This window comes from Brachyistius frenatus, unplaced genomic scaffold (genome assembly GCF_029030835.1).
Source record: "Brachyistius frenatus isolate BFR_SWC_R1_liver_20210118 unplaced genomic scaffold, ASM2903083v1 Contig_83, whole genome shotgun sequence".
Classification (NCBI taxonomy): Eukaryota; Metazoa; Chordata; class Actinopteri; family Embiotocidae; genus Brachyistius; species Brachyistius frenatus.
This window is the reverse complement of record NW_027210682.1, coordinates 1052012-1106550: the sequence shown is the minus strand read 5'-3', so window position 1 is coordinate 1106550 and position 54539 is coordinate 1052012. Positions and strand designations below refer to the sequence as shown.

The window sequence follows — 54539 nt, the reverse complement described above, 5'->3', positions numbered from 1 at the left end:
AAACTTCTCCACCTGAACTGTTCTTGTCCCAAATATCTCCCATCAAAGTTGTCTCTCACATGCTTCATGGTGTCCAGACAAAGAGGGAAAATGGCTCAATTAGCTGTGTTTGGAGAATAGTGTTTGTTTAATGCTTTGATGATAACACTGAACCATAAATGTTAGCTCTATAATGCAGTCAGGACCAATAGCCACACAGTGACTCACAAACATGAAGCTTTCAGAGCTCCACCTTAAACCATAACCCAAAGCTGGTCTAAATCCAAAAGTCAATAATAAATGACATCACAAAAGAACACCTTACTTTAGACTCAAGTGGGATTAAGTCTGGATTTTTCAAAAGGTAAATGGTTATTATAGTTCAATTACATTTTATTTATATAGTGCCAAATCAAAGTTATTTCATGGCACTTAACATATTAAAGTCCTTACAACAGAACTTTACAACATTATACAGAGGAACCCAACAATTCCACAATCCTCACATAAAATAGTTCAGCATACACTGATTTAAAAACATGATTATGGACAAAAATATAATAACTTCAGTTATTACACACGCCTTATTTGCTACCGTCGACAGGCTAACAAACCCTCCAGTGTCAGTAGCTGCTGAGTTCCAATCCACTTGGGCATGCAATCAATTTGCCTCATTTTTTACTGACAAAATACAGAAAATTAGACAAGCAGTAAATGCCTCCACACCAACCACAGGATACTGTCCCCGTCTCTAAATAATATCCATTCAAATATCATGACACAATTTCATTCAATCAACCATGGAAGTCTGGAAGACATTATACAACATCTGAAGTCCTCTTCCTGCAGCTTGGATATTATACCAACAGCCTTTTTCAAAAATATTTCAAACTACATGACCACTGATCTTTTACGAATTGTAAACACATCCCTTCTCTCAGGTGTCTTCCAACAAGCCCTAAAAACTGCAGTTATCAAACCACTCCTAAAAAAAAGGCTAATTTAGACTCCGCAACAATGAAAAATGACAGGCCAATATCAAACCTCCCATTTTTAAGTAAAATAATTGAAAAGGTGGTTTTTCAACAGCTGAATAACTTCTTGGCCGTAAATAAGTGTTTTGATGTCTTCCATCAAAAACTGACACTACGTCAGAAACATGGCTTTCAAACATTTCTGGCACAGCGTTCATTTGCATCTTGGAAGCTGCAGCACGCAGCAGGCAATTTACTGCCCTCACAACAGGGAGCTGTCCCACGCTGGCCTAACGCCTGCTGTGGACTGCTTCCAGAAGGCCAAAACAGTCTGTAAGTTTTCCGTTCAGTGATGTCCCAACAATCTGAAACGTTTCAGCCCATGAAGAGCAGTGCAGCTGCAGGTGTCTGCTATGAGTGATGCAGACCAACATCTGTCTACACTCTGGGTTACCTTGTTGTAGAAAGTACATCTACTCAAGTACTATTTCAGTACAATTTTGAGGCACTTGTACTTCTATATTTGTATCATACCATATCCCACTTTTTTGATCCATACTCCCTTACAATTTAGAGGGAAATACTGTATTATTTGACAACTGTAGTTGGTGGTTACACTGCAGATTAAGGTTGCGGTAATAAAATAGATAAATTAGAATGCATTGTTAAAGGCTAAAAATAAGTCAAATATTTAATATTATTCATCTCAGAATCAGCCATATATATCTTGTGACACTTTGGAAGGGCCCAAACCACAGGTTGGGAGCCAGTGCACTAAACTGAAGTGTATATAATGTAATTAGAAGTCGATCCACAGTAAGGGGCTATTTTACAATTGATATTTTGTTGTGCTAATAATATGTCTGTACTTATAGTTAAGGGAATGATTTTTAGATGGTAGTATTGATACTTACATTTTAGGAAAGGATCTGAATATGTCTTCCACCACTGGCTGAAACATATGACAGGTCTTACAAGTAAAATGACAAATAGGTAAAAAGAATATTTACTTACGGTTAATGTTGATAATCTCAAAATATTTTTTTCTTTGAAAGGCCAATGAAAGCTGAAACAAATGTGCCCTACATTATGTGTGTTTCCTTGCCCCCGGCTGTGTATTGAGGTCACATTGGGCCACATAAGGCTACAAATTCCAGGTGGCGAGTGTTTCTTATGAAGCTGAGTCAGCAGGAGGCTCATCTTACCGCAGTCTGCAGGGGGGAATGCAATATCACTTTCCACAGTAGTGCATTATTTATTTTTTGAGGCAGCTGAGAAACACAAGGTTGCTCATTTCCTCAGGCCACAAGTATGTCATTTTGTAGCTCACCATACAATTTTAACAACACTCAGTGTTTAAAGTGTTTATGAAATGGACTGCCAAATTGCAATGAGGTTATCTGGGACAGTGTCAAATGCACTGAAAATGTACTTACCTGTGAGCTCTTATTCTCGAGCACCTTAAATTATGGTCCACCCGATGACATTACAGTAATACACGTAAAAGTTATCGCATGTGGTGCTGCTGTTAGAGAATCACCAGTTTAATTTCCTCTGTCAGTACAGCTGGGACATCGATGTTCCTATAAAGGAGAAGTCCATTTCATAAGAATGAATATTACTCCAAGAATTGAATAAAAGTTCTGTAACAGTATCCTTGCCAAAGCTTAAAGCAGTGGACATTGTTATTAAATAATGCAAACCAAGTGTATTAAATACTACCTTTCATCACTATTGCTATCACCTCACTGTCACAAGCTATTACAGTGCAGTGCATGGTATTTTACAGGTGTTCATGTTTTTGTGTCCACTCCTGGAGAAACCAGAGAATAAAGATAGTGACCTATGGAGTCACATTACATTTAATTTTCCGATCTAAATAAATCATTGAAAGTGTTGTCTAATGTAACGGCTTGCTTCTGAATAGCAGAGAACATTCTTTGCTGATATTTAACTTGAGATAAATGGAACCTATTGTTAGGTTAGGTTAGGTTAGGTTAGGTTAGGTTAGGTTAGGTTAGGTTAGGTTAGGTTAGGTTAGGTTAGGTTAGGTTAGGTTAGGTAGTTACTTTATTAATCCCCGAGGGGAAATTTTTTTCGCTACAGCAGCATACAGAAGCAACAAGATAATAATAGAACAATAGAAAAGCAATAAAATAGCAGTAAAATAGCAGTAAAAATATAAATATAAAATATAAAATGCACAGTATATACAGTGTATACAGTACAGTATATATCTATATATATTATATACAATATAATTGTGATGATCAATAAAATGGTGATGAGATTTGTTCTGTTGTTTTTAGGGTAACCTTCGACTCTGCTGGACCATGGCTGGTAAGCAAAGGAGGCAGTGGAGGTCCATGTGCAAAGGCCTGGTCCTGGGTACCCTCCTGACCAGCTGTATGATCCTTCTTTACTGCCTGTCCACCCCGCAGATCCACCTCAGTCTGCCCGAGTAAGACTCATAATGCTGGAGTACATGTGTTCTGTAGAAACCATCATGTAAAACAGACAATGTATCAAATTTATTCTGAAAATACTGTATTTTTTTTTTTTAAATTAAACTATTAGTTGATTGACAGAAAAAAAAAGAATTTGAATCCCTTGTCAAACAAACTTCCAACTATTTTTCTAGCTTCTCAAATGTGCTGGTTTGTTGCTTTTTCTTTTTTTGTGTGAAACCAAATTCAGACCAAATCATCAGCACATTTATCCTTTTCTGGTTTTCCTCTCTGTAGGGTTCCAGTACCTTACTCCTGTGCCCACCGTCCATCCCAGCTCCACTCCAAACCAACCAGCAACAGTTCACAGAAGAACCCAGGGCAGACCTGTCCTCCTAAAGTGGATATTATGTTCATGAAGACGCACAAAACAGCCAGCAGCACCTTCCTCAACATCCTTTTCCGCTTTGGAGAGAAACATCGGCTCAAATTTGCCTTCCCTGACAGCCGAAATGACTTCTTCTATCCATCTCTTTTTCAGCGCTCCCAGGTTAAGGACTATAGACCTGGAATGTGCTTCAATATTATCTGTAATCACATGCGTTTCAATGCACCTGAAATAGACAAGTTGCTGCCTTTGGACACATCCTACATCACTATTCTGCGAGACCCTGCAGAGCTTTTTGAGTCATCTTTTCACTACTTTGGCCGACTGGTGCCTTTTACCTGGAAGATAACAGGTGATGACAAGCTGACCGAGTTCCTACTTGACCCCCATGCCTACTTTGATCCAGAAGGCTTCAACTCTTTCTACCTCAAGAATCTACTGTTCTTTGACTTTGGACAGGACAACACTCTGGAGCCGGACGACCCGTGGGTAGAAGAAGGAATCAAACTCATCACTGAACGTTTTCAGCTGGGCATGTTGGTGGAATATTTTGAAGAATCACTCATCCTGCTGAAGGATGCCCTCTGCTGGGAGATGGATGACCTACTCTTCTTCAAGCTCAATGCCCGCAAAGAATCCACTGTGTCAAAACTTACTCCTAAACTGAGGGCCAGGGCCCTTGAGTGGAATGCTATTGACTGGAAGCTATATCAGCGTTTCAACCAAACATTTTGGAAGAAGGTAGATGCATATGGACGGCAGCGTATGGCTGAAGATGTGGCAGAGCTCAGGAGGAGGAACAAGGAGATGGCATCTATCTGCATTGAGGGAGGCCATGCTGTGGAAGCCGGTAGCATCCAAGAAACAGCCATGCAGCCCTGGCAGCCAATCGGAGAGAAGTCTATCATGGGCTATAACCTAAAGAAGAACGTGGACAAAGCACATCGGAAGTTGTGCCGTAAGATGTTGATGCCAGAGATTCAATACCTGACAGAGCTCGGGGTGAACCTGTGGATCACCAAGCTTTGGGGCCATGTCCGAGATATCATTAACTGGTGACGTGAACAAGAAGGGCCAATTGAACTCTGAAAGACTGCACTAAAAGAGGAGAAACCTATCTGGCTGATTGTATGAGAGGTTAAAGGTTTCCGTCACATTTCCTGTCTCATTTTGTTGAAACGTATCCCGATTCACGTGTTTGTATCATCTATGATTGTGCACTGTGATGTATCTGATGAGTGCTCGAGAAAAAAAATATTGTTGACCTCACAAGCTACAAATAGTAAACCAGTTTATTACATGCAGACAAAGCTTATATTGTTTTCTGTTTGTGAGTCAACTTTCAAACATACATTAAAAAGTTCTTACTCTCAGATGTGAGCCTATTCTAATAGGTAGGTAGGTAGGTAGGTATTTACTTTATTAATCCCCGAGGGGAATTTTTTTTCGCTACAGCAGCATACAGAAGCAATAAGATAATAATAGAAATAATAGAATAAAATAATAGAATAGAATAATAGAAAAGCAATAAAATAGCAGTAAATAGCAGTAAAAAATATAAAATGCACAGTATATACAGTACATTATATATCTATATATATTATATACAAACAAACCAAGAAACACAGTCAACATATATATATGTATATATATAGATATATACAGTACAGTATAGTATATATCTATATATATTATATACAACAAACCAAGAAACACAGTCAACAGTGTTATTGTACTGTGATGGATTTTGCCAGATGTGAGTTATTGTACAGTCTTATTGCAGTGGGCAGGAATGATCTCCTGTATCTGTCCTTGTGACAGCGGAGCTGGAGGAATCTTTTAGAGAAAGTGCTCCGCTGTCGCTGCAGCAGGTGGTGGAGAGGGTGGACAGGATTATCCAATATGGACAATAGTTTGTTCAGCGTCCTCCTCTCCACCACCTTTTCCAGACTGTCCAGTTTGTAGCCGATGATGGAGCCGGCCTTCTTAACCAGTTTGTTAAGTCTGTTGGTGTCACCGGCTCCAATGCTGCTCCCCCAGCAGACCCCAGCGAAGTACAATGTACACTGGCCACAACAGACTGGTAGAACATCTCCAACATCTCACTGCACACATTGAAGGAATAGAGAAGTTCAGTGAACGTTGAATTTCAGGAGTAATTTTTAAGCCCTTTGACAGAATAAGGAACCAGCGGTGCTATTCCTGCCAATTTGTTTTAGGTTGTTTGAAGACGTGGAAAGAATGGTATTTAATTTTAAACACAATAATATTCAGCTTTCTGGTGTCCATCCCATAAAGTTCAAGCGTTTATGTTCTCGGAGACTGATTCCCCACCAAGGGCTAAAAATAGTGAATGTAAACATTGCATCTCACTTCATTGTCCATGGAGGACAAAATCAGCCATAACTAAAAATAAATTTAAGAAGTTTTTTTAAATAAGTGAGCAAATATACACCTTTGTAATATCAGACATGTTCACTTATTATAACAGGGAAACACAAGTTCAACTAATAACAATCACAGCTGCTATTTCCAAATCAAATTTTGTCATCATTAATGTTATTAATTACGCATGTGAAATTCCTTTTGTGCTACGTCACCATTTCTGTCATGAAAGGTCTAATAAATAATATGCAAAGAAGTCAATAAATTAAAAGGAAAAGCATTATGCAAGAGTAAAACGACTTACCTTATTCCTTTACTTTGCTTGTCAGTTTTTATTGCTTACAATATATGTTGAATTTTCTGCTAAGTGTTCATTTTTGCTTCTCCAGGGCCCTTTGCAGTTGTAGCCAATTCTCTTCTTTCTGCTGAAATCACGATGTTAATCCTCAACAACATGTACTCTCTTGCTAGTCATTTGGCAGGTACATTGACAATGTGGTGGAACTTATGAAGTGAGCCAAAATTTAAAAAAAAAATCATTGTCAGCCAGTAAGGTAAACCCTGTTTAAAAATGTACAATGACAGTACTATGACAGTGACTAACAGTGTTGAACACTACCTACATGTGTTTATGCATCCTTATTATCATAACCTGCAGTCACTGAGAAATGCAACAATGATGTTTCTCCTCTTTTTTTTCATTTGTGTCCATTAACCAATATATAATTTATTCTGTATGCTTCAATATTTTGTTTTGATTTAATAATAGATATGAATTATTGTTCCATCTATCTGTTATTTATTGATTTTGTCCTCCATAAAATCCCCCATTGCTACCAGCAATATGTGATCATCTTTTTACTTTCAAAATAAAGTGAAATGTAATATTGCATGTGTAAAAAGCCCAGTTCATAAAGTCAGCTTCCTCTCTATCTGTGACTGTCTGTTTCATCGTTATTGCTATATGTAAGTAAGATTGTTCTGGTTTTATTGTGTATGGATGTACAGTATATGACCTCCCAACATATTTGCATAAGATGAAACTGATCTCTTATTGAAATTATGGACTAAATCACTAGTTCTTAATCAGCTGTTGGCCACTTATGAATGGAAAACTGTTTAAATGAGCTTAAATTGCAGATACTACACCAAAGCTGCAGCAGTTCTCTATGGACCCATTAAAGCAGTTTTTATTTTGCTAGAGAATCCTAATTACATCCACTGCGATTTACTGTGGTAAAAATAAAATGTGAGAAATCCAAGGGTGAGTTTTTTTTTTTTTTTTTTCACAAAAAACCCCCCCCCCCACATCTTCAACAATTTCCTAATATTTGGATAGAGGATAACATTATATATTAATAATATAACATTATAACCTTGTATTGCATTGTACTTACATACTGCTGTAAAGACATGAAGTTGAAGGTTGAGCCTGTACACTTCGACACACTGGTAGGTCTATTCATTGAGCAACTTCTATAAAGTGGTGAAGTGGTGAGTGGTGATGAAAAGAAAAGAATTTGATTTTGCTAGTGATGATCACAGCATTATATGTCTTAGTTAATCACATCGGATAAAGTACAAACAATACAATTGTTTCATTGTATATATTTTAAAAATGTAGAAGCAGGAGAGGTAAAGGTCAAACTAATAATGTTAACCACGCTCTGTGACACTCATATAATTAATGTAGCTGCTTCACTCACTATGAAATAACCAAATATGAATAAGTGGCAATGATTAATAAAAAAAAAAAAAAAAAGCAGCAATAGTAAGCCAAAAACTTCAAAAGAAACCCCTTTATTAGTATCATCATTATAAAGAAAAGACATACCTTCACTGTTTTTTTTTCTATTTGGTTTTCATTAGGTTATAACCACAATGATGTACAATCTCTCCCCCCCCCCCCCCCCCCAAACAACAAAACAGGAAGTGAAGTACTGACCAGTTTCGCGGGGGCGTGTTTGGCCAACTGTGCTCTTTAATGGCAGCACTTGTTTTGCTCCTTTACTTTTCGTGGCTGATACCTTACTGCGAGCTTACAGTAAGTGTGCATACCAGCTGAGGAACCGAACCGGTTGAGCAGATGCTCTTACGCGTGTTGTAGTGTACCTTTCGCTGCCATCCACTTACTTTTCATTCGCTTTAACAGTTGCTTGGTTTTTGTTTTTTTTTTTTTTTTTTTTTTTTTTTGCAGCGTAGCAGCAGTAGCACGAAGCTACGTTGTTAAAGCATTGCTCGTAGCTTAACTATTAGCCGGAAGACCGAAAGGTGTCTTTTTCGTGTTGTCTGCACGGGGGCCGTGCCGACGCCACGCCTGAGTTAGCGGCGGCAAGAAAAACACTTTGAGCTCTCTCACGCTGGAGGAATGTCTTCAACGATGTCGTTAAGCGAGGACGTCCCTGCGGACGAGCGGCCCTGAAGACCGCATTCAGCCCGGATGAGTTAGCAAAAAATGTCCTGTAAATCAACTAAAGTGGCCCCGAGTGTTGACTTCGACCACAGCTGCTCTGACAGCGTGGAGTATCTGACGCTAAACTTTGGCCCGTTTGAGACCGTTCATCGCTGGAGAAGACTCCCACCGTGTGATGAGTTTGTCGGAGCAAGGTACTGCCGCGTTGACCCAATGAGTAAGGAAACACGGTCGCTGGTGTTTACTGTCCTCTGCTCACCCTGAACGTCGTGTGGTTTCATACAGGCGCAGCAAGCACACCGTTGTGGCGTACAGGGATGCCATATACGTGTTTGGGGGAGACAATGGGTGAGTACTGCGAGGCGGCGGTGGGAGAAGTAGTCGGGTCCTTTTTTTTTTTTTTTTTTTTACTCGAGTGAAAGTACACGTAGTGTGCACTTGTGAAACACCTCCACTTTGCAAATGTATTCACAACATCACTTCAGCGGAAGTATTGTCAGCAAAATGTACTTAAAAGCACCAAAAGTTAGAAGTACACGCTGCGCGGTGAATGTGCTCTTGTCAGTGTTTTACTGTTATGTGATGGTTTTTTTTTGGATTAATATGACTGTTGAATTCAAGTGTGTTTTACTGTTGTAGATGTTTGAGGTTGAGATGATTTTAACTACTTGATGTATTGCTAGTTTTAATATGCATCGGATTCAATAAGGTCGTTGTATGTTGGCAGCGTGGCAGTTTTGGAGGAACAATGTAAAAGTAAACGAGCTCAGAGCTCTTTTCAGCTTTTTGACATTTTGCAGTGAATCCAAAGGGGGAGGGGGGGGGCTTTAAATCGTGTATCTTGCTTAAAAATGTATTCTGAAAAGTAACTACAGCTGTAGTGGAGTAAAAAGTATTTTTTTATATATAATTAAGTGTAGTGATTAAATAAATGTTACATTTCACTACTGCTACTAGACGCTGATTAGTCCTTCTTGTACACTATGTACGGTATGTTACAATTCTGTGTCATTCAACAGGAAGAACATGTTGAATGATTTACTCCGCTTTGATGTGAAGGACTGCTCATGGTGTCGGTGAGACTGCAGCCTCTCTTAATACACCATCCATAAGAAATATTCAGATAGACTGTAAAATATGATTTAACACCTGTTTATAATGTATTTTACAGAGCTTTCACCACTGGAACTCCTCCTGCCCCCAGATATCACCACTCAGCTGTGGTCTATGGCAGCAGCATGTTCGTTTTTGGTAACTTCTTTTAAACTTACTTTATTCAAAACCAATGTCTTTTATTCCTCCCTTTTCAGACTCAAATGGTATACCTATAATGTCTGACTACTTCAGGGGGCTACACTGGAGACATCTACTCAAATTCAAACCTGAAAAATAAGAATGACCTTTTCGAGTACAAGTTTGCTACAGGACAATGGACTGAGTGGAAAGTGGAGGGAAGGTAATATGTCTTCTTTTTTTTTTTTAAGTTTCATTTCTTGCATAGATTTTCATATCATTTGTTCTAAAGCCAGGGAAGGATTGTTCAAAGTGTTTCTTTTTCTAAAAACAAACTTGTGTTTAATGTGAATAATACAAATCAACTACAATGCATTAAAAAGCTGAGAAACAGAAATGAATACACATTTTATTACACTGAGGGAATCAAACACATACTCATGAGCTTAATTTGTGTTTTCTCACCATGTTTGTGTTTCTTCAATCAAACAACTTTTGGTTGAATGGGAGATAAAATTCACACAAATATTTACGAGTCCTTTGTCTCTCTTGTAGCTTGCCAGTGGCTAGATCTGCACATGGAGCCACAGTCTACAGTGATAAGCTGTGGATATTCGCTGGCTATGACGGAAATGCCAGGTAGGTCTAATGATGTTTTCTTTAGTCACATCCTCTCATTCATCTTTGTGCAGATTCTTGATTGATATTTTCTCTCTATGTGTAGGCTGAACGATATGTGGACCATCAGTCTGCAGGATCGAGAACATGCATGCTGGGAAGAGGCTAGTATAATTCATCCCCATATTTAAAGGTAATATTGTTATGAGTAAAAGCTGCATGTGTTGATGTCTTTCCATTGCCTTTGTCTCCATCAGATCGATCAGAGTGGTGAGATTCCCCCTTCTTGCTGCAACTTCCCTGTCGCTGTCTGCAGGGATAAGATGTTCGTGTTTTCTGGTCAGAGTGGAGCCAAGATTACAAATAACCTCTTTCAGTTTGAGTTCAAAGGCCACATGTGAGCAAAGCCTCGCCTTACATCTCACATAACATCTCAATTACTTATTCCATAGTTACCAGTGTTACATGGGACTCGTGACTCCATCTTCCCAGGTGGACACGTATCCCAACGGAACATTTACTGCGGGGCTCCCCTCCGCCTCCCCAGAGGCGTTATGGACACACTATGGTCGCCTTCGACCGCCACCTCTATGTATTTGGAGGTGCTGCTGACAACACTCTGCCCAATGAGCTGCACTGCTATGACGTGGACTCTCAGACCTGGGAGGTGATCCAACCCAGCCTCGACAGTGAGGTATGAACCAAATGTATTTACACAGAACTGTGTCAATAGATGTGGAGGGGTATAAAAGATATCACAAATATGTTTTTATAAAAGGGTGAATTATTAAACCAGACCATGTTGGTCCTGTAATTTTCATCCATTCCATTACTGTACTTGCAAGTGTTTAATCAGACAAAATATGTGTAAAAAGCTATTAAAAGTTTCTCAACAATATTCTCTTATTCTCTTTGATTTGAGCTACTAGTCATTCTGTGATGTAGAAGACATTCTACATTTAAATACAGATTCATACTATCGCCAGGCTTTCTAGTTCTTCCTACTAGACACCAGAATTATAGCGAATCACAATGATGTGGTGTCATCCTGGATGTGTCTTTAAACACATTCGTTAGTGAATCCTACAGATTCTTAAGCAATGCTTTTGAACACTTCCGTACAGACGCTGAATGTCTTCTGTCTTTGCCCCTTTAGATGCCCAGTGGGAGACTCTTCCATGCTGCTGCTGTGATCCAAGATGCCATGTACATCTTTGGAGGGACTGTTGACAACAATGTCCGCAGTGGGGAGATGTACAGATTCCAGGTCTGTGTCAAAAAGATTCGCCACTGAAATATACCAACTCTCACTCTAAATGTTTTGCATCATTTGGACACTGCGGTAAAAATCCCTTTCTGTCTCAAGTTCACGTACTTTTGTTAAAATTATTTGTCTTGCAGTTCTCATGCTACCCAAAGTGCACGCTCCATGAGGACTATGGCAAACTTTGGGAGAACCGTCAGTTCTGCGACGTGGAGTTTATTCTGGGCGAGGTGGGTTGTTATATCTGTATGTGAACCTTCTAAACTGCTGCTTAAAATCACATGGTGACTTTCCACCTAACGTGTTTTTTCATATTCGTCTTAGTCCTTGTTTTGTTGTTTACAGAGGGAGGAGAGAGTCTTGGGGCATATCGCCATTGTGACTGCAAGATGTCAGTGGCTGCGGAAGAAAATCCTGCAGGCTCGGGATAGGCAGCGACAGGTCAGGGCCGCGTCAATTATGGGCAGAGGCATTTATAGTTGATGTCAGTCAACAGTCACACCCACTGTAAAACCAGGAAAACACAAATTTATTCAACATTGTGAAATAAAGGTCATCAAATTCCCAGATGATTCTCTCATCTAAAAGTAGTAGTGACATTTTATAGCTTTATTCTTCAGCTCCTGTGTCACCATTCAAATATCAAGCGGCTGTAAACTAACTTAAGGTTGATCTGGCAGAAAACGGAGATCCATCCATATGAAATGTTCCTGTTCAGCGAGGATGCACCTGTGCACAATTATGACATATCACTGTATTAGTATTGATCATTTTAAGCAATAGACAGTTTCACAGTGTTATCGCTAAATTGAATATTCATCCCACTGCTATTGTTTGGGCACATGAGAGGAAATCAAGAGACTATTTCCAATATTAATATGAAAACCAAATTTTTTGAAAATTAACTAACTCACTTCAGACTCTGTGTACAAACGGAAACTGAAAACAGAATATTTATCCAATGACTTTATCAAAATCATTTTCCCCAAACATTTTTGGCTTATGCCTGTAACTACTGTAACATCTGGATTTTATCGGGCAAAGGTGTATGACATCGCATCTGCGACGTTGTTTTGTTTCATACTGTGTGGCTTCATAATCCACCGGGAACGTTTCAGGGGATTTTGGTCATTTTTGTGCTTCGAGTGTGGATAAGTAAACTATGCAGTAAAGTTGTTTCTTTTTTTTTTGGGACTGTTTTCTGTTTATTTTTGTTATTTCCTACTTTTTTGTGCTGTCCTATAGATGAAGTAAATTACGGTTGGCTATGTTTTAGCTGCTAAAAAATACGTCCATCCACATAATTATTTTAAACCTATATTTCACATACAGCGCCTGTTAGAAGGAAATTGTATTTCTGGAAAGACTTTGGGGCAGACAATGTAGTGATGGCATATAACATCAGGTGTTTTATTTTGAAAATTGAATGTTGTCCCTGGTTCTGACTTGCTGTCCTGCTGATCTGCTCAATCAGCTCCGACATCTGTGACAACAGGAAAGCTCCGCAGCCGGTCCCGCTGCAGTCCAGTCTTAACACATCGTTTCCATCAATTTAAGTTCATCTTTCTGCACAGAACAGTTAAAGCAACATAAATATAAGGCGCTGAGTATTTTTAATAGATCAAAAATTAAACACGCTTGTAGTTATGATGCCGAATCAACACAGCTACTATTAGAACACTATATTTTTTTTATATAAACAATTGTCACAGTAAGAGGTTATTGCTTCATATGCGGAGCCGAATGGTAAAGAGAAAGTGTTGCATAATTTGGTGTCTTGCAGAAGACGAAACAGGAGAGCAGTGAGGAGAGTGATGAGGGAGCAGCTGGAGGCCCGAGGGATATCCCAGCAGGGAACAGGCCATCGGGCACACAGCCGCTGCTGGAGGTGTCCATCAGGGAAGCCGAGGCCCAGCCTTTTGAAGTCTTAATGCAGTTTCTCTACACAGACAAGATCCAGTACCCTCGCAGAGGTTGCTCTCTCCTCATGTTTCTCACGTTTGGATGGTGCCTCTAGTAATCCTGAAGAGAAATATATTATTTATTGTCTGTCTGCCTCCACAGGTCATGTCCAGGATGTTCTGCTGATCATGGATGTATATAAACTGGCCCTTAGTTTTAAGCTTTCCCGGCTGGAGCAGCTGTGTGTGCAGTACATCGAGGCATCTGTCGACCTGCAGAATGTTCTCAGTGTTTGTGAAAATGCCAACAAACTGCAACTGGACCAGCTCAAGGTACATCCAGGAAACCTTGTTTTTACTGACCTCCAGTGGTTGATGTTCAGAGTGTCGTCAGTTCACCCTGACTTCATTGGTTTAAAGATTCATATCAGTTGCTCCTGTAAACTCAACAGTTAGGCTGGTATTAAGTTACTCTGTAAGATCAGATAAGCAGAGGAAAAGTAAAGGGATAATTTATTTTGGACACTAATGCCAAGAAATTATTTCTTTCTCTAGGAACACTGTCTAAATTTTGTGGTGAAGGAATCACACTATAACCAGGTGATCATGACAAAAGAGTTTGAGCGTCTTTCCACCCCACTGATAGTGGAAATAGTGCGGCGAAAGCAGCAGCCTCCCCCCAGGTTGTACTCGGACCAGCCTGTAGATATTGGGACCTCCCTGGTGCAGGACATGAAGGCTTACCTGGAAGGAGGCGGCCTGGAGTTCTGCGACATTATTCTGCTGCTAGATGGTCACCCGCGTCCTGCACATAAAGCCATACTGGCAGCCCGATCCAGGTATATGCAGCACAGATTTTATGCATTGGTTTTTGCAGTTAGAGCAAGTTAGACTCTTAAATATTTGTACCCTGCTTAGGCTGTAGGCAGTGCTTAAAAGCTGCCTTTTAAAGATGCAATTACATTTTCTTACCTTTGTAATCACGGTCCATTTCAGCTTAATGATGTGACTGATATATTTTACACTTTTATTCCCCAGTTACTTTGAGGCAATGTTCCGCTCCTTCATGCCTGAGGATGGCCAGGTAAATATATCCATTGGTGAGATGGTCCCGAGTAAGCAGGCCTTTGAGTCCATGTTGCGTTATATCTACTACGGTGACGTCAACATGCCTCCAGAGGATTCCCTGTATCCTTCTCAAACTGTTTCATATCAGTTCTCCAGAATAATAGTCTTTTTAAGGCAGAGTCCACTACAATGACACAGTTCAAAACCTGTCTGACATTTTTTTTGTAAACTTTTTGAAAAGAAATTATGGAATAGACGACATGATTAAAAAAAAAAAATGCAGCCCCTGCAATGAAACAATTTCTGCTCCTTGAACCAAAAAATACAATCTTTGGTAAACAAGAGGAGCTGTGCTAAACAGACTCCCAGGTAGGTGGATGACTTGTCAAATGAGGTAAACATATCTGACTTGGAGCCTTGGTATCTTTTGTTTTGTTCAGACTCTTAAAAATATACAGACATTTTATTCCTACAGAGAAATATGTTTTTCTTGAGTAGAATCAGTTCCACTAAGGTTAATGGTAAAACTGCTTGCTCATCAAGAAAGAACTGTGGGACTCGTACCTAGATTATTAACCAGTTTAGGTATTGTTGGACTTTTTGGGCTCATGCTAGTACAACGCCAATATGTGTTAGCCCCCAGTCCTGCGTATTCTTTAATGAGGCAATAGGAGAGAACCGGCTGGTCTCAAAAGCATTTATTATAAAAGCAACAGAGTATCAGATCTCTAGCTTGGAGCCCAGACTATGTGTCCCTGACAACAACAGAATGTGTCAGCTCGTGAAGTCTGACTGACTGACTGACTGTCTGTCCCTGGCTCCTGTATTTGATCGTACATTGTATAGGCAGTTCCTCTGGGGTGGTGGCTTCCTTCAATTGGCTCTCCGCCCGGTGTGTTGTCTGCCATGAGTTGGCTGCATGCCGGTAGCCTTGGCTGTGCACCTGGAGCCGTGATGTCGTCAACAGTCACTGCCTGTACGTTTGTGATACATGTGCCCCTATCTGGAGTTGTCCCTGAGACAGGGTCGTGTGCTGCGGAGATTAGCAAACAACAGTGAAATATCAGACAGTAAATATGCACAGTATAAACTTTAATGTGCATATCTTTAGGTCACATTTTGGAATTAGCTTTGTGAAAGTTCAAATTAGGGATTGCTAATGGTGTGGCTAAGATTAGGGACACTTTAGGGTGGTTCATAAAAATATTTACAAAGGAAACCAAAAAATAGCTTTTAATAGTTGTATTATTCCTATTATTACAGTAATTACTTTTTTAAGCTTACTGTCTAATTCACGTTTTGTCAAGACATATGGGAATCCTGCTTTTGTGTTACTGGAGTGTTGCATACACAGGAAAACGTTTTCCACTTCCTTGACTCTTGATAAACAGCTATCTGTTTGCTGCACCATATTACTATGGGTTTTCCAATAACAGGCTGCAGGCTTACTGCAAGCAGAATCTGGAGATGAACGTCACTGTGGAGAATGTCCTGCAGGTATTTATATTTTCACTCAGGGGGAGCGGTGACCTAATTGGGCAACGCTGTCCCTTACTTGCAGAATGAGTCATTTCTTCTCTCACTTGTCCCTCAATATTTTCCCCTCAGATTCTGGAGGCGGCAGATAAGACCCAGGCTCTGGACATGAAGAAGCACTGCCTCCACATTATTGTCCACCAGTTCATCAAGGTGGGTGGGCTTGTATCCGGAGCCCTGGGGGTTTGCTGCCCACTCACTGCAGCTGAGCTAACCCTCTAGTCCTGTCTTCTTTGTGGGAGACTGTCACCTTTGGCCTCCTAGTGGATTACCCTCCATCGTCTACGTAGAGAGGAGACTGTTTACAGCCCGGCCGGCTGAACAAGCACCTCATCACATAACGATGAGGGTCAAAGTGGCACTCTGATTATTGTTTGTTATCCAAAGAAACAATCAAGCACTCAATTTTCACTTTACTTCACTGGAGTGTTAGCTCTGCTGTTAATATTTATGTTAAGCTGCTTTCCGTTTTCTTTTTCTTTTTTTGCATGAGCAATCGAGTGCTGCTTATTCCCCATATTTACTCTGATTGACTTATTGTCTTAATTTATTGCAATTTTTTTTTCATTTTTTCTTCTCCCCTCCCAAAGGTATCCAAGCTCCCCAACCTGCGGTCTCTCAGCCAGCTGCTGTTGTTGGACATCATTGAGTCTCTAGCTACACACATATCAGACAAACAGTGTGCTGAGATGGGCTCCGATATTTAGGACGACTCTGAGAGGCAGGCTCTTTTCTTCTCTCACAGAAGCCATAAATCTCTGCTGCACCTACTTCTAGTCATTCCCTCCTCCCTGGACCTTGCATGTGTCATTCCTCGTACAATAGATGCCTTTAATCTACAAGGTGTTCTTGTTTCTCACTTTGCATCTCAGTAAGGAGTCAAATCATTGAAGAAACCAGATTCTAGCTCAGTTTCAATTGTTAAAATTTGTTTAAAATCCCTTCTTATGTTGAGATCTCCTTTATTTATTTTGCGCACAGAGAAAAAAAGATTTCTGCTCAGCATTGCTTTTACGTTTTTTTTATTTTTTGTTTTTTATAGATATGAAGTTTACTGTTAGGTTTCATACCTGTGAAACTAGAAATGTTCAGGTGTTATTTTAAAATATCGGTTCTCAGTCATCCAACAACAACGTAATCAAAGTATGCCATTAATCAGATTATTTATACAAGTCTGTCATAATCAGTAGTTGTACAGTCAACTCTGACACAGTTAACAAGCCTGGATTAAATGTTGTAAGGAACTCTCTTATATGAGAATCGTTAGAATGTCTGTCTGTCTCAAAGCTATTTGTTTTAATGCCATTGTCATTGGCACACATTGTTTTAATACTAATCATCTCTTACCATTACTAACTGTCTTTATCCATACAATATAAATGTGTATTTCGTGACATCATTATGCTGTTGTTAAATACTCACCCAAATGGGTTTTGTGTATTTAAAGCCTTAATAAATCTCATACAAAACAAGTCATTTTATACAGAGTCTATGTTCCCTCACAGAGCTTCTTGTAAAATGCAGAACAAGTGAAAGCTAAACCCACAAGAACGCCTCCTTTTCCAAGAGATCCCAAAGTGACTCTTTAGCTCCTGTTTTCAGTAAACTACCTCATCATGTTATCAAAGCTTCTGCACAGTCACCCTTTGGTAATTCATCAATGCACAATGAAATGTGGCAAAAGTTGTACAATGCTTTTTAGTCGATATAAGGTCACAAATCTACTGGACTCTCTTGACAGGTGACTTCATTCTCTCACACCAACATTGCCTTTAAATCCCATACTTACCCAAGCAAAGAGGAGATACCTGCATTGTAGCTGTATGGAGCTGACCTCAATGGCTTTATGCAGTTTCCTCTAAATGCCATGGTCCCCTCAGTGAACCATTTGTCATCTCTGCTTTGCAATATTTATGATTGCTGATGATTAAAATTGGGTGCCTCAAACTAGTAAGCAATTTAAATACATGTTTTTCAAAGTCAGAACTTATAGTTTCTTCCAAACATCTTTATAATTATGTTGTACTATTCATAAATACTTTAATACTGAATACTCATACAAATCTGAAAGTGTGACTGATACAGACCGCTGCCATAATCTAAAGATATTGTAACCTTCAGACTATGTGGAAAAAGTGAAGGTCAATCCTTGACCTTTCATTAAATTAGCCTTCAGTGGTTTCAGTTTCCACAGATCTATGGATGATAAGGTCAGACAATGCTCCTTGTCTGAGAGTCCGAATTCCTTTTGCTTCCACAAGGTTTGACACTCGCAAAGATTTTAATTTACCTAAGTGAGCTAAATTAAAATTTTGTCATTCTTTTGAATAAATTGCAACATCTTACACATTCTGTTTGCAATGCTTGCATTTTTATAGAATTAAACACAATCAGGTCAACCTTAAACCTCCAAGTATGATTTGAAAAAGATTTAAGAAAATTTTGCAATTGGGAATGACTTATTCGACCAATTTATTTATTTTTTTGGTTAAAAAAAAGTTTGACCTAAATGCTGAGGCAGTATTTTGGGTTTTCTGTGAGCTGGCAGTCATACTAGAGATCTGTAAAGACCCACAGTGGAACTCACAAAGAGTTGGACTCTTTTGGATGGTTTCGAGTACCGTTGCAGTGAGCACAAAGTGCCATTCATAGTCCAGATACTTGAGACACTTGGCAAATCAAAAGCTTCCCCTCTGATTTTTGTCTTAATTTAAATCACGCCCAAATCTCACAGTGACACTGGCAAAACAGAAAATAATAACTTTAAAAGGATTACATTTCACAGCCGTGTACAAACAGCCCTTTATAGTCATGCTTTCATTTCTTCGTCTTTTTGTGTGTACCCTAATGCCCAGCTTGCTCATGTTTCATTCATTTTAGTCTTGTGCACACACACAGCCCAGAATCCCACTGGACATATCTAGTTTCATCTAAAAACAGAGTTCATTGTGCTCTGTGATGATATTGAACACTGAAAAAACACAGTATGTCTGTTGTCATGCCACAGTCCTAGATTATCTCCCACTTATCAGGTGCATTTTATTAAGGAGGCTGAAGAAGTGGGCTGTCCAGGTCTGTCCAGGACGTGGGACGGGCTACACAGCCACTCTGGATATCTTGTCCTGTTATATCAACCTGAGCGGCGGAATCACAGCACAGAGGCAGAAAATGGTTTTTCTAACGACCAAAATTATGCAAAGGACGGCGCTGTTTGTGACGTTTGGGGGCTTGGTCACGTCTCTGATCACCACCTTCCTTCCCCTGTGGAAGACAATGAACTCTGATCTAAATGAAGTGGAGAACTGGTTCTCTGGGCTGTGGCACATGTGCCTCTACACGGAGGAGGTGGGAATTCAGTGTAAGGCCTACGAGTCCGTCTTAGGACTGCCCATGGACCTGCAGATCTCCCGGGTGCTCATGTCAGTGTCTATAGGTACTGGAGGTTTAGCTGTGTTGGCTGCCTTCCTGGGCCTTGAGGGAGTTGACATGTGTGTGGGGCAGCCTGGCGTGAAGAGAGGGCTCCTCATCTTCAGCGGGGTGCTGTCCTGGGTGTCGGGGCTCACCACTCTGGCACCTGTGTCTGTTGTGGCCTACACAACTCTGGTGGACTTCTGGGACGAGGGTTTCCCTGATGTGATGCCACGGTGGGAGTATGGGGAGGCAATGTTCTCAGGATGGTTTGGAGGTCTGGCTCTGGTCATCGGAGGGACCCTGTTCTTTGTAGCTGTGTGCATGGGGGACTACGACCAGAGGCCACCAAGTGTGCCAAACAGCCCGCAGGTGAATCACAGGACCCAGCACTACCTGAAGACAGAGGTTTTATAGCTTTGATATTGCCACATTTGTAATATCTGCACATTTATATACTTCACATGGAAGCCTGTCAGCTTGTGCACTTATGAGATCATGAAATAAGATGTGAACTATTTCATATTTCTGAAGAAGCACAGAAACAGTAACATGAAACATGGCTATTTCCCCATTTCTTGCTCGATTTATTACTGAAAGTCAAACATTTCTGTCTCTGTTTAGCAGAAAGATTGTCAAGTGCTGAAAATGAAATGAGACTGGAAAACTTTTATTAAAGTAATGTGACAATAAGCAACTGCAGTATTTTTCATTTCAATTAAATGTGATAGAAGGGCAATTTATTTACCAATTGGTCAATAATAGCTTTTTAGTAAAATTATTAAAGCTTCGCTTTTTATATCTACCAAGATGATAAAAGTAAACATTTATATTTGATATAATGTATATTAAACCCGGGGAGCATTCGACCAAATTTCAAAACTGGTACCCGCTGTCACTACCAAACTGACTAACAGTAGACAGGAATTACGTAAAAGCTGTTTGTTTTTTCTGATGCTTTGAAAAGTCTATAGTGCTCAGTAATGCTTGGAAGACCGGCTTCCTTTATCTGTTTATTCATTAATACTCTTTTCAGTAACATATGAGAACATACTTGTAATTTATAGCTGTGCTCGTGATGATTTCTTTCTGTTGAATTTCAATTGCACAGTTTAGTTAGAGCAGTGACACTCAGATGAATATGTTGTTTTGCTGAAGTTAGTTTAAAATATGGCAGAAACAAAATTAAAGCAAATTATGTTAAAATGTAGCACAAAATGAATGTCTTGCCTCATGCAGGGGTCACTATAGTTTATTAAGGAGCCCTGACTGATCTGAACATCAGTGGTGTACGGAGCCTGTGAGCCCACTGCCAGGCCAGGAGTGAATAGTTTAACAGGGGTTGCATTCCAGTGCCGCTGCTCTTCTGTGTTGAATTTCGTTTCAGGGAGGGACTTGGCACCATCAGTTTCTTTTAGTCCTTAATGCACTCTGCTGTAATTTGTGATTATCGGAACAATTTTATTTTTTGGGGGCAGTTTTGTTTTGGTTGTCACAAGAAAAGAAAAGAAAAATCACAAAATGATTAAAAAAAAATAAAACACTGAGATCAGTGTGTTTAACGTGCTCATTTGCTTAACTGAATGTTGCAATCTAATTAACAGTCGGGTTGATTTGATTAACTCCTGACAATACTATTTTGGCAGACTGATGGTTTTATATTTTAGCCCATGAATGATTCATTCACGTCTCTCTCTTCTCTTAATCTGATGAGTTTGGCCGCTGCAGGTCTCTCTGGCCCCTGGACAAGAGAGTCCCCCTGTAATTCAATTAAACTGCGGGATGTATCAGTGATGTAAGGAGGCCCTCCCCGCACACTGCCCCATCAGTCATCTTGTTATGCACGTGCTGCACCCTGGCTTCCACTCAAACATGCTTTTACATGTGCTTGAACACACGCAGAGAGCAACACAAACATACTGATGTTGGAGTGCATGTGCACATCAGTTGTCGGCACCCTGTAGAAATACAATTACTCCATGTGGCTTGAGGATTTTTTTTTTTTTTTTTTTTCTCATCTGGGCAATCTCTGTTGTTTTAATATCTTTGCTTCCACATTTGGAGACGTTAGCAGTCAGGAAACAGTGGAAAGGTTTTGATGCTGCATCTTAATCGTCATCCTGTGTCACTGCTGCCGTCAACATTTCCGTGGAAATGAATGTGGTCTATCAGGTGAGTGACCTTGTCCTAGCAGTTATTTAAAGGTGAGGCACAGTCAAGGAATGGAAATATGTTAGGAGCTAATTTCTATAAGACTTAGTATACCTTTTTAATCCTGCTCCACCCTACCCCCTGACTGAAACTGGGATTTACTGCAACAACTGCACTCTCACTCTTTCGCACTGAAAGAAGTGCAGCATTCACGGGCTGTTTCAGGGTTTCAAGCAGAACAGCAGTCTTAAGAGCAGCTCTTTTATGTGTCCTGGTAGTCAGTATCAATACAATAAATGTCACACTGGTACGTTGTAACAATAGCTGATACTCCTGCAGCAGCAGCAGCAGCAGCAGCAGCACGATGCATGAACAGAAAGCAGGCATTGCGATAAGTGGGCAGCCAGACAAGGCAGTGCAGTGGGGAGAGCAGCAAGTCTTTGATCAGGTTTAGCTGGCAAATCAGGTCTTTGAAATCTGACGGCGAAGCTGAAAGGATCTGAACAGAAAGGCAAGCAGCCTCTAGCTGAGAGAGAGAGAGAGAGAGAGAGAGAGAGAGTGTGTGTGTGTGTGTGTGTGTGTGTGTGTGTGTGTGTGTGTGTGTGTGTGTGTGTGTGTGTGTGTGTGTGTGTGTGTGTGTGTGTGTGTGTGTGTGTGTGTGTGTGTTTAGGAAAGAGAGAGGAGGGGTGGGAGGACGAGAGCGGGGAACGGTGAGAATTCATGCTGTGTTAGCATCCCCTCAGCAACTCCATCAATACTGCGTACAGCTGAGAAACTGGCAAAGGTCCTCCGTGCTGCATTTTCAGGCTCGGCCAGCGCAACAGAGAAACTCCCACGACCGGTCGACTCTAGTCTGCTGCTGGAGGGGAGCTCTGAGAGGGGCAGAGCGCACCCACACACACTCGCACACTGACTGGAGCCTCTGCGGCATCAAGAGGCTGAAGAGGAGCGCGGAGGAGGACACAGAGGGACGCACAGACTGGGAATACTCCAGCGAAGAGAGCCAATCCCGGACAGGGACAGGACCGCGAGGGGACTTGTGCTAATATGCTACCGTGCTCCGCAGGGGAAGCTGAGCACCGGGAAGTTTGACAGGATCTCAGTGCACCTGTTCCATGTACGCCGGTAAACTGATTTATTATCTTTACTCTACCCTTTTTTTTTTCTTTTTTTTTTTTTTAAACTTTTCATCTGATTTGTGTGTGTGATGCTGTGTGTAGAATCAGACCTATTTCTTACAGTGGATTTTTTTTTCCTGCATTGGTGCATTGTGATCACATACAGTACTTGGAAGGAAGTTGTTTGCTCTCTAGTACAGACAGCAGCCCTATTCCAAGGAGACCCATCTACTGTGGTGCAGTTTATTACCTGAAATCACACCGTCAATCAATTCTAAACTCTTTTACCAATCAATATGAAATTCATAATAGACAGTTTACACCTGCCACTCTTAAAAACACATCAAATATCTCTCACATCTCAAATTAGCCTGATTTTCTACTAGCCTTTGACAATAACTGTCCATTTGTGTGTGTGTGTGTGTGTGTGTGTGTGTGTGTGTGTGTGTGTGTGTGTGTGTGTGTGTGTGTGTGTGTGTGTGTGTGCGTGCGTGCGTGCATGCTGGGAAACTAGTCAATAGCAGAATTGTTATATGGAAGCACAAGCCCCCCTGGTGGGGTGTACACCCGTCATTTCTACTTTTCCATGACATCATGGAGGGTTATCACTCAAAGCAGCCGCAAAATGACCTGATACAACTCGGCAGAGCCCTTGTTAAGTAGATTTAGCTCTACAGAGAAAAAAAAAACATACAGAGGTTTGGGTTAACTCGGTGTGTTTTAAAGACATGAAGCCACTCAAAACTTGGCTTTTGATGAACTCAGTAGAGTAAAATAGTAAACAATGCTGAATGATGTGTTGTGTGTTTTCTTGAGCCATATGGCATCTACACTTTGCATTGTTCTCAACACTTTGGTTTGTTTTTAATGCCTTTTAAACCTTAATTATGACTAGGGAAATATGATTTACATTTCAGGTTTTTTAAATTCCTCTTTTTCCATTATTTTATTCAAAGTGTTTTGGGATAATTAAAATAAGTACAACCTGCACTCTAGTCACGTTGAGCTGTTGTCACTTCTTCCAAGCCATTACTACCATTCATACCATACAAGCAAACACATATACAACTTTATTTAAACCTGGACAAGAATGATGTGAATGAACTTGCTCACACACAAGAGTTTCTTGATGGGATTTTGGTAACTGTTACCCACACGCTTTTTGTTTCATAGCCTAAAAGACATAGGCAGTGGAGTAACTACAGGTTAGTCAAAAGCTTCTTGACATTTCAGGGAACATCATGGTGCACTTTGGCATACATCTCAATTGGCTTGAGACTCTTTCCTTACTTGCCTGAATTTTTAAAACAAAAGCTGCAAAGATGCCAAAAAGATCAAAGATGAAAACTTTTTAAATTTCCCTCACTTGTCAGTTACACTGAAGGCCTCCTTAAACTGACAGTAAACAAAATAACTAATCACTAACAGCCTGCTAAAAGAACACCTGGCTTACGCAATCACAGGACGATTCCCCAGGTTTATCTTGTATTTCACAAACTGGGAGACCCTGAGGGAAAAAGGTGTGGTCAAATATTAAGTGTTGTGAGTTCTTGTCCTTTTTATCAGTGGAGGATCACAGAACCCCAATTGTTAACTGCAGGCCAACCTGTCAGGATACCTGCCAAGCAAGCGCAACCACTTTGGCCATCAGTGTCCCTGCCTTTTTCACTCACAGTTAGTTTATAGATTGCCTGCTCGCCACCAACCGGGAGTTGCATTTTGCTAATTATCCCTCCAACATTCCAGTAACAGTTATTCAATTTGTAGGGAAGTGAGGGAAAATGACAGCTTGTTTGCAAGCAGGATTATTAGCACTGCTTGGGGACAGGCCCAACAGTGAGAGAGCGGGATCTGCGTCATATGTTGTGAGGACCAAATCTGCTTAACCTACTTTAGTTCTGCACACAATATCTTGCGTTTGCTGGAACTCCAGTATGGTAGCTCTTTGTGATCCAATTAGTTGTTCATCAAATTTTCATTGGTGACAAATTATTAAAGTGGCAACACGTGAGAGACGAGTTTCCTTACACGGCTTCTCTCTTTGGGGAGTGAAATAATATGTTGTATTCAGTATGTAGTCAAATGCACAACATCAAAGCCTCAGTGTTGGTGTAAAAAAAAGGCTCTGGCAATGCAACCTTAACAGCCAATTAATCGCTATAGAAACCTCAGATAGAAACCTCAGTCCAAGCAGGTTGGAAACCCCTGTGCCATGCAGCAAACAGCCTCTTCAGATGGTCACTTCAATGACTTAAAATCAAGAAAACATTAGCTTTTGTCTGCATAGATGACCAAATGTAAGTAGAATGTGCCGGTAACTAGAAATTGTTCCAAGTTATATTGGTGTTAAAAAGATAGTTGTTTTGAGTTAGTTTAGTTCAATATATTGACTTGTTAGCCTTCATGTTGCATGCACTGTATTTTGATGACGAATGTAACCATGTTGGTTGGACTTCACCTTACTGCTGTTTACTTGTAGATACTTTATAGCTGTTCTGGATTGGATTAAAAGACTATTCTGCCTATGTACCTCATATTCTTAAACTTTCAAGTTAGTTCTATAAATTAAAAACTTCCCCTTACTGCAGTTTACTAGAAAAGACTGTTGGTGATCACTTTTGAGAAAGCTAAATAGTTCAGCTCAATTTGTGGTCATAATCAGTATGGCTACAGGAAGAGAGCCTCAATGATCCACTCACTTTTATCATCCCCTCTTCACCTAAACGATTAAGGGATCAAGGGAACTACTGCCATGGCAGTGACAGGTACATAGACATGAAGAGGAGGAGAGAGGGGAAATTTATGGACCTAACAGCAGGACAAGAAGCCCTCAAAAGGTCAAATCACCATTTCAAAGCTCATGCATTTTTTTCTAACTAAAATATTACTCTACAAAGTAACCAATAACTATAGATCTAAAATATATATATATATATATATAGCATTTAAAAGCTCAATATTCTCCTCTTACATGTGGTGGAATGGAAATATTAAGGGAGCAGAAAATGAATATGCAAGTAAAGTACAAGTAGCTCAGAATTATACTTAGGTAGATTGATTAAATGCCCTTGTTACTTTCACCCATTTAAAACAAATATATAGTTTAGGTACAAGAACTCAGTCTTAGCTGCAGAGTTGTGGCCAGTTAGACGAGATCTTTCCATTTCTCATTTGTTCTCAGGAACTTTTTCAAAGCAGTGCTCCATTCAACACTGAACACTTTTTTTTCTGAAGTTCAAGGACATTAAGATGTGCTCAGAATATCAAGCAGCCCTTTTGGTTGTACCTCAAAAGGATAATTTGGTGATGGATTGCACCATATCGAGCGATACACCTGCCATCCAGTGTCGGCTCAGATTCACAGCAGCCAGTGCTCCGTGAGTAACTAATTACAGTATGTGTGGGTGAAATACCAGAGCTGGCAGAAATGTGAGGGTAATGTCGCAACAAAACAAGGGAGATTTTGAAACTCAAGGGGCCCCTGCTTCCCTTTAAAGCAAAGTGTGACGAGAAAGTTAATAGGTGTCGGAGTGCTGTTAATATTTAACAGTTTTCCATGCAATATGCATGAATAAAGGTAACAATGTGTGTGGAAATGTTCCTAATTAACACAATTGCTTCCTTTTTACAAGCACTAACATGTTACATAGACACACACAAAAAAAGTAGTTTAGTTAGCGCTCTTCTACACTTGAATTCGGTATCCTTCAGACATTTTAGAGCAACCTAAGCCAGTTTTGTTGATAAACAACACAAACACATGGTGACTAGAACTTATATTAAGACACAGGGCCATAAACGTGTATGGAGACAAAGGGGCACCACATGTTCTGTTAAAGACAAAACTGTAAATCCATCCATCCATCCATTATCTATACCCGCTTTATCCTGCACAGGGTCACTGGGGGGCTGGAGCCTATCCCAGCACACTTTGGGCGAAGGCAAGGTACACCCTGGACAGATCGCCAGTCCATCACAGGGTCAGAACTGTAAATGAAAAGCTAAAGTTTTTATCTGACATCAGTCAAAAAGCAAAATATTTCTAACATTTAGGCTACTGACAACTCTGTTCTGTTCGGGGACTTCACAATCATGTACACTGATGGGTCACATCATTGTATACAGTATATGCGTGTTGTTGACGATGTCGCTCCCTCTGTCCATGCAGATTATGTGGAGGAGCTGATGTGTGCGATGGCCAACTTGGACCTGCAGGTTCTCATACCTCCAGTTCTACATTATTGTTACCTCCCAACCAAGCAGCCGAGCCCGAGGGTCTGACCAAGACTCCCCTCCATCTCCCCCCTCCCTCCCTCTCCCTGGGTGTCCCTCAATCCTGGGCCCATCATGGGAGGATGCTTCTCCAAACCCAAACCAGGCGAGCAGCATGATTCTTTAACTCAAGCAGTGGTGGATTAGTTTCGTGACAACTAATTCATATACTTAGAGCAATAACAGGTTGTGTAGTTCAGAAAAAAAAAACGTGCTTCTTGAGTGCATAATGTGAAATTATTGATGAAATTGTGTTAAGAAGGTATTGAAACGTATATTGTAAGATGTTCATGTTATTTTGTCCACCCTATATGTTGTATCCTGCCAGTATTTCTAGTAGGACTGTGATACAATTTAAATATTTATCATAAGATTAAGGACATTTCCTCTGATTCTTGGAATGAGGAATGTAAAAGTGAGTGAGAAGTAAAAGCTACTAGGAGAGGAAAGGATATTGCTGATGTTCAGAACATAAATTTATCTTATTAAGGAGATAAATATGTCAATTATGAGAGTAACAAGACAAGACCAAAATCTAGCGTATGGCTGGAACATGTATAAAATGCTAAGAGGGCTTTTAATTTGAAACAAAACAGTAAATTGCCCCCAATTAACCGACCAATGGTGACTAGATATGGGGTGGCTGCGGCTCAGATGGTAAATGGGTGAATGGGAGGTAAAAATTGTAAGAGTGCTTTGTAGACCTCTAAGGAAGGCGTTATATAAGAGCAGACCAGTTACCATTCAACTCTGAACAATATGGTTGTATTATCTGATGGAATAGTCCATGGTAGCAGCAGAAATTCAGCAGCACTAGACAGTTTTGGGAGGACAAACATCGATGTTATAATATTGAATACGATTTTCACACACTTACAGTATGTTCTGCGGTAAGCGGAAGCTGCAGGTGTTTTTTGCTGATGTTAATGTTACATCAACAGGCTCTTGGCTGCTAGCAGTGGTGCTGCTAATGAGCTTGTTGCTCCCGACCTGCATTTGGTGCTGTTTGGGTTTGACTTTCGAAGCTGTGCTGTACCGTTGGATCCTGTTCGTGTTCTATTTGGGCTCTTTTGCAGGCAGGTTGAGATTATTGTAAGGTTGGTGTAGCGTCACTTAGACTTACCACAGATAGAGAAAGAGCAGGCAGGTAAGAACGGGAACAGATGTCACGTCGCATCACGTAGTGCCTTCTGAGTGATGCAGTTTATATAGGGCCATTATGAATTGGCGATTAACCTGGTATGCAGAGAGCAGGAAAAGAGTACCAGCAGCATTTGAGATGTGCTGATGCGCAAGAAAAAGTCACGGTATGTTGAAGAGAAAAATGTATTTAAGGAAAGTTTGACCTGTTTGAATGATTTTAAAAGCTGTTGCCTCCAAATCCTGTTAAGCACGTCCTCTCAGCCTCCTCTGTTTGCAGTATAATGTTTTGTGTGGGAGGAATTTAAATGCTCTGTGTGGCATCTTTGGTCAAGAGGATTACATAGTGAGACACGAATATAAAAATGTAACATGGTATGTGTATGTATTTCAGTGTTAGCATGGCTAGCAGATACTGCATTCTTCATTGCATTCTTGCATGTGCTAATAACCCACTGTACCTATTCAGCTGTATAGAGACCCAGAAGCTTGGAGATCACGTTGTCTGTTTAGTGGAGATGAAGTGAGAAAGATCAGGCATTAGTTGTATGCAAATGATAGAGGAGAGGTTGCTGACTGTCAGGCCTCTGAAGACTAATTTGTCGGTGTCAATCACAGCGTCAGCTTCTAACACTCAATGGAAAATCTAACTTAGCAGGAATATCTATCAAAACAGTCTTTCACACAGTGGGAAGGTTTTAAGTTGTCTTTATATTTAATAGATTCACATAAGAGACCTGTGCATCAATTCAGTAGTATTGACTGAAAGTAAATTTTCTGTCATGTCTATCTTGTAAAGGTATGTTTAGTTTAAAATCACAGAAATAGCTCAATTTAATGCATACTTTTAAACAATATATTGTGCGGGCTTATCATAATAGATAGTAATGACAAAATCGACCCAACTACTACAATAAAGCACAGCTTACATATAAGCTTATAATAACTAATCACATCCAATGATTTACGTGGTTTACACTAACTATGCTGTGAGGAGAGAGTTTGGGAAGTTTTAGAAATCAGTTCTTAAACATCATGAAAGAAAATAGTTAAATGTAAAACCATTTTTGAAGATATTGTAAAAGGTTTTTCATACAACTTAAAAGACATAAAAATATATGAGGCCATCCCTTCACTCAAGCGAGAGTCTGATAGTAGTTATATGAAGTTACAGAAGCTCAAAGTGGAGCAGAACATGTGAATCAAGTTATCTTTCTATTCACATGCATGCACGCATATAAATATTAAAAAGTAAATCTGCTGTGTTGAAGTTACTTTGGTAAAGCAGTTAAGTAAAGTAAATTACGTTAGTGGTATTTAACCACATCTAAAAGTTGTATATTTTAAGTTGACGTTCGTCATGACTCGTGAGAATTAGCTTATACACGTTTAATATAAATTTCCTTAACATTAAAATATCCAAATAAAGTCCTCATATATCCTGTTTAAAAATAAAGTTCCTCATAAATATTCAACAAAAAGGGCAGAGTCCAGGGCTGAAGTCACTTACAGGTTCAAATCCATCAGTCTCAAAGCATTAAATCGGAAAAGATGGTAGTTTTAGCTTTCCATGAAAATGTAAAAGTGGTCTATTCTGAAGCTTTAAACTGAAAGTGTAAATGAAGATAGCTCCTGCCCTAAATATGCAGTAAATACGGTATACTGAATAGCTCCAAATTTAAGTGTAAGTGGGAGTACGTTGGCACTGTGACAAGATCTACCAGGAAGGGAGAGCTTTAAAGACTTGGCGCACTGCCTTAATTTGCATAAGAATGCAAAGAAATACAGAAAGGTTATGAACGCTGTGAAATTATACCAAAGGATGTAAACACACTGTGCTTCCTCTCAAGTAAATGCATGTGTTTGAAAGCTGTAATCATTGAAAAAGATCAAATTAAAAGTATCACAGAAAATATTCTGATACATGATCTAAACCAGATATCTACTTAGTACTGATCAGATGAAGCATCAGTGTGGCGATGTCCCGTTCAGCCTCAGATATTACAGCAGCATCTGGAGATTCTCTTCAGCTGTGGAAAGCTTTCTCTTTCTTTTCTCCTGCAATTGCACTCACTATTATGATTTTCCATTGATTTTAATTAAGACTCACTCAGCAGGAGAAAATTCCAGCCAGATTACTGAGTAAGAACCGGATGATCAGCAAATTTTTCCAGCCGAACAGATAAAGCCTGCTGCAGTGAAAAAAGGAGTTACACAACCATTTTCTAATGTTCACACATATAAACGCAACAGTAGTGCATCATTTGTCATATGTTGAATGTCCTCCCCTGAAAAAACACAGATTAATGTGCTACACCCTATTGCGGTCTTTAGGAAGGCAGCAAAACTGGAAATTTACACAAAACACTTAAAAAGCTGTACTTAAATTGGGTTTTTGTGTTCATGTCATTTTCTCCCATGGACATTCAAATTATTTAGCAGAATTTAAACACATCGCTTTCCTGTGAAAATCATGTTTTCCAACATAAACTCAGAGAAGTGAATGAGTGTATATATAATTCTTTTATTTTGTATAAAATTGTTGGCGCTACCTCTCTATCACATCACATCACATGACATGACATTAGGCATGATCAGCAACAGTATTACAGAATGTTTGGTTTTACTCTGCATGGGAACATTTAAGTGCTTAATGACTGATTTCCTGCTGTTTAAAAAAACAGGTGTAGTGTGTGTTTTAATCATTTTGACTATTATATTGAATGTTGAATGTTGAACAACTGAATGGGAGCTCCTGCCCAGAAGGCAGAAAAGGAACAAAAGAAAAGGCGAGAAAAAAAAATTGAAGAAAAGGGGACCCTCAAACACTTCACCTGCTTCCTGCTTTCATTTGTTTCAGCTGTGGAGATGTCAGATTCAATTTGTCCTGTAGTTGTAGACATTTCTCCTAGCTGAAAGGCAAATTACTATTCCAAAGCACTGGAGACGAAGATCGAAATAAAATAACTAAGCAAAGTAATTCAGCAATAATAGTGGTGATTTGGTAGTGATGATAACCTGCCAGTATTATAACAGATTTCTATCTAAAAGAATCGTTTGGCTTCTAAATCCAAATAATTGCACTACATTTGTTCAGTCATGCATTTTCAGATGTTTTCTAAGCGAGACGTGTCTGTGTTGTGCAGTTGAAGTTAAAGTGGAACTCTCTCTCCTGGAAAAAGAAAAAGAGGTGGACGGGCTGTCGCCTAATGGCAAAGCGAGTCCCTTTGCTGACTGTAGACCTAACGGGGCCCTGGCACACGGCTCTGATGACGACTCCACCCCACTCCCACTCTACCACAAACCACGGGATTATGTGGAGGCCTCCGTGTGCCATGTTAAAGATCTGGAAAACGGACAGTAAGACAATGAAAAATACAGTTTTTTTTTACTTTCACAGACACACAGACACATGCACACGTGGATGCAGAGGTAAATAAGCTGTTGTGTGCCGTTAATGCTCAATCAATCATTAACATATCAGAGGGAAATTAATCCAGAAGTTTCATTTCCTACCTTTAATAGTTATTTTTAATAACTAAACTGACCACATTTGTCATACTTTCATAACTGTCTTATTGTTTTTGGGTTAACTGTCCCTATAATTTAGCTGTAGCTTAGAGACACTGCTACCTCTGCTAACCTGCAGAGAGCATTTGTCCTTTGCCTTTGTGGGTTTACTTGAAGCAGCCACACCTTTCTGTTTTTGTGTGTTTGACAGGATGCGAGAGGTTGACTTGGGAAGCGGAAGAGCTTTGTTGATCAAAGAACACGGGGAGTTCTCAGCCATGGGCCACAAGTGTCCACACTACGGAGCACCCCTGGTCAAAGGTGAGAAATAAATTCTCATCTTTCTCATGTAAACTACAACTCTACTAATAGGCAGAGGCTTACCAACATCAGGCGTTAATTCCAGTTTAACATTGTTAATATTATATCAGAGCAGACATTTGACTTACTTGGCACTTTCTGTCACTCCAGGCGTGCTGTCAAAAGGACATGTGCGTTGTCCCTGGCACGGTGCATGTTTCAACATCGCAACAGGAGAGATCGAGGACTTCCCTGGTCTGGACAGCCTGCCTACCTTCCAGGTGAACTTCCTCAGTCTCATAACACATTCCCTGCCTTACCATGTCTCTAAGCACCATCAAAAAGTGTACACATTGCTCATGTCTGTTTGCTCCAGGTCAGAGTTGAAAAAGACAAGGTGATCATTCGTGCAAACAAGCAGGTAACAAGAACCAGAATGTGGAGAGTTTATGCAGGAAAGTAAATGGACCTCCTGATTGATCTGAGATCTCTCTTTAAACATTTCCAGGCTCTTCAGTCACAGAAAAGGTCAAAGCCCATGGCCCGATGTTCAGCAGTCATTAACTCCAGCACAAGCTTCAGCCATGTTCTCATCATTGGCTCAGGTTAGTGTGTTTTTGTCCATTTATTTTTACCTCAGGGATGCAGGCTTGTATGTTTAATAATTTACTGTTGACCCTTAATTCCAAGATCTTTCTTTGATTTTTCACTTTCAAAGTCACGCGCATCTTTTTCGGTAATTTAATGAATTTGTTGGCAGGTCCAGCAGGTCTGGTGTGCGCAGAGACACTGAGGCAAGAGGGCTTCACCGATCGCATTGTCATGTGCACCATGGACAGACATCCTCCATACGACAGGCCTAAACTGAGTAAGGTTTGTACACAGACCTCCGCCACATGCACTGAGACAGGACTCACTTTGCCAAGAAAGTTACGTAACAGACTGCAGCGGTGCTGCTGTGGTCAGTGGTGCTAAAACAGGAGCTCTCTGCGGAACAGCTACGCACTTCACTGCAGCCAAACTTAGAAGAAAATGACTTGTGCGGAAGTAAACAGACATACCATTAAAAGCCTGATTGATTATCTTTTTCTTCCAACATTATTGTAGAAAATGATTGATTTACTGCACATAAATATCAGATGCATCATCGGAATTACAGATTTCAGGTTTAACGATGACTCCTGTTGAAACTGACGATTTTAATCTTAAAATAACATTTCTAAACCGTGTCCCAAAGAGTGAGAATGATTGTTTTTGGATGGAGGGATTCTTATCTTACTTTTTACTTAGCGCTAACTTGCTATTCCTTAGTCCTTAGACAGCACAGCAGAGCAGCTGAGATTGCGCTCCATGGACTTCCTGCAGGACCACGACATTGAACTACTCACAGAGAAAGAGGTGAGAGGTAGTGACCTCCCAATCTGAAGTGAAAATTGCCCTTTTAAATTTTTTTTTTTTTAATTTACTCACAAATCTAACATGTCTGACTGTGTGAGTTTACACTGTTTGTTTCAGGTTGTGGCAATAGATGTGAAAACACGATCTGTGACCTTTGAAGATGGCTTGAGGATGGAGTACAGGAAACTATTTGTTGCTACAGGAAGCAGGTTCGGAAAAGTATTCATTTCACACGATAATTCAGCAGCTCATATTACAAATGAATTTACTGACCTGGAATTTTTTCCATGTCTTGCTTTAAAGACCAAAACCGATGACCTACAAGGGGAAAGACGTCAGTAACGTCTTTCACCTCAGGACACCTGAGGATGCTAACAGCACAGCGAGGCTAGCCAACAACAAGAACGCTGTGATTGTGGGAACGTCATTTGTTGGTGAGACACAGACACATTTATAAAACACTATCTTCTCATTTGGGCTGATTAAGATGGCCAATTAAGATAAGGTAATTCCAGAAAATGTTAAAACTCTCTCTGGAGATATTCTACCTAAGTAAACTCCAAAGAGCCTTTTATAGGGGTCAAAAGGTATTTGGTGAGTGTGAAGAATAAAACTTATTTATTAAGTGACTAAAGTCCTACTTAAAGTAAAGTGTAAGAGTAACCTTTAAATGCAGCTCTTACGTGATCGCATGTTTAATTGCATGTTTTACCAGCCAATCAGAGACAAGACTTTACCCTGCATCTGCTCCAATGCTTAAAAAATCTTTACATTGTGCTCAGTGATGTATAATTTACACTTTGAATTCATTTTAACAATCTAATAAAAGTATTAATTATATACATACACAGACTAAGATGAAACTAACGGAAATTGCCTGAAATAGAATCAACATGATAATCTGCATCAAAAAAACACAACGTAAGAGACATTATTTTGGAAAATCAGTCTAAAATCAGTCAAAAGGTGTCTTTTTTTCTGTAGGAGAGCCATTTAAAATGTAATCAATGCCAACCAGAGGTGCTCTCTCTGTCTCTCTCTCTCTCTCTCTCTCTCTCTCTCTCTCTCTCTCTCTCTCTCTCTCTCCCGTTTTATTTTGACTGAAACGTTTTGGGGATTCTCCTACCCTGTATGAAAGCATCCACATTTTTGTTTCTCCACTCATCTATTCAGGGTTTTCCTCTCGTTTGTCACCGCTCCATGTCAGTCAGCATTAACTACTGTGCATATTAACTATATGCTGTTTATTTGCTGTGTCGGCAGGGATGGAGGTGGCTGCCGCTCTGACTGACAAGGCCCACTCGGTCTCTATCATCGGGATCGAGTCCGTCCCCTTTAAAAAAGCTCTCGGGGAGAAAGTAGGGAAATCCATAATGAAGGTAGAGACTCACTCCTGGGAAAGCAAGCTTTTCAGAACATGAAGCGCCTCCACAATCAGCATTCTCCCTGAGAGGAAACTATTACTTAAGATGCAAATCATGTTTTTCTGGTCAATACTGCAGCACAAAGAGGGACTGTAAATCTTCTCGTTAGCAGTGATTGATCATTCAGACACATGTAAATTCGGCCGTTAACTCCCCCTAATGCTGTTTTTTTTAAATGCTTACTGTGACTGTTTTGTCTTTGCAGCTGTTTGAGGCAAACAGGGTGAAGTTCTACATGCTGAACGAGGTATCAGAGATGATTGGCCAACATGGACAGGTATTCAGAAAGTGAGAGAAACAGCATGACATGATGCTCGGACGCACCATCCTCCCCTGTTTAATATATGGTGAAAGTCATATGAGAAACAGGGATATTAACCAGAATTAAGGCTTGAAGTGTGTCAACTTTAAAGCCCTAAAAATTGGGTTTTAAAGTAAATGGTAAATGGTCTGCAATTGTAAATTATATATTTACACAAGTATTAGGTATAACATAAAAGGATTAAAGGAGCAACTAGACTTAGATTTAAAAAAGAAACATCCCACATGTATTATTTATTGAGAGTTTAACAGTTGAAATGTTCATCAGGCTGTGGTTTGATCAGGTTCGACTGAGAGTATGGAAGCAAACGTCCTCACAAATAATTAAAAAAAAATGATTTTGATTCTGAGCCTGTTTGAAAGGACTCCTTATTATATTTACACAGTGCACTACATAGGTAATAGTTTACTCTATTGCAGAGGTGCCCAAACTCTTTCCTACAAAGGGCAACAAATTATTGTGGCAGAAGGATTGAGAGCAAAAATAAATGTTAATGTTATGTGAGATTACATTTCATTAAAATGTGATATATTTTACAGAAAATTGAAATATAAAATTATTCTAAGTCTAAAATTTTATTTCAGAATAATTATAACACTACTCTTTAATCTGCGTAATAGTAATTTTATTATTTTGCAGAAATTCTTGTCAAAAACAGCTGTCTTGCCAATTTTTTCTAAATGATCTCTTGTCAGTGTGCCACTGCTTCAATCTCACGTCTTGACTGGCAGGTCAAAGTCAGTGACTCAACAGCTTAAACATTGGCAGAAATTCCTGTTTTTACTATATGTTATAAACCCACTTCTCATTGAAAGAAGCTCATTGAAAAACGTATCTTCAGTTCCTTTAAGAATAATCTTCATTGTATGAAAGTTGTTAATGTACAGTACGAATGAATACACCAGGACATGACCTGGACATCTTGTTCTTTCTGTTTCTCAGCTGAAAGAGGTTGTACTGAAGAGTGGAAAAGTCCTGCGAGCAGATGTGTGTGTCATTGGAGCAGGTGATAAAATGTTAAATCCGTCAATTAGTACATATTAAAAATGACTTTGGATTAATCTAAAAATGTGGTTTCTTGGCAGCTCCATGTTTAATCTGTTTCCTTGTTCTCCTCTCCTCCAGGAAGCGTTCCTGCAACAGGTTTTCTGAAACAAAGCGGCATCCACTTGGACTCAAAGGGCTTCATCACTGTGAACAAGGTACTTTACAAAGCCTCAAGCCTGACTCAATGTTTTTTTGTCCAATTTTGTTTATTTGTTTTCGCTAAACCTTCTCCCAGATGATGCAGACAAATGTTGACGGGGTCTTTGCTGGAGGAGACGTGGTGATGTTTCCTTTCCCACCGCGCAACAACAAGAAGGTGAACATCCCTCACTGGCAAATGGCTCATGTACACGGTGAGTGTGTGGCAGCTTCATCCTGACTGCACGGACACTGTGTATCTTAAGGTGGCTATAAGTTTTTGTTATGTGCTCATCAATGATTTTTGTTGTCGTCCTCACTGACAGGAAGGGTGGCAGCTCTCAGCATGATGGGCAGAGCCACTGAGATCAAAACTGTGCCTTACTTCTGGTCAGCCATGTTTGGGAAGACCATACGCTATGCAGGTAGGCAGCCCTGTGTTTGCTTTAGTGACATTTTATTGGACCTGCTGGAAGAGGAGGATCAGAGGTGGAAAAGTAGCTGAATTGTGCTGTGAACTGTTGTTACTACACTGCCATCTAGCTGTAAAACTAAATTCTAAGACCACAGACCAGGACTCCAGCTTGAATTTAAGTGTTTATCTTTCTGTTTGTTGAGGTTATGGTGATGGATTTGATGATGTCATTATACAAGGAGATTTGGATGAACTACGATTTGTGGCGTTTTATACCAGGTAATGTTTACTTACTGTTCAAGTTTCATAACAAAATCATAAATCGACTACAATATGCACAATAAAGGCATGTTCAATCTTAATATTTGTGAATTTATTTAGATTTTTTTTTATTGTGAGTCCTTATCTCGTTTGAGTCCTTCTCATTGTTTCCTCCTCCGGTCCATCTATAGGAGTGAGGAGGTGGTTGCTGTTGCCAGCATGAACTATGATCCCATTGTATCCCGAGTGGCAGAGGTCTTAGGATCTGGAAAGACGATTAAGAAACGAGATGTGGAGTAAGTCTCCTTTCAAGTCTTAAATCTGGTCGTGGTTACAATAGCTGTTATGTTCTTTAGGTGACTTTAATCACATGAAAAGTATTTTACACACCAACAAGTCGGTGTATTGTGAAAACACAACAGAATGAAAACACAGGTTGTTATTTTACATGCTTGATTAAAACCGTAAAAACTGCATTTGATTTATTTGATCTTTTTCTCATGATTTCCTAGAAGTCCCCTGGAAATAATTAACTTGCACAATTTATAAATGAAATACACACATTTATATAAGTTTTAAAAAAAGAAAAAAGAATCAGTCCAATTATTTAGTACTTAAATAGTTTGCTTAAAAAGCAGTTGTAACTTTCCTTTAATTTGCCTGTTATGTATTTTCAAGTATATACAAACAGTTGATGCATTTTAGCAAACTTTAATGTTGTTGTAAGCAAGTATATTTTAAAGACTATAGTAACGGTAGCAGTTTGGTATTAATTAGTATTTTAGTTTTATTAGTAATTAATTACTGTTTATTAATGATCTTCCATCAGTCATCCACAACTATGGAAGTTCACAAGCCACAACGTAATCATTTTGTTATTTCAAGAAAATATAGCTTGTTTTTTTTCATGGTAACAGCTTATTTATTTTGTTATTTCAAGAAAATATAGCTTGTTTTTTTTCATGATAACAGCTTATTTATTTTGTTATTGACAAAAGGCAGATTTCTCAGTTTCTCGGTCTCAGCAGGATCACTGAAATGCAGCCGAGCTGATTTTTTTTTCTCTAAATGATGTTTTCTCTCCCAAAAAGACACAATGCGATTTCTGCCTGTTAGACCTTCACTGAAGTACTGTGTGACGTGTATTGATTAATAATAACAACTTGATCCGACATTTTCAGCTTGAGTAAGTTGTCAAGACATCATCTATGCATGCTGACATGGCACATAATAAGTAATAAGAGGAAACAACCTTTTGATTTCTTCTGGCAACTTGTTCATTATCTCGAAATAAAAAATTATTTCAGGCATGGCCATTCTTGCCTTCTGTACACAAGAGGTGATAGATAATAAAATAAATATGACAACCAAACATAGTTATTATCACCATTTGTGATATTTGATTACACACGAGCACTTTCTGAGTGTTGAGATAACAACCAAAAAAATTTTATTTCAGGCATGGCCATTCTTGCCTTCTGTACACAAGAGGTGATAGATAATAAAAGAAATACGACAACCAAACATAGTTATTATCACCATTTGTGATATTTGATTACACACAAGCACTTTCTGACAGTGTTGTCCTTCACAGTCATGTTAAAAACTCATGGAGAGACGTTGAGCATTAAGTTTCACGCTCCAGAAATAACAGTTTGACCAAAACATTTTTAACTCAAGGTCCACTTAGATCTCTTCCAAAGTTTTCAGCTGCAGTGCTTCAATAAAGAAATATACATATTATAATTAGTTCATTGATTAACATAATGTCTGTGAATACCTTCATTTTAATGGGTTATAATTATGTTTTAACTGTTTTATTGTTTACATACTAATATTTCTCAAATATATTTTTTGTTTTTTCATGTTCAGCTGAGCTGCTGTGCATTGACAGAAAGATGTTCTTGCTTGTATTTCAAGTTAATTGTAATAAATTAATTCCTCCTATGATAAAGACAAAAAGACTTACAGTACTTAAGAGTTACATTACAATTAGGAATTACAAGGCCTGTAAAATACCATGTTCTTACATGATAATGTGGCGGTAGCAGTGTTGGCTTAATGTTGCATACCTTTCTGTCCGTTTTGTTTTGTTTTAATGTGACTAGTGTTCCTTATGTCCTTTCGTGTTTTTCCTTTCTAATAACGCACTCACGAAAATTGAAGGATGTTAGCACGACTTGGCAAGTATGGAAAAATATGAGCTTTTCCTCTTTTCTGTTTCACACATAATGACCACATGTAGGGAGCTGCCACTTATCCATTAGCCCGTGCTACAATAAATGTGTATCTGCATGTGTCTAATTGCTGGATTTTGTGTTGCAGGACTGGAGACATTTCTTGGTTGATTGACAAAGGCTCTCAATAACTTCACATCACATGAAGGTCCCAAAGGACAGACCCACAGTCCACTGGACACCTCAATATGGACACTTATGGTGCTGAGAAACTGAGCAGCTATCCCAGTCTATTCATAAACACACACACACACACACACACACACACACACACACACACACACACACACACACACACACACACACACACACACACACACACACACACACACACACACTCACAGAGGACATGACTGTGTCTGTTTGAGACACACTTACCCGAGGACATTACGGAAACTTTCTTTTGTTCCTGAGAGACACTTAACGTGACAAACGAAGTCTGAAGACACTGAATATTGTCTTTTATTGACAATGTTTCACAACAAAGCAATATTGGATTCAGCCTCGGCGCAGCTGCAAGATGTATCTACCTGTACACTTTTGTTTATAAGAAGCCAGGGATGGGCATTGGCATTGTTTTGTACAAATAACATTGTATATAGTTATAATCCTGAACTGCACTGTAACAAACTAAGAGCAATTTCAACAGACTCGGTCGTATGCGCGCATACAGACCTTAGACCTGCATGGAATAACTTACTATAATAGGAGTTAAAAAAACAAACCATTGAGCCCCAAACCAGAGAAATTTCAATGTAGACACATCAACAAGCAAAGCTTAAATGTGAAACAAAAGAAACTGCATCATCACCTCAGCAGAACCCTGAATGCTGCTTTAACTGACTGAGTAACAACCACACACACACACACACACACACACACACACACACACACACACACACACACACGCGCGCGCACACACACACAGCTCTAATTTGCGATTAATTGTTAGAATGACAATGTACCTCTTTGTATTGGTTGCCTTGCTAGTAGCGTGCACAAATGAAATTCGTATACTTTGATCTCACGTTAGTTCTTGCACAACAAATTAATGTATTTTCTAACAAAGAGCTGTAGCTCCTGTAGACGAATGAAATAGCAGCTTAAGGTTATTTTTGATAGCAGTCACCTGCATAGGGACATTATTTGTTACTAACTCAGGGAACTGAGGTTTATGGCCTGGGCTTACTGGTCCTTTTGCAGAAATGATATTATTGCTTTAATATTTTTTTTCCCCAGTCATTTTAATTTCACTGGTTCTCTCATTCTCATGCAGAAATGCTTGCAGTGTATTTTGGGGTATAAAGCAGATGTTTGATTACATCCCGGTGTGCTGAAGATCCCTAAATACTTGAACCCTGACACACAGGTCAACACAGCAATTAAAACACAGCATTGTTCTTCCTACAGATGAGCCTGGAATGGCATTTTTATAACTAAACTTTGAAATAAAAGTCTTCCAACAATAACTATTCATTGCTTTACATCACATTTCATTAGTTGGTTGTGTGTACATTCTTGACTTTATTTACCAGAAAACAGTTCATAGTCAGTAGAAGTCAGTAGAAAATGTTTAATAATTTCCAAGGAAGTGTTTTAACTAGTTACATTCTTTGAATCAGGGTTACTAAAAAGCATTTCTAGACAAACTGTTTGAGTTTAAGTTTCATACAATAAAAATTGTTTTTGGAAAGATCACAGAATGATGAATCCACAAGTTTCACAAATATATGTATGAAAAAAAAAATCATAGTACATGAAATCTCTAAGGACAAGAACACCTGGGAGGCATCTAAAACACACAAAACAAACTGAGAAGTGTTCACAATGACATTGCAAACAGCCCGAAGACATTTTTTCTATATCATTTTGGATCAAAATTGGGGATGCACCGATCCATCTTTCCTGGTTCCAATTATTAAAGGACTGCTGTGTGGAGTTTAGGGGAATCTGTTCCAGAAATGGAATATAATAGTTTTCAATAGTGTAAAATCACCTGAAACTAGTGAATCTTTGGATTTTTATTACCTAAGAATGGTTCTAAAGAGGGACTTTTAGCATTTTTTTTTGCATCCATCGCAGATCCTCCTAGATGCTTGGAAGTGGAGGGTGTGGCGAAGGGTAATCACCTCTGAACAATCTGCAACCTCACCACTAGACGCCACTAAATCCTACACACGGCTCCTGTAGATGTCACCTCAGAGCCTCTGCCAAAAACCACCAACTCCCCTTTTTTGTCTCTAGATTTGAAAGTCACTGTCATTGGGATCACTTTATGTTGTGTCACATGACACCTGTGTTTACTGTGCCACTGAAAAACTAAGCCGTTAACTCTCCATAGATAAATAAATGTGGTTGACAGAGGACACTGTACTTAATGTGATCAGTCAGGAAAATAACAAAGGTCAGTGTCAGCTCTGATACCAATTTGATGTGTTGGATCAGTGCATCCACAGAAAAAAAGCACCTCACCTGTTAACACCTACTGAGATGAATAAATATATCAACAAACACTTGAGTGAAGGCATTATATTGTCACAAATATGGACAACTGGCAGAGTTCAGTGCTCATCGGTGCAGTGACAGGCTTCACTGCTCACCAGCTATTGTATTCAAGTACCAACCACCTGCCTTGACTGGTTAATATTATGACATGACAGTGAATGATCTATAAAAAATAACTGCTGGCTGAACAAATCACAAAACAAAATACAAATCTAACTGTAGGACACACTCTTTGGAGGCAAGAGAAAAACTTGCAGCCCTCAAGTTCACTGACTGAAAATATTTGAAAATTGTAATGCCCGGGTCTTATCACAGCATTGGTTGTTGTAGTTAATGCTGAGAGACAGCATGGAAACACATTCTGGTAATCATGACAGTCAGGACGGTGAAATGAGATTTGTGGACAATGCATTTGTTACATGAGAACAGTTGATAAAAATATATTTGCTAGTAAAAGCAGCTGCAAGTTACTCATGAAGAAAACTAGGAAAAAGCCTCTTTGTAAACACTTCACTTCTCTCTAGTAGCATCATTTACATAAGTACTACAAAAACTGAAAAATAAAATTCAGTCACATTTTGAAATTTTCATCAAACAACTACAATCACAGCTTGTCCTGTACTCATTTATAAAGGCACTTTTCAGATCAGATGTTGAGATGATAAAATGTTGGCAGTGATCTGTGCTGCATTAGAGGTTACACCTGCACGACTGAGAGGAGAAATAGCTGAATGATTATCTGTCTACAGTCCTGCTGATTCCATGATAAACACTGAATAATGCCATTTGACAGATGAGCCACTTTTCACAAAAAACATGAAGCAATATCCTAACATGTACGTGTAAACTGTCTTCAGCTTACCCAGAGGTCAGAGGTCATATTCTGCTGCACACTGCTGGAGGTACCATTCATACAATTTACCCTGTGGATCAAAATTAACAGTGTGAGATTCACAATCCCCATGTTACAAATCTGACAAATGAAAAGAAAATGAAAATGTTTGGATTTTTTTGGCCACTCGAGGGCAGCGGAACTAAAGACAACACTGACATGTACAAAATCCTTATGAAGTGTTGTGCTTCGTTATTAGCAGTTAACATTAAAATATATGAGCCTTCCAAAAACAATGAACTGAACGACACAATAAAGCTTCACACAGCTGAGTGGACCTGCAGATTGGTGACAATTCTCTGAGTTACTATATATCACACAGTGAATAGTAAAAAAAAAAAAAAAAAAAAAAAATGTGACACCATGGCACAAAAACATGAATCTGACCTTCTTAATTTTGACGATGTCGTGGATATAGCCACTGTACTCTACCATTGTCCTCTTCTCCTTCTTCGTCAGAGTCTTATTCCCTCGGCTGATGATAAAGCACATCACAACACCCAGAATGTCAATCATCACTTCCTGTGTGTGTGTGTGTGTGTGTGTGTGTGTGTGTGTGTGTGTGTGTGTGTGTGTGTGTGTGTGTGTGTGTGTGTGTGTGTGTGTGTGTGTGTGTGTGTGTGTGTGTGTGTGTGTAAAAGAGAGAGTGTGCATATATTTGACGTACATCTACTTAAAACACATTCTCTTAGACATAAGCATGTGCAGGCCACAAATTATTAACTAACTAACCAATTATTTTCAATATCTATTAATCACAGATGTATTCTTGATTGGTTGTTCACAAAAATGTTGATCAAACTCTGTAAACTCCGAGATGACACCTTTAAATAGATATTTTTGTCGAATCAAAAGTCCAAAACCCCCAAAAATTTAGTTCACACTCAAAAAAGCAAACATTTTAACAACTGAGAAGCTGGAACCAAATCTTTCTTTAAAGAAAAAAAAATACTTTTCAACTAATCAATAATGTGTTTATATGTTTGCACTGCATACTTGCAACACTTACCCTGCAAAATATCTTGCCAGGAAAAGCAAGAGATAGCAAAAAGCCCCGAAAATGATCACGAACACTACTTGTCCATCTTCTGGTATCCAGTCCCATAAATGCATCACTATTCCCTGTGAGAAACATGTTGAATAGACAATCAGAGAACCAGGGAGACCTCATGTAAGAATAGTCAGAGCAAAGTATTGAATCAAATAATATTTTATTGCAATATGACTTGTTCCATCAATTATTATTTGCACTAAATTTCACCTGTATAAAAGTCAGAACTTACCGCTGAGATGGTGACAGTGCGAACCGGGCCTTCACCCAACAGCTCATCCAGCTGCTCTTTGGAAACGGTGTTCACAATGAAACTGAGGATGAAGAGAACGGGGAGGAAGACGCCCAAAGCCCCACAGAGGAACGAGTGAAGACGGACGCTTTTGTTGTAAGTCACGTCAGCCCTGTGTGCACATATAGGACATCTAGTTTCACACATTCACTGCAGCAGCTGATAGTATCTGATGATTGCCATCTCCTCTATGTGCATGTGACGGGGTTTATTAAGATGCCATTTTGCCTCAGTATAAATTATTTTATAGCTTTAGGAGTACTTAAACACAGTAACATGCTTTGCTGTAGGCTGAGAGGTCAAACCTGTCCTGCTCTAGTTTGCTGCTGATGGTGGAACAAATAAGGTCACAGTCTTTCTCCAGCTGATCCAAAGTCTTCTGAACGGCCTGGTTGATGGTCTTCTCGATGGTTTCACAAACCCCATCAATCTGGTTCACACACCTGCTCGGCTAAACAAGACAAAAAGGTTTGTAAATGCACTAGTTCTGTATCTCATGCATGTCAAAAAGGGGAAGGTCTGGAAACTTTCATGCAGAATCCTGAGGGTATTCTGACTGACAGTCTTGTGCACTTAGCAGGAGGTGGAGCTGCACTTGCTCAGCAAAAATAAATTGGAGGTTTGGAGGGATGCACAAATCTACCATGCGGAGTAGAGCTTTGAGGTTGTAGATCACAAGATGCTGCAGCAATAAGTCTGGACTGGGGCTGCTATTGTCAAAGGCAGGCTGATCAAAGTCCATAGTTTACGATCTCTGCCCGCACGCACACACACACACACACGCACACACACACACACACACACACACACACACACACACACACACACACACACGTTGATTACTCTCTCAGTCATCATATTGCAAACTGAATCACCCTGTTTCAAGCCGTCAAGGGGCATCAGGGAAACTGAAGCAAAGAATTTACATTCAAATCAATGGCTATTCAACTCCAAGGACAATAGAGAGCTTTAAATCCAAATACAACATGAGATGAGAGGAAAACACTGCTGAAAACAACAAGAATCAGCTCTACAACTCCACTACAAGGTGGCGAAGCACTGCATCACTTTAGGCATATAAGTCTCAGATAGTCAATGTTAAAACTAAAAGCATAAAGATTTAAATTTTACATCAACTTCAGGTTCTAAAATAACCCTTACAGGAAAACACAATTGATTTTACCTTCTGTGAGTTGGGGATGTATATTGTCGGCATCTCAAAACCACATTTGTTGAGACCTGGACGGCGACATAATTCTTGGACTATCTGCATCATCACTCTCTGACGAAAGAAAATAAAAGTTTATTTTCACAGAATTAATTGAATTTCTTGCAATCAAATCAATAAATAAATCAATAAAAACCCATATATAGAGTGAGCCAACCTGTCGGTCTGTTTCCTTCCCGGCTTCATCTGCCTTGCTGAGGTAGAACAACAGCTTGTCTCCACATTTTTCACTCAATTTCTCCACGATGTTGAGAGTGCGTTTGCACAGCGCTTGGCCCATCGGGTCAAAGAACACAAATATGAGATCTGCCTGTTCCCCTGCATAACAAAAAAAATAACATCTATTAGAGAAACACAGCAGCTGCGGAGCAAATATTTCAGCCCTGTAGGGATAACTTAAAGCGAGGCAGACATACCAAACCAGATGATGGCACTATTGACATCAAAAGGGTAGATCATGTCGCCGTCCACCAAACCCGGAGTGTCCACAAATGTCACCAAGCTGAATTTCTTCTGCTTGGAGGTGGAGATCTCAGCAGACAGGTAGTCCATTACACCTGAAAAATACAGATGTTGTGTGTGCACAGGGGCTCCCTTCAGAACAGCTCCACAGTAACAAATACGGTAAATAAAAAGTTCCCTGCAGGGAGCAGTCACCTAATGACTGTATTATTGTGTGCTACTAGAAGCCGCAGTGCAGTCAATATTTGGACATTTCAGGGTGACCGGTGACATTAAGATCATGAACATGTTTATACAGCTTTGCATTTTCAGGAACTCTGAATTTGTGATTCAACTGCAAAATTGTTTAGATGAAGACAAATTATAGACCATTCAAGAATACGAATCTGACTAATTGTGGTTCAACTCCAGCCACGCCCTCACGGTTTATACTTCAATTTTAATGTGCGGAACATTTTTCTTTAGCTCTCACTGTCCCCTTTGCGGAGAGGTCTGTTGTCATGGTTACACACAACAGCTCTTCAACTGGCAGCTTTAGTGTGGGGCGTGGGACATAAAGCTAGCCAGTGAAGAACGACTGTGAGGCAACGCACTGTGAGGTTGTGATATTCCACCACAACCATCACACCAGAGCCCGACCCACCCCTCCCCTCCCCTCACACAGAACAAGATCACTATTGAGACATGCCCCTACTACTGACAAAATAAGCCCCATCCCACTTCATCCCCCCTCTACACACACACACACACACACACACACACACACACACACACACACACGCACACACACACGCACGCACGCACACGCACGCACACACACAGGCCTGGGATGACAGTGAGGCTGTTTCATACGAAGCGGCAGGTGCTAACAGGCAGCACAAATCACATCCTTGTGCTGCAGAGAGCAGGGCCACTGCTGCTGTGGCACATTAGCATTCCCTCATGTTTCTCTTACATCAGCATGGCCACAATATCAATAAATCTGCCTCCTATGAAACGTCTTAGAAGTGAACTCCCCAAAGTCGGACATTGTAGAAACATCCCTATTGTGCAAAAGACGACTGTGGTTTAGGAAAATCATTGCATGTATACATATATATGTATGTGTGTGTGCGTGTGCGCAGATATTATCAAGTAGCTCCACGTTATTTCTCTGTAAGGCAACTAGTCTGTACTTCAGTTCATCAAGATGATCCCAATACAAGTGCATGCATCTGCCAGTTAATGAAATGGCTTCAGTAGAGATATATCCATCCATATGATAGAACAAAAAAAAAGTCGTCTCAAGGGTGAAAAGAAAAACGAGAGCGATACTCGCCGATGGGTGCCAAGTTCCTCAAATGACTGTAACTGAGAGGGCTATGCAGGGGAACCTATGCATGAGGAAAAGGGCAAAGGCTGCAATAACACTGCATTGACCAAGACTAAGAAAGAACTTGTTGAACTGAAAGGTCGGGCCTGGCACAGTGAAAATATATCTCAAGAAAAAAGCAAACAACACAGCAAAACACTTTGTTATCTAACAATAATGAATCATTATATCTGTGAAAATGTCAACTCCCATGCAGCATGTTGCCTCAAGTCTTGACAACAAGTTGATAACATTAAGACAAAAAGATAGACTTAAACATTCGCATAAAACAGTATCAAGGAGTGTCCCTAAGCACATCCCAAGGAAAATCAAACTGTATAGTCAGCAGCTTCTCCCACATAAGGATATATGGCGCTTTTTTGATGAGTCATCCTCAGCTGCTGTGACAGGTAAACAGATGACTGAAAGAATATATTTCCAGAGGCGGTGATGAAGTTCAGATAAAAAGCCTGCTTGTATTCCAGCAGCAGATCGGTGGTGCTGCAGGGCTCCGGCCTGCAGTGGAGCTGCTGCTGCTCCAGTCTGGGCTGTTCCGTCTCTAATGGCTGTGACATTTCTCAGCAGCTCCTCCTGACTACACTGCACTGCTGTCGATGGGGCGTGTGACTCATACACCATACCGTGAGCGCTGTGGTCCGCACCCAGTGAACCCTCACTCTCTACACACTCTCCTGTCAACACACACCCCTCCACTCACTGCTCACCCCCACGCAGGCAGCAGGCACACCCAGACTTTCTACATGACCACCACAGTCCAGTGTCTTCAGACCACTGCTGACGCACAGATCTGACACCAGCTGTCTTAAAACAATATGACACGTATTACATCTTCTTTTCTTCCTCTCCATCTCAACTCATATTTTAGAAACAAACGGCACATGTGATGAGAGGACAACAGGAGTCTGATCTGATTTATAACTGGATACATTGAGTTTATGACTGAGTGTTGAGCCATCAAGGTGAAGCACCTAAAGTCAACCTGAAATAACAAAACAGAAGCCTGACCTGTGACAAGCAGAAACGATGGACAGATGGATGGACAGTCAAACAGATGGGAATGGAAATTTACAATTTAGGGTTCTTTATCCAAAAAGACGTCATTTTTAAACTTGAACTGAGTATGTAACACACATATTCCTGGGTCACACAGCAGAGCATTATCTTAAAGCTTGATATCCTTCTGCAGTTCATGATTACATTAATCTCCTGTTCATTATTCCTGAAGCGCTGCTGGTCTAATACTGCATCTCCCTGCTGTTCCAACAGACTTTAACACTTTATTCTTTCCTTTCACCCTTTTCGCACGCTTTTCATCGTGAAACCAATGAAAGGCAAGCGCAGTTAATATAAACACACAATCAGGTGCATTTCTGTAACTGTGTACACAATAAAGGCAAAATTAATAATGTGAACCAGTTTGACATGTGTGACACTCCGACATGTTTCTTTTATCTGATGTGTCACAACTGTATGCATCCACCAGATCTGCACATAATGATTAATTTAGAAGCATGAAAATGTATTTGAATAAAGTATGAGGCCTGGTTTTTCTTTCAGCAACAACAGTGTTTCCCATACATATACTTTACTTGGCCAGCACGCCCAGGTAAATTGACTGCGGCCCAGGTATATTTGGCGACCCACTTTTGCATTTTATTTATTTATTTATTAATCTGTCCGAGAGGACGGTGCGAGATCTGTGTCGGGAGCGAGCGGAGGGGGACACTTGTCTGTCCCTGCTGCAGCAGACAGTCAGACGCAGAGACCCGCCTGCTCTACAGGCAGCGGCGGAGAGAATAAACGTACAAAAGTGACATTTTGAGCTTCCGATGCGAGGACAAGGAGGACAGCCTTACTTTTGAACTCAAGGAGTGGTCGAAAGTGAGGGTAGAGGTGGAGCGTTGCATTCCCCTATGAAAGAGTTAAAAAGACAACGTTAGAAAGAACCTGATGAGACAAATAGTAATCTGCAGCTTTTTTATTCCTGCATCCCCCCCCTTACAACAGAGTCCTCTATTCTCCTGGTACTTTGCATGGAGTCTTACACCAGCTGCTGTGCTGCAGCTCAGTACGCCTGCTGCAGCTCTTCCTCTACTTAGGAGATAATCCTTCCATTCTGCAGTCCCGCACTGCAAATATATTATTCATCTTCATCACCTCCACCACAGTAGGACATGAACAGAGAGGTAGAGGATGAGAGAAGACAGAGAGACAGGTGTCTCCCCGAGCCTGTTTGTATGCTGCAAAGATGCCTCTGTTTGTGTGTGTGTGTGTGTGTGTGTGTGTGTGTGTGTGTGTGTGTGTGTGTGTGTGTGTGTGTGTGTGTGTGTGTGTGTGTGTGTGTGTGTGTACAACAAAGTGCCTCACTGGAGCAGCCTACAGAATGAAAAATCACCACTGACTGAGGCAGTGCCTTCCACGTAGGCCGACACGAACATATCGCTCCATCGACCTTTATGACTGGCTGCAAATTCAGCTCCCCTTACTGGAGTTAAAAATTTTAAAATCCCTCATGCATTAAACTGGGAAGCAATGTCTGATTCCTGAACATAAAATAATGTTTGTTAAAAAACACTGACAACACTGATCTTTGAAAAAAAATATAAAATGAAGTGGAAGAAGTAATCATCATGGTTTTCTTTCGAAGCATTAGTCGGTACTTCTGGCCTTTTCATTTGATCTCGTACCCCTTAAATACAAAGTCCCTCTCCACCATTGCAGGTAACATCGGCTGCCTTCATGCTGTTCTTACCTTCAGAGATTCTCTTTTGCGACCACTTGTGATGAAGGTAAACCCCTGCGTCTCAATGGCCACGCCTGTTTTCTGTATGTGCTCTTCAGCGTACCTGGAATGATGGCAACAGGCGTCAAACGCATCACAAATATGCATTTTGTGTGTGCAAGATCTAAAGCAACTATAGATATTTTCTAATAGGGCAGCTAAAAAAATGTATACAATACTAATACTAATATTGGAGAACTGTAAAATATTCACTTTTTGATGAAAGGAAGAAAAAAAAGGAGAAGTCGCAAATCCTCATATTTTAGAGGCTCAAACAAGGCCATGTTTTTAATTGTTACTACAACAAATAAACAATTGTTAGGCTGCTGTCAATTCAATTTCTGTCAATGGTTTTTCAGCAAGAATTCCTACAAACTAGCCTGGTGCCTGTGCAAAAGGTCGGGTCATATGTTAGAGGACTTGCTGAGTGTGAGATGTGAACATGTGCTCACCGGTGTTTCACTGAAATAACACATTAGGACAATAAATTACACATATTAAAATTTTGCGGACAAATAAAACAGTCTTGGGAACTTTCATCTCCTCAATTCAAACAATTCTCAATATATATGAAATCAAATATGAAATATGAAAGCTTTAAAGAACATTTGATGAGTGTTTAAGAATGCTTATTGTTTAACTCCCTAATAATTGCTGCAAACCAAAAAAGTTACTAATCAAATCAATTTAACAGCAGCTCTTAAAATATAATTATTGTATTTCAACAAGTAACGAGAATGAACCTAATGTAACATTTACATTTCTGTTTATTCTCACTATTAAACACAGACCCCTCAGCACTCACCACCAATCATGCTAAAAACACCTACAGACTCGGGAGTAAGTCAATTCTAAAACACGTGAGCTCGGTTAGCGTGATTGACAGCTGTGCTCATAACACATTCCTGAAGTAGCCCAGGGAAATACAATAACAGATGGTTTTTCAACCTAGTTTGTGCAATATTTGTACAATTTAGAATCATAAACAATTTCAAGAGGAGACCCAAAACAATTAGTCAGTAATCAATTAATAATAGACAATGAATTGATGACAATTTTGTAAGTCAATTACTTTAAATAATTTCCCCCCTGTTTTGTGTTGCTTTTCTTTGTTATAAATGGAATAAACTTTCAACAGCTCATCCAAAAGCAGAAGCTGCCAAATATCTGGAAATTTTAGATGAATTCGATGAAGAACCTGAATTTGCCAACAGGTATTTAATGAGTTGTCTTAGCCAAAAATACAGATTTCTATGATTATCTACAATTCCTAAAAAAAAATTACCAAATCATATCACCATTATGTCACCATTGTAATACCTAGAATTTCACATTTCCTGTGGCAAAACTGCTGAACTGTATTAAACCCACAAAGCACTTTAAAAAGTCATGTGTGAAGACGATATCCTGGTAACACACAATTGGCAAACAGTTTTTCACACATGGAGAAGAGCATGTGACGGTAAGGCCTACGGGCATGGTATTGTTAAATCCCATTAATAACCAGATGTATTACCAGTTAATGAAAGAGCTCTTTCCTGCGGAGTGGTTACCCATTATCATCACAGTGATCTTTTTTCTGGGAGGCAGGAGTCGGACTCCGAGACTGCTGGCAATCTTCACCAGGCCTGAAAACACAAACACATGTACGCACAGACATTAATCAGGGCACACGGCTATTAAAGTGGAATTCTTAGTAACATAATGCTCTAGATTATCTGCAAGATCAAACAAAACACAAACACAGGAACGAAATTGCTGTCATCTTAAAAAAAAAAAAAAAAGGTAAAATGGTCCCATGTGCTTCGTCAACAGATACATTATTTATACACCTCATTGGCCTCACAAAACTACTAATACAAGACAGACTTTGCTTAAAATGTTATCTCTAAAATCAAATGTGTGCAGAGAAAGTGAAGAACAGCTCTCGCCTTCCCTCAGTATCATCACTGAGGAGCCTTTGAGCAAGGCTTGAAAAAACAGTCAAACAGCTTCACTGAAGCAGCTAACATATCAGACTGTTTGTCCCAGGAGTGTTTTGGTTGTGAATTAAAGCTGCAACTAATGATTATTTTAATTATTGATTAATCTGTTGATGATTTTATTGATTGATGAAATGGCTATTTGCTCTTTGAAATGTCAGAAAATGGAGAAAAGTGTCGACCAGTGTTTCCCAAACTGCAGCGTGAACTGTCTTATTTGGTCCCACCAAATAGACAACGACCGAAAGGCTTGGTTTTAATGTCCTCCACCTTACATTCAAAGCTCCTAATGGGCTTTGCCCAGATTATATTGCAAATTCTGTGATTTAACATGTGCCTTCAAGAACATTGTGATTATCACCTGCTGGTTTATTGGAAGTTTCCAGCAGCAACAACAAAAAAATCTGGGATGCAGCTTTTGTCAATTACGCTGCAAAGCTGTGGAAAACACAGATATCAGGGAAACTAACACAGTAAATATTTAAGCCTAAAACATAGGCTATCTTATTACTTTAGCCTTTAACTAGCTGCACCTGAAGCTCTCTTGCACTTGCCCACATTACTGCAACTTTAAAATACATTTTTGCTTTATTCTTTATTCTTTTTATTAATGTTTTTTTGGTTTTTTTTTATGTATTCTTTTATTTGAAAATTACATTTTAACATATTTTTATGTTCCTTTATATCCGTTTTTATGTGACACACTTAGATATTTAGTTTATTATCACCGAGGGCTAAAAGAACCAGGATATATTCATATTTAGGAAGCTGGAATCGGATCATTTTTGCATTTGGTTATAATTTTTTTTTTTTTTAAATCAATCAAAAAAGATTAAACGTTTACCAAAATAGTCGTTAATTCATTTTCAGTCAATCAACAAATTGATTAATCAATTAATTGCTGCAGCTTTAATGTGAGTGTGTGTAAATGTGAACGTGAAAAGGTGAACTATAAAAAAAAAAAAAAAAAAACCGCAGCATTGCTCTTATTGATCCAGTAGCAACAGTTTACATGGCACAGGCTTGTTTCTGCCTCTCCTGTAAGATCAGTTAACTATGACACTGTAGGACAGAAAGATCCACAAAATAACAGGATCACTGATGAGGACACCACACTTCTCCAAACCTTTTGACCCTTATCTGCTTCTGTAAAGTAACTCTCTGTACTGAGCAGCTCATTATGAAGCATTCTGCAGCAGGCTGTGTGTAAGGAGACTTGTCTCATGTCAAGTCCAAACAGCCCGGGGCGCTGCCCCGCGGGGCTGCAGAGGAGCCTCTCCTCGGTGTCATGTTTTTTGACAGTGACAGGCAGCTGTTGCAGACGGAAACAAGCAACGCTTTACGTTCACTTCACACCCTAAACTTCAGCCTGGGACCACTGAGTTACATAACATCACAACTATGCCCGCTTGTTTCTTCTTTATGGTCCTGACTTTACGGTAACGTTAAGGCGGGTTAGTGATTATTTACCGTTTTCACTGTCGACATAAAGACTGTGGCATTCCTTCAAGATCCTCTCACTCGGGGTGGTGATCGCAGTCTCCAGAGGGTTTGCCACAGACCGGGGCTTTCTGCCCGACATTGTGAACGTTGAGCCTCCACCAACCGCCTCCCGGACTGTTTCCTGCGCCACGGGGGGGGAAGGCTTTTAGGGTTGCACAAACACTGTCCTGTGCGGAAGAAGCGCCCCCCTGTGGCTAAACATGAGCACACATGATTTTCTGTTTCAAATCTGAACCAGCAGGGTTTTTAGCCTACTTCTCAAAGAAATAGGTTAGACCCCAGATTACCAACCCCGGACACCAGGCAATTGTCCTGGGGTTTCACGCCCTTAAGGGCCCCACAGACACTAAACTGCAATTACTTTGTAGTAAGTGAGTGAATTGCGGATTTGTTTGGAGATAAGAACTCCCAATGTAAACTGAAATCCTTCCTGCTTTTTACCAGTTCTATACTTTTCTATTTACAATATGTTTTAAAACAGATTACAGTTCAGAAACTACAGTATAATTTTTTATTACACGCCCTGTGTAGTAAAAAAAATATACTGTAATTTCTGAACTGTAATCAACTGAATCAACATATTGCAAAAGGTTTGATAATAAGGGGGTAACAACCTTGATTTTTCAAAAGATAATACTATAAGCACTTTTACTCACTGAGTAACAACTATCAATATATCAGAAAAAAAAAGGTAACAAGGTGCATCGAAAAGTCCATAAAAAAAACACATTTTATTATTTAAAAGTGATTTCGAAACTTTACATAGGACTACATTGCAAACATACTCGTCTGCCAGGCTCTCTTTCTAAAACTTTCAAAAATTGTATAAGACATACAGATTAGGGACATTGTAATAAATAAGTACCTCCCATAAATGATCATATAGTGGGCAATATAATATAATAACAGGCCCTCATAAAACAGTTTGTCCTCAGTGTTATCTAAATCACATACAAAATAAAGCATACCCTCTTCAGGAGAGACTATTGAAAAAAGCTTTTACTATGGTAAATTTCTGTGTATTTGAAGGGAACTGTGCACACAGAGATTAATTTTTTTTTTTTTTAAAAGACACTAATGCTTTAAACTCTGGATGTTTTATGAGACACGTGTTTGTAGGGTG

The 54539-nt window shown here is 39.7% G+C and overlaps 5 protein-coding genes across 11 annotated transcripts in view; 4 read left to right on the top strand and 1 right to left on the bottom strand.

Annotated features, from left to right (window-relative positions):
• Positions 1 to 5417, top strand: part of gal3st1a (galactose-3-O-sulfotransferase 1a) — a 6277-nt gene extending 860 nt beyond the window's left edge. Inside the window, exons 2-3 of the mRNA XM_069709537.1 lie at positions 3263 to 3414; positions 3698 to 5417. Of these exons, the coding sequence (XP_069565638.1) occupies positions 3263 to 3414; positions 3698 to 4847 (1302 nt within the window). The 3' untranslated portion in view covers positions 4848 to 5417. The remainder of the gene's footprint in view (positions 1 to 3262; positions 3415 to 3697) is intronic.
• A 2927-nt stretch (positions 5418 to 8344) lies between these two features.
• On the top strand, positions 8345 to 17676 carry lztr1 (leucine zipper like post translational regulator 1). 2 transcript variants are annotated; one of them, XM_069709454.1, is made up of 19 exons: positions 8345 to 8780; positions 8872 to 8934; positions 9606 to 9662; positions 9758 to 9837; positions 9934 to 10042; positions 10375 to 10458; positions 10544 to 10601; positions 10695 to 10834; positions 10930 to 11131; positions 11594 to 11704; positions 11839 to 11931; positions 12047 to 12142; positions 13485 to 13674; positions 13766 to 13935; positions 14158 to 14441; positions 14641 to 14790; positions 16062 to 16167; positions 16279 to 16359; positions 16797 to 17676. In XM_069709454.1, exons 1-19 carry the CDS (start codon positions 8629 to 8631, stop codon positions 16911 to 16913), a joined length of 2343 nt encoding a protein of 780 aa, XP_069565555.1. In that variant the 5' UTR covers positions 8345 to 8628; the 3' UTR covers positions 16914 to 17676. The 2 variants fall into 2 exon arrangements, with proteins under 2 accessions (XP_069565555.1, XP_069565554.1); XM_069709453.1 differs by having other exon boundaries at positions 12026 to 12142.
• A 1015-nt stretch (positions 17677 to 18691) lies between these two features.
• On the top strand, positions 18692 to 20202 carry cldn26 (claudin 26). The gene has a single exon (XM_069709508.1). The coding sequence runs from the start codon at positions 19165 to 19167 to the stop codon at positions 20029 to 20031; it is 867 nt and encodes a 288-aa protein (XP_069565609.1). The 5' UTR covers positions 18692 to 19164; the 3' UTR covers positions 20032 to 20202.
• Positions 20203 to 21706: 1504 nt separating this feature from the next.
• Positions 21707 to 40820, top strand: LOC138627319 (apoptosis-inducing factor 3). 5 transcript variants are annotated; one of them, XM_069709572.1, is made up of 22 exons: positions 21707 to 21786; positions 22572 to 22890; positions 27052 to 27261; positions 31442 to 31655; positions 32017 to 32126; positions 32277 to 32386; positions 32482 to 32526; positions 32614 to 32710; positions 32866 to 32978; positions 33417 to 33503; positions 33621 to 33712; positions 33807 to 33937; positions 34767 to 34882; positions 35133 to 35204; positions 36192 to 36255; positions 36375 to 36451; positions 36532 to 36649; positions 36761 to 36859; positions 37053 to 37128; positions 37302 to 37406; positions 39277 to 39297; positions 39436 to 40820. In XM_069709572.1, exons 3-22 carry the CDS (start codon positions 27231 to 27233, stop codon positions 39476 to 39478), a joined length of 1821 nt encoding a protein of 606 aa, XP_069565673.1. In that variant the 5' UTR covers positions 21707 to 21786; positions 22572 to 22890; positions 27052 to 27230; the 3' UTR covers positions 39479 to 40820. The 5 variants fall into 5 exon arrangements, with proteins under 5 accessions (XP_069565673.1, XP_069565674.1, XP_069565676.1 ...); XM_069709573.1 differs by lacking the exon at positions 21707 to 21786 and having other exon boundaries at positions 22453 to 22882; XM_069709575.1 differs by lacking the exon at positions 21707 to 21786 and having other exon boundaries at positions 22453 to 22890; positions 39277 to 39293.
• An 86-nt stretch (positions 40821 to 40906) lies between these two features.
• LOC138627322 (uncharacterized) lies at positions 40907 to 53532 on the bottom strand. Of its 2 annotated transcripts, XM_069709578.1 has the most exons (13): positions 53384 to 53532; positions 51448 to 51559; positions 49902 to 49995; positions 49006 to 49060; positions 45732 to 45872; positions 45473 to 45633; positions 45271 to 45369; positions 44393 to 44538; positions 44028 to 44199; positions 43754 to 43866; positions 43132 to 43219; positions 42715 to 42775; positions 40907 to 42563 (listed from the first exon to the last, which is right to left on the bottom strand). In XM_069709578.1, the coding sequence occupies exons 1-12, from the start codon at positions 53493 to 53495 to the stop codon at positions 42722 to 42724; spliced, it is 1347 nt and encodes a 448-aa protein (XP_069565679.1). In that variant the 5' UTR covers positions 53496 to 53532; the 3' UTR covers positions 40907 to 42563; positions 42715 to 42721. The 2 variants fall into 2 exon arrangements, with proteins under 2 accessions (XP_069565679.1, XP_069565678.1); XM_069709577.1 differs by having other exon boundaries at positions 40907 to 42775.
• Positions 53533 to 54539: the final 1007 nt, after the last annotated feature.

Bases quoted from the DNA above. Each gene is read 5' to 3' on its own strand.
- lztr1 (XM_069709453.1), top strand. From the start codon at position 8,629: ATGTCCTGTAAATCAACTAAAGTGGCCCCGAGTGTTGACTTCGACCAC. The intron at 11,932-12,025 runs GTGGGTTGTTAT...TATTCGTCTTAG, and splicing joins TGGAGTTTATTCTGGGCGAG to TCCTTGTTTTGTTGTTTACA. The intron at 14,442-14,640 runs GTATATGCAGCA...TTTATTCCCCAG, and splicing joins ATACTGGCAGCCCGATCCAG to TTACTTTGAGGCAATGTTCC.
- cldn26 (XM_069709508.1), top strand. From the start codon at position 19,165: ATGATATTGAACACTGAAAAAACACAGTATGTCTGTTGTCATGCCACA.
- LOC138627319 (XM_069709572.1), top strand. From the start codon at position 27,231: ATGGGAGGATGCTTCTCCAAACCCAAACCAG. The intron at 36,452-36,531 runs GTACTTTACAAA...ACCTTCTCCCAG, and splicing joins GCTTCATCACTGTGAACAAG to ATGATGCAGACAAATGTTGA. The intron at 39,298-39,435 runs GTATGGAAAAAT...TTTGTGTTGCAG, and splicing joins ATGTTAGCACGACTTGGCAA to GACTGGAGACATTTCTTGGT.
- LOC138627322 (XM_069709577.1), bottom strand. From the start codon at position 53,495: ATGTCGGGCAGAAAGCCCCGGTCTGTGGCAAACCCTCTGGAGACTGCG. The intron at 44,539-45,270 runs GTAAAATCAATT...TGTCTTGTTTAG, and splicing joins ACATCCCCAACTCACAGAAG to CCGAGCAGGTGTGTGAACCA. The intron at 42,776-43,131 runs GTCAGATTCATG...TTTGATCCACAG, and splicing joins ACATCGTCAAAATTAAGAAG to GGTAAATTGTATGAATGGTA.